Below are 72,089 nucleotides of genomic sequence, written 5' to 3'. Positions count from 1 at the left end.
CAATCAATTGGATCGCCAACTTTCATAGGGAGACGGCGTCCTAACAAGAAGTAAGGCTTTTGAGAAGGCAATTTTGGTTTGCAGCGATGTCTCTGAAGTTCTCCACAATGTTCTCAGATGCTCAAGTTATCATTTAATTTGTGCAATTCATCCCTGGCTATAATATGAACAAATGGGAGCGCCTTTACATCCAAGACAAGCTGAATATTTGAATTCGCTTAACATTTCCGTAGTGCATTGTTATTTTTCTAAACTTGAATACTTGTGCAGTGCCAAGCCTCGGAAGCATTCTTTCAGTATATAGAGTCGTTCATTAATCCTCTGAACACCGAGAGCGGAAGCACCGCCCAACGACAATTCTTGAATACCCGTTTATGTTGCTGAAGATTGTATAAACATATTCGACTCATTGCAGTAAATTGTCCGTCCAAGTGAGGTCTGGCCTGTGAGATCAGGAATAATAGTAACATCTAAAGGTAAACCTTCTCTTGAAAATGTCTATGTTATTGAACATTCTAGAAATCATTTAGGCTATTGTTATCATGTCAATTAAGAGGAGTAGTTCACTGGCATGCCACAAATCATTTGTTCAACATAATCATCTACTGAAGGCAATGCCTTTTCGCTGTAGCCACATCTGACGATCTTTTGCTAGCCTCTTCATGTTGCTATATGAACCACATGCCAGTTCACCGACGGAGTTCCTGATGTTCAACATCCTTGATCGTCACCTGGGTCTCTTTCCTACTACATTATCTTCGATTATTGTTTGGAAAAGAGAGTCATGTCTCAGTAGGTGTCCAAGGAACTTTGTTTTCCTCTTCTTGGTCGTATTTAATAAACATCGATCCTCTTTTACGTTTTTTGAAACAAGCTCATTTGTTTCGTAATTCATCCAACTTGTTATTGTAATTCTTCTCCGAAACCACATTTCTGCAGCTTCAAATTTGTTTCTTCCTGCTTCCCTAATGTCCAGGCTTCACATCAATACACTAGCACACTCCAAAAAAAGTCTTGAGAAATGATTTTCTGGTCTCCAAACTGAGATGGTTGTTTAGCAATAAGCTTTTCCTCACATGGGCAGAAAACCGGGCCACATGTAGGCGCCACCCTTATAACTACCTTAATGACCGACCGTGCCGTCCCCCACCGGTGAGGAGCCGCCCTCCTTGGAATGGCACGTCCAGCCCTCTACACAGTTGACAAAGATTTATCCTCACCATTCCGTTTGATTACAGGCCACACGCGTGCTGGAATCTAGCACCCCATAAAATATTTTTTTGACAGTACATTACATGAAATAATTCATTGTTGTTTATATTTTCTGCACAGTAAAACAAAAGAATGTACACTATATAATGTACATTAGTATCATTATGGTTGAATATAAGTAGGCATTATTACTTTTAATGGCTGTTTTTGTTGAAATCTACGGAATAGTGTGCTCAAAGATCGTCTAAGTAACCGAAGCGAACAAAATGTGTACTGTTGGAATATTCAATAAATCTGCTTCTTATCTGAAATCCTTCTGATTTCGCAAAACCACCTGTCCCTGCAAAAGGGATTATATTCTTCATGGGAATTCTGCGACACCTCACGACACGGTGATCTGATAAGTATTCATCCCTCAGAGCAAATTATGTAAACAACAGCACACAGTAAGATACTCTTCTTGCCTTGCTTATTTGATAGTTGAAAGTTGGTTTATACCCATTTGCCATTTATTTCTGTTCAAGGCCCAGTTTCTAAGCAGATATTATTGGTGACTTGATTAGATGAGAAGTTTGCATTGAAAGGTCTTCTTCGACGAAATACAAAATGGAGGCGAATTTCTCTTCGTCCATCAAATGGTTTTTAATGAACACTTCAAATGCTCCTTCCTCGGCTCTTTTCTTGTACATCGCTTATTCCAATCTCCTTATTTTCGACCACTCACGAAGCACGGACTCCTCCTCTTCACCCACCATGTCCTGATGAAGTAACAGCAACATCGCTAGTACTTTCCTTTTCTTTACCTCAAAATGACCCATGATTCAGGAGAACACAATATTACACAGATCGCAACCCGACTGACAACCTAGTGCGCTCTCTACGAAAGCACTCTACTTGAACGTTTTACGTTGCACTGGGCGCATTACGTTTACCGAGCACATTCCGTCCTGCACGACGTGATAATCCTCATTCTAGGAAAACAGCCCTTCAGAGTGCAGCGCTCCCATAATTACACTCGCCCCCCAGTAAAGTGTAATTCTCGCACTTGCTAGACCAGGCCAATTGAATGAAGGGTGTCTCATGGTGTGGAACTTTTGCCATCCCGCTACTTGCTCATGTGCGCATCTCCATCGTAATGAATATATTTTCCCACAAAAAGGACCGTAGGATGGACCTAATTCATCGCCATGTGGTCTAAACCGTTCGATGAGTTTAGGGATGGTATATATTCCACACTCCCTACTGTATTTATCACAACGTATTATGATTATTATTATTATTATTATTATTATTATTATTATTATTATTATTATTATTATTATTCTGTTAGGATCTTATAGGGACCATGTGACAATTTCTTCATATTTTGTTGTTCGTACTACTTCTTCTTCTCCTCCAAGACTGCTGTGGGTTGGGAAGGTAGAATAACACCCACGGTATCCCCTGCCCGTCGTAAGAGGCGAGTAAAAGAGGCCCCAGGTGCTCTGAACTTTGGAGCGTGGGTTGGTGACTACAGGTTCCTTAGCTGAATCCTGGAATTGCTTCCACTTACTTGTGCCAGGCTCCTCACTTTCACCCATCCTGTCCAGCCTCCCTTGGTCAACTCTTGTTCTTTTCCGACCCCGACGGTATTAGAGCACTCAAGGCCTAAGGCTTATTTCATATTCACTCCCTTCCTGGCCCTTGTCCATCTTTGGCCGATACCTTCATTTTTCGAAGTGTCCGATCCCTTCCATTTTTCTTTCTGATTAGTGTTAAATAGAGGATTGTTGCCAAGTTGTACTTCCTCTTAAAACAATAATCACCACCACCTCTTATTCTTCAATACGCTTTCATCTGCTTACTATGTCTCCTTTTCCTCCCCTCGGACCATTTTGAGCCTGTTTTCTTTCCCACCCGACCTTGGAATCCTTCTATTTTTAACACTTTATTTCTAAAAATCTCTCTCTCTGTTTCTGATTCTTCTCTTACATTGTTTAGAGACGTATTCATGTGGGAATATTTGAAGCTGGAAGGTCTCCATGTTGGATAATAGCTGTTAGGAAACACGCAGCTATTTCCATGTTTGAAAAAACATCCAGGGAAAGTTTCGTGAATCATACGGAGAATGCAAGTCTGGGAGATGGATATTCTGAAGTCAGCCCTGTAGCTAGAGACCCTAAAGTGATAGGGAAACAGGCACGTGGGTACCATAGTGCGGGAAATCTCTCGCTCATGTTTGGAAATACTCACCTAAACAAGCTTAGACATACGGAGACTGTGTGGGGAATGAGGAAGACTACATATACGTAGGGAGAACGCGATCCAAGGAACTATTAACAGTTAACGTTTGAAGAACCTACAAATACTTATACAGCTCTTCTGCTAATGCATTATTCTGATACATAAATTTGATCTATATCTCAAGGTAACTTCTGTTAATCTGTGGCCTGGTTTCAAGGCATAGAACAGCAGCGTATGTGTGCGCAAGCGTGTGTTAGTGTCAGTGTTTAATGAGGTACAGTCTCAAAGTAGTATACCATGTGTTGATGAGGAGAGCCGGCAATTTTTGTTGACACACAAATATCCACAAAAATCCTTCAAGCAAGCAACTCATTCATGAAAACATCCTAGCGTTATGAGCTACAAATTTTATGTAAATAAAAAAAATAAAGTATGAGAATATACTCATTATTCATTCCTTAAACATTGCAATCATTTTCTTAATCATCGTTATCCGGTCGATTAGATTAGCATTTTGCCTTTTTCTAGCACTATACGAAGTCTAATGTGAATCAGGGCATTGTTTCACTTAAGCACCACTACGATCGCTAATGTCAGTCAATGCAGAGTTTCACTTATAACTATATTCGGTGTGAACATTTTTCAAAAATAAAAAAATCCTGAGGGTATTGAACCAAGGAACACATTATAGAAATAATTATGTAAATAAGTTAATTTAGCAAAGATTAAATAAAAAAGATAACCAATAAAGAAACAAGCTATTTTAGGCTGTTTTCCAGAACTGCATTTAGGCCGGAAGTGATTTTTGAAGTTTTTCTAAATTGATAGAACTATCCATGACTCACAATTTGAAAACTTTTTGGGCCCTTTAGCCCTTCAACATTCGGTACAATCCAGGTAATTCCCCATACTTCTACTAAGAAATGTTTTCAATATTAAAACTGTGGAGGGCAATATATATCTATGCATTGTACTTATTGGCCATCGGGATCACTACAGATAATAGTGCAGCCCTTTCTGTCCTTTCTCACTGCTTTCGCTCTAGAATTGTTCATTGTACATAGGGAGTTACCCAGCAGTTGTTAATGTTTTGAATGTGAAGTATACATTGTTGTGTATTGATGAAGTGCTCATGCACTGATGTTTTCAAAATATAGATCGTGTTTTTCTTTTAAATCAGTGGAGAAGTTACTGGAGAACCTAAATGCATCTCCTCACTGTTTAATCGTTTCCAGAGAGTTAGGTATCAGTACGCAGCCTTATGCATATATCATTTAGGTGAACTCTGGTGCCCAAATTCCGGACATTTCAATTAATAATTTCATTTATTTTATATTTATTATATTTAATTAATATTAAGAATTCAATTAACGTCCATGCGAGAGGCGAGTTTATTTATTTTACAATTTTCTTTACGTCGCTCTGAAACAGATAAGTCTTATGGCGACGATGGGATATATATGGGAAGGAAGCGTCCATGACCTTAATTAAGGTACAGCCCCATCATTCGCCTGGTGTGAAAATGGTAAATCACGGAGAACCATTTTAGGGCTGCCGATAGTGGGGTTCGAGCCCACTTTCACCCGGATGCAATCTCACAGCTTCAGGCTCCTAACCGCGTTTTTTAAATTTACATATATACTTATTTATATTAGAAATGGCGCCCAACAGTAGGGCAAATTTTATATGTAATATTACTGTGTCATCATCTGATGGAAAGGTAAGTCTGCTCTTCTCTTTATGTGCGCATTTGTGTATGTGAAAGAGAGAGAGAACGATAGTTTTCAAAAGAGAGAGAGAGAGAGAGAGATTGCACACTCATTTGAATACGCTACGCGCCACCACTGATTGGAGTGCAACATGATTAGCGTGAGGATATATTTAGACATATTGCATTTTTAAGTGCCATCAAGTCCTCATCCTGATGATGAATCACGTTGTCCTACACTCTAAAACATATGCTGCACGAGATGATAACTGCATTTACTCCGTTCTAAAATCTCCATGGCTAGAGCTTCACAAGTTAAGGAACAAGCTCTGTAGACCCGTCTAATGAGCACTTATCATGCCCGTTCTGGTACAAGTGAAATAGTTCGTGATCTAGCTACTGTTCCGTACGCACCGATGGGAGAGCGAGATTTATTACCCCGCGGCGTTAAGGCAATCATGTCGAGTTCTGAATGAGCAAAAAACAATCGAACGTCAAATGAAAAGTACGGCGCAACGTACCAAAGTGGGCAGATCACTGTAAAAAAAGAAGAAGAAACCTATTGCGAATTTATCGAACAAGGATCGTTCACAAACTGCCCGGTACAAGAGACAGGAAGTCACCTGTTTACGGTGTTAACAAATTTTGTCTGCCTATAGCGGTAATTATCCTTCCTTATAAGTCTCGATAAAGACATATGGTAAGCACAAATGTGCACTGTATTATTATTATTAGCCGGATGACTGCCTCAGACGGTCGAGGTGATAGCGTTCTGATCCCAACTTGGCAGGTTCGATCCTGGCTCAGTCCGGTGGTATTTGAAGGTGCTCAAATACGTCAGCTTTGTGTCAGTACATTTACTGGCACGTAAAAGAACTCCTGCTGGACAAAATTCCGGCACCTCTACACTTCACAAAACGCCAAAAAAGTAGTTAGGGGGCGTAAAAACAATATTATTATTATTATTATTATTATTATTATTATTATTATTATTATTATTATTATTCCACTTTTTCCACACTCCGGTGTGGATGCAGATACGAAATGCGTTGCACACCCGGATGACAGAGTTTTACTGCCAGATGCCCTTCCCAACGTCAACCCTATTTGTAGAGGCATGATTTTCGCAATAATTTATGTTCGATTTCGCGAAAAGGAAACAATTTTTCGCGATTTTTTTTTTCTCGAATTAGCACCGACTCCATCGCTTTAATTTTGCTTTAATCTTTTCCTAAAGTTATTCATAAAAGTTTAATTCGTGAGATTTGTGAATGATTTCTGTGAAAGATAAATAAATAAATAAATAAATAAATAAATAAATAAATAAATAAATAAAGAAATAAATAAAGAAATAAATAAAGAAATAAATAAATAAAAGCAATATTGATAATCATTCATTACTCCTTAGGCCTGACTAACAAATTACCAAACTATTCAGGGATTTTATAGAATATTAATACGAAAAGATACTTCTCTCGGAATGAGAAATCCTTATTCTGTCTCATGTTTCCCTTCACACACGTGATATTGGAATACAATTTCAAAATCGTTATTTTCCATGAATTTCGCTGCATTTTCGCACTTATCGCAAAAAAGTAAATTTCGCTTTAAACTGACCTTGTCGCTTTAATTCGCTGTAATTCGCGAAAACAAAATCACTAATTTCTCAACCAGAATAATATGATTCGCTAGGATATTTGAAAATCGCTTCATAATATTTTGTCGCGTTTATCGTTAATGTGAAAAAAATCATGCCTCTAGCCATTTTAAAGGATGTATTCATTATCGTGCTTGTCTGTGGTGGTTGGTAGTATGATGTTTTGTGTGTGTGTGAAGAAGAGTGTATAGGAACGAGCAAAAATACGCAGTCCCCGAGCCAGACGAATTAATGAAACGCAGTTAATATCCCCGACCCGACCGGGAATCGAACCGAGGACCCTCTGAACTGAAGCCCTTGATGCTGACCATTCAGCGAAGGAGCTGGATAATAAGAATAAGAATAAAAATAAGAATAAGAATAAGAATACTTTCCAATCGCTTTCTCCCACACCTATGGGGTCGCGGGTGCGAACTGCGCCGCACATGTGGATTTGGCCCTGTTTTACGGCCGGATGCCCTTTCTGACGCCAACCCTATATGGAGGGAAGTAATCGCTATTGCGTAGTGGTTGGTAGTGTGGTATGTTGTCTGAATATGATGAGGAGAGTGTTGGGACGGACACATACACCCAGTCCCCGAGCCAGAAGAATTAATCAGAAGCGATTAAAATCCCCGACACGGCCGGGAATCGAACCCGCGACCGTCTGAACCGAAGGTCGGTACGCTGCACATTCAACCAACGAGTCGGACAATAATAATAATAATATAATAATAATAATAATAATAATAATGTGAGCCGAACATGTCCTCGGACACTCCCGGCACTAAAAGCCATACGCCATTTCATTTGTTTTCATTATTCTGGGCTAACTGGCTCAGACGATTAAGGCGCTCGCCTTCTGACCCCAGCTGGCCTAGTCCGCAGTCGGTGGTATTTCAAGGTGCTTAAATACGTCAGCCTTGAGCCGGTAGATTTACTGGCACGTAAAAGAACCTAAAAAGAACTCCTGCGGGTCAAGCTTCCGCCATCTCGGCATCTCCAAAAAGTAGTTAGTGGGTCGTAAAGACAATAACATCATTATTAACATTTTTATCAATCAAATTACCAACGGCCGTAACCGTGTTGAAACACCGGATCCCGTGAGATCTCCGAAGTTAAGCAACATTGGGCGTGGTCACAAATTGGATGGGTTGCCACGCGCTGTTGGTGGGGGGGGGGGGTAAGGGAATGGAGGAGCGGAAAGGAACTGGCGACCCTACCGCACGTAAACTCCGGCTCAGGAACACCTCTGCGGAGGTTCGGACCTACCTTCGGGCAGAATAACCCTTACCTTACCTATCAATCAAATTGAATATGAGAGTTCTTATTTAAGATCGGCTAATAAAGATAGGTGAGACCTGTTGTATACAGTGAACTATGTTTTCTGATTGGCACTAGAGTAATTTTGTTACTTTCATTGATCTGTCTCAGTCTTACCCTTGGTTTTAACAATGTGAAAGTGTCTGAGGTATGAGAGATGCTAGTAATGTGACTCCTTATGCTGCCAGTCCCTGCTATGAATGGTGTGAAAATGTTGCTCATAGAGTCGGTTAGTGCGTGCATTTCAGTGGGCTTGGCAGACTGATATGTAATAGCAATTTCTGGCTCGGTGAGGAAAGCAACGAGAAACTACCTCACTCCTCATTTCCCTTGTGCGCCTCTTCAGTGTGCTCTAGGGCATCTATGACAGCTAATGGTGGAGCAGTTGAGGATCAAACCACCCTTCGAGCTGAATACTTACAAACAAAAATATAAAGCTATTAGGTTTTGTCCCTGGATAAAACTCATTGAAACTGAGTGATAGTAGAGGAATTCATTAACGTTTCAGGATTAATGGTAAGGAAAAGAAAAACTTGTAAAATTATTTATATTTGTTTTATTAACAATAATTGTATAAAATAAAATATCACAATAAATATGTACAAAGTTCGCTGCTCTCTAGTAACACATCAGCTAGTAGAATAAATACGAAATGTTTGGAATATAACCAGCATTACAGAAACATGTCTTCAAATCAGGTCTGATGTTGATTTCACTTCGAAAGCGAAATATTGGTATTGTTTATGTTGTTGACGCTTCGCTCTGAAAACTGTGGCACAGAGTGCATATCACAGTTTATAGAGCGAAGCTTAGGAACACTAGTCTGATATCCTATTTGATGTCTACGAGCCGTGAAAAGCTTAGAGAACAGAGGGCAAGTAATAAATAGTGTGTGTTTGTAGTAGTAAAGTACGCGTGCATGTGAGTATCCGGCTGTGAAGTCTCTGAATTTCTCTTTAAATCATGTTTCAGCATCGAAGATGAACGCATCCGGTGTTGATTTCACTTCGTAGGAGAAAAATAAGTATGGTTCCAGTGCATGGGACCCTCACCAGGTGTACTTGATTCAAGAAATGAAAAAAAAATCCAAAGGTAAGGAGCTCGATTCTGTTCTGCGTGATTTCCGACAAAAGACCGTTACAAAGATGTTGCAAAATTTGGGCTGTCAGTGGAGAGATGGCGCAGAATATCAGAAGACGTGTAAGTTTTAGTGGTGTCTTCAAAAGTAGGGAAGATCACAAAATAAAGCTGGAATTCGAGAGGACAAATTGGAGCAAATATTCGTTTATAAGAAGGGGAGTTAGGAACTGGAATAACTTACCAAGGGAGATGTGGGAATCTGCCACCTGGGCGACCGCCTTAATGCAGATCAGTGGTGACTGAGTTGAGACTGAGTTGAGAAATATTGACAACATTTGCGTTCATATCTATGACATGCTTTATGGCGATGAAACTTCGTAAACTTCTCAATTGGTGATGTCAACTTGCTGACTGGTCAGGCTGGAGGAAGGAGTCGAGTAACTCACCCCACTTCGAGATCGGGGAAGTGCTCTGTCGGTACTGCGTGGCGATTCAACATTCCCCAGGCGCTCTTAACTTGGGAGCGTGGGTTGGCGACCATGGGGCCCTTTCCTGAGTCCTGGCATTGCTTCTACTAGTGCCAAGCACCTCACAGCTCCGCACTCTGACTGACCAACCGAGCAGGAGACCGGTGGCCACGGCACTACCGTGGTTCTACGTTCTACATCTCTGCAATCAGGAGACGGAGAGGGGATGATCCCCACATCGGCTGTCCTGAGGATCATTTTCCGTCTTTTTCCATTCTCCTGCACTACGTCGAATGTCGGGATAGTTCCTAGTAAAGGCCACGGCCGCCAACCCCCTCACTTTCACCGTAAATCTAATTCACCAATTCAAGACTCGTTTGTCTGAGAGAAGGCGTCACCTTCGTCCTTTCAGGAATGGAATGAAGGCATTTTAGTAGTAGTAGTAGTAGTAGTAGTAGTAGAAAGCGACTGGAAGCATATGAAATAAAGATGCTGAGATGGATGAGTGGGATTACGAGGAAGGACCACATCAAGAACACCTGCATAGGAAGCAGCGTTAAAGTGACTGAAATATCTGGAAAGGTCCAAGAAAGAGGATTGCTCTGGTATGGCCATATTAAGCGCAGGGATGGAAATGATGTGGAAAGGAGAATGCTTGACATGGGGGAAGGGCAGAATAAGATGTATGGATTGTGTGCGGGAGGATCTCCGGGAAAATGCCGTTTGGGGCCGAGGGAAATGGAAAATACTTGTCAGAGGCGTCGACTCCGCATGAGCGGTAAAGACGAAGTAGAAAAGAATAAGAAGTACTGCACCGAGCAGCTATGGCTTGAAACAGCGCTCTGCATTCGGAAGGTGGTAGGCTGGTCCCCACCGTCGGCTGCCCTGAGAATGGTTTTCCGTGATTTTCAATTCTCCGCGCTAATGCGAGTGCCGGGACAGTTTCTTATATAGGCCAAAGCCGCTGCCCTCTAAGCCTCTCCACCCCTCAAGTCACCTGCTCCGATAGAGGGAGTCGCCATCTACGCGGACCGCCGTACTCCACCAGAGTACGAAATGTTTTCAGTAATGTGAAATTACTGCGGATCTTTGAAAGATATCAACAACGCAGCGCATTTCCGGCCCTGTTGTGGAATGGGATCCTCGTGAATGTGGAAGAGATTAAAATAGTAGGTTCTGAAAGTGGAGCCTGGACCGAATTAGGACGGTCAAAGGGATTGAAATACTCAAGAAGATCCAAGAAAGCAGATTGAGATGCTATGGTCTTGTCATGAGGTGCGACCACGGTTATATGGTGAATGATCCACCTAATGGACGAGGCAGAGGAAAAACTAGACGAAGATTTATAGATTCAGAGAGGATCTGCCTGAGAGGAGTCTTCATGAAGAGAATGCCCATAAAAAAGAATCTGGATTTTTAGACAGTAATAGGTTAGAACGTGCCGGCCGCGCGGTGTGGGGTAGCGTGCGTGCCTCTTATCTGGAGGCCTCGGGTTCAATTCCAGGCCAGGTCAGGGATTTTTACCTGGATCTGAGGGCTAGTTCGGGGTCCACACGGCCTACGTGATTACAATTGAGGAGCCATCTGACGGTGAGATGGCGGCGCCGGTCAAGAAAGCCAAGAATAACGGCCGAGAAGATTCGTCGTGCTGACCACACGACACCTCATAATTTGCAGGCTGAGCAGCTGTCGCTGTAGTGGTTTGGTTTGGTTTGGTTTGGTTTGGTTTGGTTTGGTTTGGTTTGGTTTGGTTTGGTTTGGTTTGGTTTGGTTTGGTTTGGTTTGGTTTGGTTTGGTTTGGTTTGGTTTGGTTTGGTTTGGTTTGGTTTGGTTTGGTTTGGTTTGGTTTGGTTTGGTTTGGTTTGGTTTGGTTTGGTTTGGTTTGGTTTGGTTTGGTTTGGTTTGGTTTGGTTTGGTTTGGTTTGGTTTGGTTTGGTTTGGTTTGGTTTGGTTTGGTTTGGTTTGGTTTGGTTTGGTTTGGTTTGGTTTGGTTTGGTTTGGTTTGGTTTGGTTTGGTTTGGTTTGGTTTGGTTTGGTTTGGTTTGGTTTGGTTTGGTTTGGTTTGGTTTGGTTTGGTTTGGTTTGGTTTGGTTTGGTTTGGTTTGGTTTGGTTTGGTTTGGTTTGGTTTGGTTTGGTTTGGTTTGGTTTGGTTTGGTTTGGTTTGGTTTGGTTTGGTTTGGTTTGGTTTGGTTTGGTTTGGTTTGGTTTGGTTTGGTTTGGTTTGGTTTGGTTTGGTTTGGTTTGGTTTGGTTTGGTTTGGTTTGGTTTGGTTTGGTTTGGTTTGGTTTGGTTTGGTTTGGTTTGGATGCGAACTTCCTGAAGCTTGTTACAATATTATAGGGTATGCTACAAAACGGTTGTGTTATGAGGCTTGCATAATCGGTAGGGGTACGGCTCATCATAACCCTTCCAAGTTATGTTACTCTCGTTACATAACGGAAGAACAGGCTAGTCAACACTTTCTAATAACCAAATTACCTAGGTAGTTTGCAATCTAACCTATTACAGCTTTAGAATCCGTAGTCTACCCATAACACAGTGCTGGATAGCAAACATTCACAACAGTGATGGCACTTGGAGTGATTAATTGAAGAAGTAGTGGAAGACTCTTACAATAGCCGCGATAATCCTCAAACATTTAATTCTATTCTGTTGAGGATAAGCATCTGTTATTTCTTCAGGATTCTTTGTAGGAATCTCTTTCCGAACCTCACGGCAAATAGTTGTGATTATTCTCATATTTAACGTCTTAAACTTCTCAACTGATAATATCAACCTGCCGACGTTAGTAAATGTACGTATTTCATGCCTTTTTCATGTCCTTCCCTTTCAGATCAGTTTAAGTTTTGGACTGGTGGGGTACAAATCAATTTGATTCTTCGGTATCTAAATATTAGTAAAATGATTCAACTTGATTAGCAAGTACACAATCATACATATTTCAGATTGATGCTTTCACGGCTCGTAATTGTAGACATCAATATAAGCTTTTGGGCTTTTGCTGTGTCAAGTAAACAAGGTGAAATTCTTTATGTTTCCCAAAGAAATCTCGGAAGATTTTCTGCTGAAGACACGAAGCAAAATTCTCTGCAAAATGTAAAGAATTTCACCTTGTTACTTGACATGGCGAAAGCCCAAGATCTTATTATCATGCTCATAAATGTATTTCGTTTAAGTTGATGAATCAGTTTACAATTCATGAAGTTAAAACATAAACTAATCTGTAATTTATATGCGGTAGACATATTACTATATTTTTTAAATTCTCTTGTTGCTACTCTACTCCGTCTTTCTTTATAAAGTATGTTCTCGTACATTTTCTCCAGAATGTGGAGTTCGTATCAAATACACTTGTGTAGCGTTCCTTACTTGTCTACACACGAACACTGCTAACAACAAGAAATACAGTTCAACCATTTCTTCATTCTTCCTAGACTGGAGGTGACGTTCATTCGTTTGTCACTACCTGCTTCTACACTCAGTTCTTGCACTAAATGGCATTACTTACGTGCTTGTTTCAATGTAGGCTGAGTTGATCTTGAGTTACGACAAAGATATGTCACTTAATTGTTTAGCATTCTTTCAAATTGCTAACGCTCTTAACAGGGAAGATAGGTCAATTTTCGTGGGCTAGAGACTTTGTTCTTCCAGCCAGTGTATCACTAGGAGTGATGTGTTACGAGGCAGCTAAAGAGTTCCTACATTTTAAGTTTCCATTGACGCGGCTTTGCATGAGGATGTGCTGAACCGTCCACTCTCGCAGCGAATGCAATACACGACTGATAAATCAAGTGATTTATTCTAATCCTTCTGGAAAATACTAGGGGAAAGTCAAGGCTCCGAACTTCCATTACATTTACAACACTAGTCACGGTAAAATGAAGTAATATTGCAGAATTTTTAAGGGTAGCTATAATTGAGACACTGCTTTAATATTGGTGGTTTGTGAGTAAGAATTGTTTCTATTCATTATACGTTTGTATATGGAAATTATAATATTTTCAAACGTTATATATCTTAAGATATGCCAGAGTGTTACAATTTTGCTCTCAAGTGTCAGTTAATTTACTGAGATGGGCCCTCATACAAGCCAAACTAATGTGTTCGGATTCGACCGCGTAATATCGAGCACAGACGGTGGACGGCTGATCAACTGCTCTAGTCAGTCAGTAGTTCGTATATTTTTTTCGGATATGGTAGAAAATTTCAAATAAAATTAACAGCAAGCGACTGTTTCAACAATATCAATTTGGTAAAGAAACTATTCGTTCTGCGTAAATTTTGTAGTATTACGAAAGTTTTCGCATTGTAGGAGAGACTCCTTAGTAGGCGTTTACAAGCGGCAGGGTGAACCGTACCTGTTGGCTGCTATTGTCAGTAGTACCTAGTCACTCACATAAGTTTTGACCACATTGTGTGTTTGTTAACATTAGACGTCGTTGGTCTTTTGAGTAAACTTCTAAACTGAAATTACCTTCATCAAACATTGAATAGAGAAGCATAATTTAATTTCACCGACTGGCAATATCAACTGCTTGAATTATTTCAATTCTTGTTGATACGAAATGGTCACAATAACTACATGAATTTCGCTGCTAATTTCCACTTTAACAAATTGGTCAGACCTACTGTTCCAACTTCACACTAATACGTCAGCTGCAGAGCCCATCCCACGCTGGGGCGAAACACTGGTAATTTTGACGATTGAGTTTCCTGTATGTTATTTAGCTACCTCAGTCGGAAGCCATACATTTTGGTCATGCTAGCCCGGGAGGGCATATATAGCAAGTGGAGATGTAATTCTCCCAGAGTATGTCGGCACTGCATTTGTACTCATCACATGTATAGCTTGCAATGATGTCTTGGCCAGGGAGAGGGCGTAACTCTCTAGATGGCCCGCCCCACCCCTTCAAAGTGAGGAAGTAAAACCTTTGTCAGTCAGTGATGTCCAACAAGTAGGGTAAGCTTTGGCAGAGCGGCTAGTCTCGGCTAGCCTTGCAGCTCTGCATTCCGGAGACCGAGGGACTGTTGCTAACCGTCGGCTGTCCTGAGAATGGTTTTCCGTTGTTTTCCGTTCTCCTGCACTAACGCGAAGGCCGGTAGAGTTCCTCTGGAGGTCACGGCCACACCCATCTCACCTTCTCCGTAAATCCCATAACCAACACAAATCTCCTTGGCCTGAGAGACGGCGTAACCGTCTGGGGGGCCCGCCCTAGCCTGTCCGGGTACGGAATGAAAACTTTCACTCAATCCATCCCAGTGACATCACTATAAGCGTGCTAGCCGGTCAGTGTCCCGGGAAGTTGCGGTATCCAACTAATGAGCCAATGCCGCACTGGGGCGAAACATTGGTCATTTTTTACGATTAAGTTTCCTTATGTTTATTTAGTACGTCAGCTGTTCGAAACTCAATTAATACATGTGAGATTGATTATTTTCCCTGCAGTTCAGATCCTGTGCGAAAGTCACAAGAGTTATAGTATTTTACAAATATATTGTTAATTTGCTTACTTTGAGAAATACTCAGCAACTGTCCTCACTTTCCAGTTGTATACTCCGCGTCAGTGGAAACTAAGGACATTTTAATCGCAAGTCTTGACAAGTGGGTGCAAGGCAACACTAGCACCCACACACCCTACAGTGTTTTGAATGTAATCGTGGAAATTACTCTCTAGAACCCACATGAGTTTCTTGAAGCCGGGAACAACTTGGGTCGCCAGTCGACAGTCGCCTCCCTTCTGCACCAGGACGAAGTTATCGGGTTTGAAGCATGTATCTGTGTTCCACATGAAAATGTCGCCTTCTCCTTTGTTACGGAAGAATATAGAGCTGCCGCCATCAGTGCCGAGCACGACAATCTTGGCTGGTTTGATTCCGACTTCAACAATGCTTCCTTTGGCCACTCCGCGTTGGAGAGAAGCCGTCTTGATTGAGAATATACGCGTTCCCGACAGATAAGTAAAATATAAGACAGTATTTCCGTTACTCTTAAGTACAAGAGCAATGTACAGAACATCGAGTCGTGTACAACCATCCAGGACAGGAGCGGGAAGAACAATTCGGAATCCTTTACCAAGATTGACATTGAAGACAATTATAGCACGGGTTGCTGCATCACTGATGTAGATAAAAACCTGTCCATCGGGAGTATACTCGACTGCAAGATACTGGAGTCGGCTAATATGGCTGACCAAGGACGACAGATCGATCACCTTGACAACGAGACCTGTCTTAACATCTATACCCACTACTTTAGGCGGGCACCGACGAATTGGTTGAACCAAAGTGTTAACAATGCCTACGTCCAAAACCCAGAGGATGCCATTAGGGTCCATGAAAAGATCAACAGCGGACTGAAGAGCTTGACAGTTTCCTTCTTCCTGGAGGCTCCAGCAAGGGAAAGGACTCAAAGTAGCGAAGCAGTCCTTGTGTTTGAGAGACATTTTGCTGAGCGTGAAGGGGACTCCTGGTTTGTATCTCGGAGTGAGCACAATCGCTTCATCTTTGAAGATCTGCAAGCGAGTGGCGATGACGTGCTTTGGGATGTACCGTCCTGAAGAGACATAGATGTTCTTGGTGGAGATACAGGGCCATTCGAGGTTCGCTCCATTCAGCATGAAGAGCAGGTCAGCCCCTGGATCTTTGAATTTGAGGAGACCAGCTGATACGAACGTTGTTGCCATCACCAAAACCCAGAGCCAGGAGAGAGGTGGCATGACGGATCCTGTCAACAAACACAGAGTTCACATTAGTTAGATAGATAGATACATAGATAGATAGATAGATAGATACATACATACATACATACATACATACATACATACATACATACATACGCATCATTATTGGCTATTATGCCTTTCAGCGTTCAGTCTGCAAGCCTCTGTGAATTTACTAACTGTCTCCACAATCCTCCATTCGTAACAAGCTCTGTGGCCTCGTTCGAAACATGCTGGCAAATTTACGGATTGAACTATTATTCATACAAAAGCTCACATCATGCTAAGAAAATAGCTCGATCAGGATGCACTAAGAATGTATGTGGAATATCGGTAAGTTATAACTAGATCTCGGATTTTTAAGTTCAAAAATCAAGTTTTAGGCATACAGAATACGGTCTAATGTTCTTCAAAAAAGAAAAGCCATATTCTTAAAGCCCATAAATGCCCTTGGAGGAGTATAAGGTAAAGCTTTTCACTAATCGTAACGTCACCACTAAGTGGGATTCAGGAGTGGTTAGCTCTATATTCGGCTGCCATTGTCCCCAGTACTCATTTTGACTTAAATATGTCCTATGGCTGGGGACCATCAGGAAATTTGTAGGTAAGGGTTATTCTGCCCGAAGGCAGGTCCGAACCTCCGCAGAGGTGTTCCTGAGCCGGAGTTTACGTGCGGTAGGGTGGCCAGTTCCTTTCCGCTCCTCCATTCCCTTACCCCCACCAACAGCGCGTGGCAACCCATCCAACTCCTGACCACGCCCAATGTTGCTTAACTTCGGAGACCTCACGGGATCCGGTGTTTCAACACGGCTACGGCCGTTGGCAGGAAATTTGTGTAATGCGATAAAATGTGTGCTGTCAGTGACGTCACATTATTCGGTACCGTAGGCCTCGGTCGCCAAATATGTTGCGGCTATCGTTACCAATATTTGAATTTCATTTATCAAAAGATATAGTCATGTTCATTAGCTTTCCACAAAGTTTCTTACGTTTGAAATGCTGAATGAACCTCGGGGCCATGAGCCTCTTGAGAAGAGGAAATCTCGTTTCTAAATTTTCGACTTCGTCACGAGGAATTAAAACGATTCCTCTACCAAACACGTCTTTACCGCTCCGCACGCTCATTTGCTTCACACAACAGCAGCTGCACGCAGACAGGCTCAGTCTGTTAGCAATCAAGACGCACGACTACTGTTTCGTAGCTCGACTCCGGGGAAGTCCGTCGCTCACGCAGTCATTTCACGTGGCCGCTCCACATAGTGAACTACTTTAACACTGACAACTAAACAGCAGCCACATAACAGCAACAACTCAACAGTACTAGCTAGCACAACAAGGACAGTTAACACTGCCCCAACTCTGCTTACAACAACAGTTGCACACATCGGTACACACACACAGTACTCCACGGCAGTACACTCCTGTAAAATGATCTTATGAACTCTAAAATTACAATTTAAAATCGAAATCCTATGATACTACAGCCCTGATATGCCTACCAAGCGATTGCTGTTCAGCCCGAAGGCCTGCAAAGGACGAGGTGACGCATGGTCAACGTGATAAATCCTCTCAGCTATTATTTTTGGTTTTCTAGATCGGTGCCGCTATCTCGCCGTCAGATAGCACCGCAAACCAGCCCTCAGATCCAAACACGAATACCTGACCGAGACCCCCGAGTGAGATCGAGGCACGCTAACCGTAGACCGCGGGATCGGCAAAATTACAATTTTAGGCAACTAGGCAGCTAAAAATGAGATTTTAAATGTATTTCAACTTACTCAAATGGCAATATTGTTATAATAACCGAGCAGGTGGCCGCGCGGTTTTGGGTCATGTTGCTGTGAACTGACATTCGGAGATAGTGGGTTTGAACCTCACTGTCGACATACTTGAAGTTCGTTTTCAGTGGTTTCCCATTTTAACATCAGGCAAATGCTGGAGCTGTACCTCAGTTAAGGTCACGGTCGCTTTTGTCCCACTCCTAGCCCTTTCCTTTCCCATCGTCACCATAAGACTTATCTATGTCGACGCGACGTAGAGCTACTTGTAAAAAGAAAACGCCTGCGTAAGATTCATAGTGTAACTTGAAATTTTGTGATCACATTACCTAGGCTTACGTTGACCTCAGATGGCCACGCCTTGAAGACACACACACCCTACACACCTTGACAATATTCCACCGAACATTTGCCTTACAATACCCGACTTACATATACGAATTATTTCACAGTTTTTCAGAACATCGTGATAAACATACCACAGCGCTGAACACGATACTGCTCGCTATTCCCAAACATAAATCCTCAACCTACAACAATCCCATTGCTCTGGACAGCTGTGAATGGAACCTCCTTCCGATTGAGGTCAAAGGTATAGCAAACCATGCAAGTTTTAATGGAGCGTGCTCAAAATATCTCCATCTCGTGAACTCGTAGAATGACTGGAGGTTCATATTCTCTCCACTTTATGACATTATTACTATTATTTTAGTTCGTTTGGATCATCTGAGGACCACAGTGGTTGTACTTTATCTGTGTTGTCGTCGATGGTATCTGCTTCTTGGTGTTCTTGATGGTGGGTTTGACTGCTGCTTTCGTCATGGCAGCTACAGCTTTTCTGTTCGCCCAGTAATCCTTCAATTTCTTGCTGAACACTTGTCTTGCTTTCCTCGGACCATTTCCTGGTCTCATTTTGGTTTGCTTCTGTAAGGGATGATAGGAAGGGTTTGGTTTTAATAGTTGATATTATTATTATTATTATTATTATTATTATTATTATTATTATTATTATTATTATTATTATTATTATAGGAAGTAGTACCTGTATGTCATTTTACTTTTTGTATGTTATGTATTGAATTGCTTATTTACGAAAGGTAATAAATCAGGTTTTTTTTTTTTTTTTTTTTTTTTTTGCGAAAATATATTTATAATGCTAAACGATTCTTTCGGTCTAAATGCATCTTTTAATCGTGAAAGGAAGTAAGACCGTCCTTTAAAAGTGTATGAAATCATTCCGCCTTTTTGCCGTTTTTTGTGTAACAAATTAAGGCAGCACGCTGACGGGCTTCTCTTAAGTATGCTAATTGTTGAACAGTTTACTTCTGCCCTCTTCTGGTTTTTCTTTTTCCTGTTTGCAGCTGGGTGTACTTCTAAATGTGTTGTAATGTGGAGGGAAATATTGGTACCGGTAAGTTAATTGACTGTATAGCAGTATGAATTCCAGTTATGTTAAACCTACAGGTTTATTTACAAATATGCGTACGGTAAATCAGTAGGCATACTTCAAAAATTTTCATATGTTAATGCTATTAAATTAAATAGTTAAGGTACAAACTTTCATTGCCTAAATTCAGCAAATATATTAAAACAAGTAAATGGTAATAAATATTGTATTATTACAAAAATTTTGACGAAAGTGTACAGGTTTATTTGTGAAATAGCATAATTCAAGTATTTTTCAGACATGTTAGTTGAAGTACAACTTTCATCGCGGAACTTGCCAAATGTATGTCGGGGGAAAAAACGTGTGCTTAAATGATCCTCAGTGATGCTTGGGAAGATTTTTCATATTTTCCTATTTCCCAACAGTTCATTTTTTAGACTTATGTCACTTCAAATATAACCGATTTAGTTAATGTGTAGTTCTGTGTAGTAATGAAGAAATTAGGTTCTGATTTTATATTGCTAGTGTCTTAATGAAAATTCACAGCCTGTTCCCAGTCATTAAGCTGGGTCAGGAATGGACTGAATGAAGCTTCCATCTAGCGCCGAGGATAGAAAATGTGCCGGCTGCCGAAGCTGTCGCAATCCTCTGGGGCAATAATTAATGACTGACTGAGGAAATGAAATCATATTGGAGAGAGAGGAAAATCCGGAGAAAAACCTACCTCGTCAAACATAAATCTCACATGTAGTGACCGGGATTTGAACCACAGAACCCAGCGGTGATAAGCCGCCTGAGCCACGGAGGCTTGTTTATTAGCGTCTTAATAGCACTGGTTAAGTATTAGACAGTGTTGTGTGTCCGTAACTTTGTCAGGCAAAGTAAATTATAATTTTATATATCTTTCGGAGTGGTATTCCCATATTTAGAAATTCATAACTACTGCAATACCTGACCATACTCAAAAAATAAATCAATGAAATATATCTAATTAGAAGCAAGTGTAGTCCGCCTCTGTGGTGTAGTAGTTATTGTGATTAGCTGCCACCCCCCGAGGCCCGCGTTCGATTCCCGGCTCTGCCACGAAATTTAAAGGTGGTACGGGGGTGGAACGGGGTCCACTCAGCCTCGGGAGATCAACTGAGTAGAGGTGGGTTCGATTCTCACCTCAACCAACCTGGAAGTGGTTTTCCGTGGTTTCCCACAAATGCCGGGATGGTACCTAACTTAAGGCCACGGCCGCTTCCTTCCCTCTTCCTTGTCTATCCCTTCCTATCTTCCCATCCCCCCGCAAGGCCCCTGTTCAGCATAGCAGGTGAGGCCGCCTGGGCGAGGTACTGGTCATCCTCCCCATTTGTATCCCCCGACCCAATGTCTCACGCTCCAGGACACTGCCCTTGAGGCGGTAGAGGTGGGATACCTCGCTGAGTCCGAGGGAAAAGCCAACCCTGGAGGGTGAGCAGATTAAGAAAGAAAGAAAGAAAGAAAGAAAGAAAGAAAGAAAGAAAGAAAGAAAGAAAGAAAGAAGCAAGTGCTCGTAAAACGAATTCACTCAGTTTCTACTGCAGATTTTCAGTTTGTAGATAACATTTCATTGTACAGTATACGATTATGGTCTCAAATTTTTGACCGCTACTCTATGCCCCAATGTTCTGCGGGACCGCTTCCGAAATGCCAGAACTAGTTACTACGAAGATGTGGAGGAGCATTTCTTCTGGCAAACACGTTATATCAATTTGTAACCGTAAATTAATTTGAATGGGTCGCAGTGTGGTCTGTATACTCTCTAATTAACACAGACCGCGTCCGTTAGTAAAACAATTGAAGGCTAATCTCCCCACATCCTGGTCTCTGCGCATGATTCGTATCGTCCACAGCAAAGCAGTCAAGCCATCTGCAGCAGACTATGGACTGCATTTAACCGTGCCATTAAATGGGACGGAGAGGTCGGCTTCATGCTCAGCCATTTTTAGCTTAAAATAATTAAACTGGTACTCATTTCTGTAAAGTAAGCTTCCGTGGCTCATGCGGCAGCGCGCCGGCTTCTCACGCTGGATTCTGTGGTTCAAATCCCGGTCAACCCATGTGAGATTTGTGCTGAACAAAGTGGAGGCGGGACAGGTTTCTCTCCGGGTTCTCCGGTTTTTCCTGTCATCTTTCATCCCAGCAACGCTCGTCTGATTCTTCTTATTCTTTATCTGTTTAAACTCCAGGGTCGGTTTTCCCTCGAACTCAGCGAAGAATCCCACCTCTACCGCCTCAAGGGCAGTGTCCTGGAGCTTCAGACTCGGGGTCGGGGGATAAAACTGGGGAGAATGACCAGTAACTCGCCCAGGCGGCCTCACCTACTATGCTGAACAAGGGCCTTGCGGGAAATGGGAAGATTGGAAGGGATAGACAAGGAAGAGGGAAGGAAGCGGCCTTGGCCTTAAGTTAGGTACCATCCCGGCATTTGTCTGAAGGAGTAGTGGGAAACCAAGGAAAACCACTTCCAAGATGGCTGAGATGGGAATCGAACCCACCTCTACTCAGTTGACCTCCCAAGGCTGAGTGGACCCCGTTCCAGCCCTCGTACCACTTTTCAAATTTCGTGGCCGAGCCGGGAATCGAACCCGGGCTTCCGGGGATGGCAGCTAATCACACTAACCACTATACCACAGAGGCGAACCCCAGCAACACTCTCCAATATAGTTTCATTTCATCTGTCCGTCTTTAATCATTGCGCCAGAGGAGTGTGACAGGCTTCGGCAGCCAGCACGGTTCTTATCCTCGCCGCTAGATGGGGCTTCATTCATTCCATTCCTGATCCAGTCGAATGAATGGAAACAGGCTGTAGATTTTCATTTTCTTTTCTGATAAGGGTCCACCTCTTCGGTTGAATGGTCAGCGAACTGACAGTTCAGAGGACCCTGGGTTCGTTTTCCGGGTGGTTCAATTATTTACGCAGCGTCTGGTTAATTCCTCCGGCTCGGGGACTGTGTCTTTGTGCTCTCCTAAATACACTTCTCTTCACCTACATACAATACACCACCATAGAAACGGGCAACAGTGAATGCACACTTCTAAATAGAGTTGACGTCTGGAAGGGTATTCAGCCGTAAAACTAGGTCGTGTCCTAAGTAAGTGTCGATCCCAATAAATTAAAAAAAGGTCAGGAAGGAAAAACTTATTTCTACCCAGGGAGTGGTTGCGCGGTTTGGGTCACATTCTGTCAGCTTGCATTCGGGAGATAATGGATTCGAACCCCAGCCCTGAAAGTGGTTTTCAGTAGTTTCCCAACGTCACGCCAGGAATATGCTGGGGCACTACCTTATTCAAGGCCACGGTCGATTCCTTCCCACTCGGAGCCCATTCCTATCCCATCGTCGCCATAAGACATATCTGTGTCGGTGCCACGAAAGGAAGCTGTAATCAAATAATAACCTATATATTAAAAAGTTTACTAAATCAGCTTTGTCCAGTCGGTCCAGTCGTTCTACCCAGCAGGGTTTTGAAATACAATGACTTTGTACGGAGTGCAGCTAGATGGAAAGTGTACAAGTTTTTCATTAATAATCGACCACCAACACTAAACTCTGTTCTGGCGGCTGTCAATTGAGATCCAGATCTCCCAGATTTTACAAGATCAACTCTCAGTGTCCTACTTAAAGAAATGGATTTTAATGATCGTAGAAACCAACTTTCAACCTATTAGGTCGTGTTACGTACATTTAGTACATTTTGAAGAGATATTAAATACAGAACAAAAACGGCCAACCGGACACCAGTGGGATCCCAACCCACAACCTCCCGAATTCGCGTCGGTTACGAATGGAGAGGAAACAAAACCATGCTGATTGAAAGAGACGATGTTGTGTCTTGGCGCCATGGGTATTTATCACGTCTTCTTCTTCTCTTTAATCTGCTTACACTCCAGGGTTGGTTTTTCCCTCGAACTCAGCGAGGGATCCCACCTCTACCGCCTCAAGGGCAGTGTCCTGGATCGTGAGACATTGGGTCAGGCGATACAACTGGAGAGGATGACCAGTACTTCACCCAGGCGGCCTCACCTGCTATGCTGAACGGGGCCTTGCGGAGGATGGGAAGATTGGAAGGGATAGACAAGGAAGAAGGAACGAAGCGGCCATGGCCTTAAGTTAGGTACCATCCCGGCATTTGCCTGGAGGAGAAGTGGGAAACCACCTCTATTCAGTTGACCTCCCGAGGCTGAGTGGACCCCGTTCAAGCCCTCGTACCACTTTTCAAATTGAGTGGCAAAGCCGGGAATCGAACCCGGGTCTCCGGAGATGGCAGCTAATCATACTAACCACTTCACCACGGAGGAGGACACTCGAAATTCGGTTACACGAATTTCTCGATTTCTTGAAGCAAACATTTCCTCTCTTGAAGCAAAAATACTCTGTAACTCGAATTTTGTGCAGCATTAACTGTGCAATACGGCATTTGTGGTTTGTGAGGAACAGTTAACAAGTAAATAAAGGTTTACAGTGATGTTGGGAGCTGATATGACGGGAACCGAGAAACAAAAACTCCTAATGATCGGAAAATTGGCGAAGTCTCGCTGCTTCTCGGGTGTGAATAAATTACCGGTCACGTACGAAGAGAACCACCGAAGTCGCTTATGACAAATTCCAGTAACGAATCTCGGCTGCGTGATATTGACGAGAAGTTTCAACGTGAACGAAGAAAGGGTAAACAATAACAAACAGAAGAGAACAACGGATTTTTTCCAAAGGTATTAACAGAGGTATGTTGCTTGTTTCACTACTGAATATACTGTATTCTGTCTTCTAAAAAGTTCCTGTAGTAAGGGTTATAATTGAAGTGATGCCGTAAAACAGAGTTTGTTTGTATATTTTTGTTGTTGTTGTTGTTAGTCGTTTAGTCGCTTTCGACTCTCCGTGACCCCATAGACCAAAGTGCGCCATTTCTTCCTGTCATGAACTATTTTCCGAAGTCTTTCTAAATTGAGAGCCGTGGCTTCCTTGATGTCATCAGTCCACCTCATCCGTTGTCGCCCTCTTCTCCTGTTACCATCAGTCTTCCCCAGCATTAAGGTCTTTTCCAGTGAATCATGTTTTTTCATAATATGACCGAAGTACTTTAGTTTTTGTCTGAGTATTTGACCTTCCAGTGAACAGCCTGGGTTGATTTCCTGTAATATGGTCTTATTAGACCTCTTCGCAGTCCACGGAACTCTAAGGAGTTTTCTCCAACACCATAGTTCAAATGCGTCTATTCTTCGACGCTCAGCCTTTCTTACTGTCCAGGTTTCGCTTCCGTACATTGCTACTGGAAAGAGCATAGCCTTCACTATACGAATCTTCGTTCTTAAAGTTACGTCTCTACTCTTCAAAATGTTATCAAGGTTGGCCATTGCCTTCCTCCCAAGGAGCAAGCGTCTCTTAATTTCATGGCTGCAATCACCGTCAGCAGTTATTTTGGAGCCCAAGTAGATGAAACTAGGAACAACCTCCATTGTTTCACCATTTACATGCCAGGAAGTGATAGGTTTAGTTGCCATGATCTTTGTTTTCTTAAAAGTAATGTATTCAGTATAAGTCCGTAGATAGACATGATTCAATTGTGTGCTATACATGTTCAAAAACGGTTTTATCTATATCTCGAAATTTCGATAAGTCGAAATAAAATCTAGCTCCCGAAGTGATTGAGATATCGAGGTTCCACTGTAATAGACAAACTGATAGTTTTACCAGAGGAGTACAGGATTCAGATTTAAATCTGCTGTAAAAATGAACATGTGCATTTTCTGCATAAGCTATATACGATTTGAACTACGCTTACTGTCATGTACACGCGAGCACAGAAATGGTGTCCCGGTATAAACAAAGCATGGCATGCCCCTACCTCCACGCTTAACGCATTGCTGCAGGTAGGCAGCCCGCTGCAAGACTGTTGTGATTGAAATGGGCACAGTGGTGGATGTATAGCAATACACGCACTGTGCCTTCAGCACTACCCGTTCACTCCCTCCTCCCTTTTTCGGTACTGGAGTGGCCTTCGACACTACCCCTTCACTCCCTCACCTCCTTTCAATACTGGAGTGGGGCAGTGTTGATTGTTTACGTCGGGACACCATTTCTGTGCTTGCGTGTACATCAGTGTTAAGGAAGTACTGTATGAAGTCAGATATACAGAGTGTCGCAATAAGGTAGGCCAAACTTTCTTTATTTCCATGTTGGACATCATTTTTTACAATACACAATCATTGTGAACACACAGAAATAGAACGTACCAGCATCCCACATGAAACTCTTTCTTACATGGAGCGTTCAGAATGCTCTCCGTTAATACAGAATAAGAATAATGTTATTGGCTTAACTTCCCACTAACTACTTTTTTACGGTTTTCGGAGACGCCGAGCTGCCGGAATTTAGTCCCGAAGGAGTTCTTTTACGTGCCAGTAAATCAACCTACACGAGGCTGACGTATTTGAGCACCTTCAAATACCACCGGTCTGAGCCAGGATCGAACCTGCCAAGTTGGGGTGAGAAAGCAAGCGCCTCAATCGTCTGAACCACTCAGCCCGGCTATCGATACATAAATCAACCCGCCGCGCCGTCGTATTGAATCAGCCTACTTTATTGTTGCACTCTGTATAGCATCTCTTTACACCTGTCTTCAGGTCTTCTATTTACCAACAATTCCTGAAGAATGAAGTTACTTAGGAGGGAGCTGAATCTTAAAGGACTTGCCGCACCGCATGTTCCTTGCGCTGTGCATTTTTATAACTAATGTAACTCTACATAGATTTTTAATCCATCGGATAGAATACGGCAATGTTGTATGACACCGGCTTTGTGCTGCGTGTGTTGAACAGATGAATGACTATTTTCCATTTCTTTCACGTTATTTATAATTGTTTTGTGTGGAATTCTGATTTAAGTGTTCTAATCTATAACGAGTGGGCATTTTCTTTCTGTGCGGTTTACATTCAGCAGATAGTGGGTTCGAACCAAACTGTCGACAGCCCTGAAGATGGTTTTCCGTGCTTTCCCATTTTCATAAAAGGCAAATGATGGGGCTGTACCTTAATTAATGCCAGAGTTGCTTCCTTCTCACTCCTTACCTTTTCCTGTCCCATCGTCGCCAGAAGACCTACCTGAAAAATGAAATGTCGTATGGCTTTTAGTGCCGGGATATCCCAGGATGGGTTCGGCTCGCCAGATGCAGGTCTTTCTATTTGACTCCCGTAGGCGACCTGCGCGTCGTGATGAGGGTGAAATGATGATGAAGACAACACACACCCAGCCCCCGTGCCATTGGAATTAACCAATTAAGGTTAAAATCCCCGACCCGGCCGGGAATGGAACCCGGGACCCTTTGAACCGAAGGCCAGTACGCTGACCGTTCAGCCAACGAGTCGGACAGAAGACCAACTTGTGTCGGTGCGACGTAAAGCAGATTGTAAAATTTATATATTTAGCGTGTCGTGTATAGGAATGAAACTGTTTTAGGGGAATTCGTCACACGTTTCTCGTCACTGTCACAATTGGGCACACTTAATTCGTATTAATTATATTTGCCACAGGTGAATTATTGGTCACAATTAAAATCGATCAAGTTGAATTTCTAACCGAATTAACTAACAATGAAGTAATTATTCAATTGTAAATATCTGTTAATTTAGTCTGACTCCTCGGCTGAATGGTCAGCGTTGAGGCCTTCTGTTCAGAAGGTCCCGGGTTCGATTCCCGCCTGGGTCGGGGATTTAAATCACATCTGATTAATTCTTTCGGCTTGGGGACTAGTTGTTTGTGCTTGTCCCAACACTCTCCTCTTCATATTCACACAACGCACTACACTACAACCACCAGAGAAACACGGTGTAGTGATTACATCCCTCCACGTAGGGTTGACGTCAGGAAGAGCATCCGGTCGTAAAACTTGGCCAAATACACACACACACACACACACACATACATACATACATACATACATACATGCATAATATATATATATGTGTGTGTGTGTGTGTGTGTGTGTGTGTGTGTGTGTGTGTGTGTGTGTGTGTGTGTGTGTGTGTGACAGTTCGCACCCGCGACCCCACAGGTTTGGTAAAAAGCTGTAAAAAAAGAAGAAAAATAAATATCTCTTACTTTACTGAACATTTCCTGCCTTTACCAGGAGAGAGTCCGGAATATTTCCTCCCTCCTTACATCGTTCGTATTTTCGAGGAATACGTGTAATCGGTCTTTAAATACTTTCTTTCCTTCCTGTTCGGCGAGTGACCAGCCCCCTGTTGTTCGATATCTTGGCCCATTCTGTTACGTCATCTTTCGGTTTGTCTGAATCTAATTCCATCAGTCATATTTATACAAAATACTGCGGCCGGCCGGAGTTGCTCGGACGGTACATCGTTGGCATTCTGAGCTCAACTTGGCAGGTTCGATCCTGGCTCAGTCCGGTGGTATGTGGAGATTCTCAAATACGTGAGCCTCATGGCGGTAGATTTACTGACACGATAAAGAACTCCTGCGGGACAAAATTGCAGCACCTCAGCGTCTCCGTAGAAAAGTACTTCATAGGACGTAAAATCATTAACACCATTAAAAGTATTGCCAACTTACAGTGGAAGAAGTATTGAAAATACTTCCGATTTAGAAAAGTGCCGATAATTGTAGAAACACAATAGAGTGTTGTGGATAGGAAAAAAAAAAATTTGCTGGTTGTTTTACGTCGCACCGACACAGATAGGTCTTATGGCGACGATGGGACAAGGAAGGGCTAGGAGTGGGAAGGAAGCGGCCGTGGCCTTAATTAAGGCACAGCCCCAGTATTTGCCTGGTGTGAAAATGGGAAACCACGGAAAACCATTTTCAGGGCTGCCGACAGTGGGATTCGAACCTACTATCTCCCGAATACTGGATACTGGCCGCACTTAAGCGACTGCAGCTATCGAGCTCGGTCGATAGGGAAAAGTTAAAACACTAGAGAATCAATGGAGAATAGTACATGGTAAAAGTCTGAGGAATTCGGTTGACCTGCAATAATTGTGTCTGTCTGTTAGGTCATCAGCCGGAAGGCTGGTTGCATCCTCAAGTAACTAATTGTAATAGTTTGAAGGAACGTAATTGTTACGAAGTGTAACTGTGAAAACCAACAAACTTAAACCCCGATTGAGCGAGTTGCCCGTGTGGTTAGAGGCGCGCAGCTGTGAGCTTGCATTCGAGAGATAGTGAGTTCGAACCCCACTGTCGGCAGCCCTGAAGGTGTTTTCCCGTCGTTTCCCCTTTTCACACCAGGCAAATGCTGGTGTTGTACCTTAATTACGGCCACGGCCTTCCCACTCCTATCCCATAGTAGCCATAAGACCTGCGACGGAAAGCAACTTGTTAAAAAAATTAAATTCCATTGTTCCCAAAGCTCTGAAACTATACAGAACACACAGACATAGGATGTTGTTAATCATTGCTAAGTATTGTCCGCGCAATTCTCCACACGTAAAATGTCACACATTTCTATGCTAGGTAGCATGCTCGAACTCTTTCACTTTAAAAGCTGGTAACTATGACCACGCAGGTAAAGAAGCGGGTTGAAAGTAGTCTAGAATAGTTCCGATCTACTTCGTCCTAATCAGGTCTTAGGTACAGACAACGCGTCTATCCTCCCATTCCACCGGGCGAGTTGGCCGTACGGTTAGGAGCGCGCAGCTGTGAACTTGCATCCGGGAAATAGTGGGTTCGAATCTAACTGTCGGCAGCCCTGAAAATGGTTTTCCGTGGTTTCTCATTTTCATACTAGGCAAATGCTGGGGCTGTACCTTAATTAAGGCCACGGCCGCTTCCTTCCCATTCCTAGGCCTTTCCTAGCCCATCGTCGCCATAAGACCTATCTGTGTCGGTGCGACGGAAAGCAAATAGCAAAAAAAAAAAAAAATAAATAAAAATACCCTCCCATTCCAGTGATCACCCAGACTTAATCACTCAGCCACTGCAGATATCCAGACTAAACGTCAAAGCTCGTAACTCTCCGTCATTAACCACCCGGTACTAAAGCTACGTGACCAAAATAATTTACGAGCCTTTTTACTGGCAGCAAGCGTTGTCGAGGCGACGAAGGTATGTTCGTCTCAATCACGAACAGGATAATGTCTATTACCGATTTAGGCTCAGTTAATTTATAGTTATCATGAGATTTAGCGGTCCATCTACACACTAAGTGAATTAATAATAATAATAATAATAATAATAATAATAATAATAATAATAATAATAATAATAATAATAATTGTACCGGGAGGTACACCTCTAAGCCGCACATTTAAATGTTGCGCCTAATAGAACTCCTCTACTGGAGAAACAATGAACTTGAAACTAGACCTACTTAAACCTTTACTCAGAAGATGTCACTACAGTAATTTGGCGCAGTTTTCTTATTGTGAAGTTCCATGTACTGTATGAAATTCTACGTGTTTTGTTTACCAGTTATCAAGAAGTTTGGACTTTCTTCAAAAGAGGTCACTGCTAAATAACTACGATCTTGCACCCTGGTGCGAAGTGGATGAACTTAGATTCAAAGAAGTTTTATTTTCATAAGTTATTTTTTTACTAAATTATGTTCATTCATTTTTGGGTTGGCAACATTGATCTTTTCTTTCCGCCAGTTTTGAATCCAACCAATCAAGAATTTCTGTAATTAATTTTCTACCAATCACCGTCTTCTTCTTCTTCTTCTTCTTCTTCTTCGATTTTGAGTGTAACCTTTCAATTCTCCAATAAAATTGAGAGGGTGGGGTTAGTTTATTCACGAAAGGTCTCGAACTTTCCCCGAGCGTTTATAAACTGCGGATTTTCACGTCTCTTGGACATTTGATCAACATCTAACTGTGTGTGTGTGTGTGTGTGTGTGTGTGTGTGTGTGTGTGTCAAGCAGGAGGCGGGAGGCGCCTTTTTCATCAGGCAGCAATTCTTCAACAAGGTAATGGCCTATTAACATCTTTATTTCTTGCTAGCTTGGCGGTTTAACCCGAGGGGAAGGTCGAAAACCTTAACTATGTAACCTACTTTTCTGAAAATGTTATTTCTTCCAGCTTATGTAATTTCTTCATAAAATCTTTAACTGTAAATTGGGGATAGAGAGTGATGTACCCTCTCGAGCTCTCCTTCATATTGGTTTGAGGTGACTACGTTTTGTAACTGGTTTTCTTCCTTTCCGTAAAGTCTTAATTTATTCTTATACGAGTCACCTCCATAGTTTGGGAATAGCCCCTGTTTCATCGGCCTAGTGCCCTTTAGGTTTTAAGAATGCATATTTAGGAGTGCAAGTACACGCCCCCATTCATTTTGTGTTCGGGCCATTTATTTAACCGTTATTTCTTTTACACGCAGGCCCTATAGGTTGGGTACGAGATACCCCTGTATCAGTTTGTAAGCTGGGCCATGGAAGGCCAAAAGGTGTATGGTATTTTTGGTGTTGCCTTGAATAGGCGTGAAAACTGAGAGCCTGTTAGCTCTTTTTCAAAGTAAGACTGCAGAATGCTTTTTTTTTTTTTTTTTTTTTTTTTTTTTTTTTTTTTGCTAGTTGCTTTACGTCGCACCGACACAGATAGGTCTTATGGCGACGATGGGACAGGGAAGGGCTAGGATTGGAAAGGAAGCGGCCGTGGCCTTAATTACGGTACAGCCCCAGCATTTGCCAGGTGTGAAAATGGGAAACCACGGAAAACCATTTTCAGGGCTGCCTACAGTGGGGTTCGAACCTACTATCTCACGAATACTGGATACTGGCCGCAATTAAGCTACTGCAGCTATCGAGATCGGTGGCACCTTCTTTCACCTCTGCTGGTCCACGGGTAACCCCGTAACAATAATATAATAATAATAATAATAATAATTGTACCGGGCGGTACACCTCCACGCCGTTAATTTAAAATGTGCGCCAGTTGAAACTCCTCTGCTGGAGGAAGTCTGAACTTTATCGAGGGTATTAATTTTCAAGTTTCTCAGAAGATGTCACTACTTGGAAAGTTTGGAGTTTTTGAACTGTGCCACTTTTGATGTATTTTTGTTTTACCGGTAGTAAGAAGTGTGAACTTTCTCTTCTAGAGGACACTACTGAAAAACTACAATGGTGCACCCTAGTGCGATGTGAAAGAACTGTTTTTTGGAGAAATTTTTATTTCAAAAGTTTGTTTCTTGTTAAATTTCTTTCTGTTATTGTTTAAGTTGGCTGTATACCCCTCTCTTTCCCCTTGTTTTGTATTTAGCCAATCCCGAATTTCTTTAATTAATTTCTGACCAATCTGATGTATCTTCCCCCAACTTGAATATGCTGCTTATCCCTAACCAATAAAGTGATTGTGGGCGGGTGTTTTCTTCCCTAAAACGCCTCGAACTTTCCGCGAGAGTATATAAACTGCTGATTTTTGGGTCTCTGCGCCACTTCTGTTCCATCTTTTAGTGTGTAAAGTACATAGCAGGGGGCGGGAAGCGCCTCTTTCTTCGGCAGCGGTCAACAACAAGGTAATGGCCGATTAATAACTTCTTTCTTCGCTAGCTCAGCAGTTTAACTCTCGGGGCGGGTCCGAAGTTTTTTCCATAATGTAACCTTCCTTAAAATGTAAAAACTCTTGTTATCTATTCTATCTTTAAACTGCATATCGGGATAGAGAGTGCTTAACCCTCTCGAGCTCCCACTCATATTGTTTTGAGGTGAACTTACTTTTTTTCTCAACCTATTCTTCTTTAACGTAATGTAAATTGTTTCTTTCTTAAGTCACCTCTTTAGTATGGGATTAGCCCTTGTATTAACGGCCTAGTGCCAAGTAGGTTTTAAACAAAGTGTATTAGGAGCGCAAGTTCGCCTCCTCTCAAATTGTTATTTTAGAGGTCATGTAATTAATCTTTTTCTCACTTAATAGACCTCAGTAGGTTGGGTATTTTACCCCTGTGTCTATGTCCTGGGAGGACAACTTGAAGGTGGAGTTTGGTGTGGCCTTTGAGAGGCTTAAAGTTTGAGAGCGAGTGGCTCTTTCTTGAAAATTGAGTGTTGTATGCCTCGAGGAGGATTTTCTGTGTAATTTGGAGCAAGTGCTCCTGAGCATGAATGGGGTTTTCTGCCCCTCTGTTAAAACTTATTTTGGAGTAAGGTTGGGCTGATTGCCCAGGAATTGTGAAGCTGGGGCGCGAAGCCCAAATCCGGTAAATATTGTAACTACATTTTGTTGACTTGCTACTCTGTACCTGCCATGCTTGTTATTTCTTTATTTTGAAAAGAAAATATAACCTTGTTAATTTTACATGAACTCTAATTTCGTAGCTTGAGACCCGTTCACACCCGCACCTTCTTTCACCTCTAACTACCGCAAAAACACGGTAACAATAATAATAATAATAAATGCGATTAATCAGTACAACTAAGACATGTTGCATGGCAAAAATGGAATTGCCACAAAAATGAAGCGAACAGGATCAACTTACTAACCGCGAGAAAATCTGCATCAAAAATCATCCGTGGCTTAAAACGTATGTTTAATAAGAAACAGTTGGTACAGATTGAGCAAGACTTCCAGAAAAATAACACACGTAACTTTTATAAAACCTTCAAGCACACTCTGAACAAATACACCCTCCCCCCACCCCCAAGTCTACAGTTTAAAGATTCCAACGGAAAACTGGCTCACAATGATGAAGATAATTGTCAGATTTTAGCAAGTTATTTTGAAAGCCTCCTTAACTGGGAGGCTCCAGAGACCACATTCGTTTATGAAAAATGTCCAAACATCCACCCAGATTCGTCCCCACCTACGAGGGCAGAAATCAGAAAGGTCATCCGAGAGCTGAAGGACAAGGCACCGGGTGAATATTTGATAATTGCTGAATTGTGGAAGCATTCGGGGAATATGGCAATCGACAAGCTTGTTGCAATGATTCAAGAGATCTGAGAAAGCGAAAAACTGCCAAGTGGATGGACCTCTTTCTTAATTCATCCACTGCATAAGAAAGGGGAGATAACAGATGTGAACAACTACCGTGGCATCTCTCTTCCGTCAATAACTTACAAGATCTTCTCAAAAGCTCTACAGATTAGGACGGAGCAACAAATCGATCCACAACTGGGGAATACCAAAGAGGTTTCAGAAAGGAACGATCATGCGCTGAGCAGATTATAAATCTGAAGACATCCTTTCATATCTGAAACTCAGGAACAGGGAATTCGTAGTGACCTTTGCTGATTTTAGGAAAGCGTATGACTCAATTGATCGAACCACCCTATTGAAAATTCTTGAAGAGTTTGGTTTAGATAACCAGACAAAAGCAATTATCCAGCAAACCCGACGGGCTATCACCTGTTCTCTTCAACTGTGTTTTAGAAAACGTTATCCGAGAATGGCGGAAGGTAATGAAAAGTTCAGGGGTAGAAATGGGGTAAGGCTAGGCTACAAGAATATTAATCTTACACTCGACTGTCTAGCCTTTGCAGATAATCTAGTGATCTTTTCAAACTACATTGATACGGCAGAAGAACAACTCAACCAACTGAAGACTCAAGCATTGAACGCTGGGCTTCAAATCTCCTTTGAGAAGACGCACTTCATGACAAACATGAAATCAGCGCCAAGGGAACTAGAGGCCGGGCTAGGAAAAATTAAGCAGGCAGAAAAGTTTAAATACCTCGGTGAATGGATAGAGCCTAACCTATCAGAGAAAGAAGCCTTCGTGTCACGTATTAACAAAATGGAAATGGCCTACTAACTAATTAAAGACATCTACAAAAGAAATCGATATCCTTAAACGCCAAAATTAGACATTACTACACTGTTATTCGACCAGAGGCTCTGTATGCGGTAGAGACTCTTACAATGAACAAGAAAGGTCTAATGGAAAAAGTAGAGGATTAAAAAAAGGAAGATTTTGAGAAATATCCTGGGTCCCATCAAAGGAAACGGCGAGTACAGAAGGCGTCACAACCACGAAATATACAAGCACGTGGAGAAGATAAGTGACACTATTGAGGCCAGGCAAGTTATCTAAACGATATTAACGTACTTTCAAGATAAGAAAACCAAAGGGGCGTGGCTCACAGAAATTGAGAAAGATCTACGAGAAATGGAAATTTCTCCTAAATATATTCAGGAGCGTGTTCCGCTTAAGGAAAAGCTGCGTTCGCACAAAGATTTCCGGGAAAAGCCGAAGCTGAAGACAGGGAAGGCGTGGACCGAAGAGAGAAAAGAACACCGGCGACGAATGCAGGAGTACTGGGAGGCATTTAAAGCTCGAAAAAGAAGACAATTGAAATGATGTGGTCCCTAGTTGGACAAAACGACGAAAGAATAAGAAATAATAATAATAATAATAATAATAATAATAATAATAATAATGACTTTAATTCTAATTTATTGGGGTCGGCACTTTATACGAATTTGATCCAGTTTTACGGCTGGATGCCCTTTCTGACTCACACCCTGCGTGGAAGGATGTATTCATTTCGTGTGTTTCTTTGGTAGTTAGTACTGTGAAGTGTTGTCTGTAGCTCATGATAACTTAAAGATATTGTCCTGTTCGTGAATGAGTCGAACACACCTCCGTCGCCTCGACGACGCGTGCTCCCATCGTAAATGTGTAGAAAAGGAGAAGTGTAATGAGACGAACACAAACCCGTAGTCCCCGAGCCAGGGAAATTAACAGTACGCACTTAAAATGTTGGCTCTTAATTTATGTCCATTAGGTGGAAATCCGTCCCTTCTTATCGATGACGGCTAAAACAGCATGTCAGGCGACTGTTGCCATGGCAGAAATTTTGCAAATAGTTTTTTTGTTTTTTGTAAATCCGTGCAGTTTTCTCTAAATAATACAGAAGACGTGCATTGAAAGACCATTCTTTGTTTCTTCTTTTATTTATTCTTTTTACGAGATATATAAATATCTTTTGCACTAAGTAATTCATAAAAATACATACTTATACACTACTTTTGATGTCTTGTTTTCTTGCGCATATACAAACAGATTTTCTGCTTGTCCGGCACGTAAGAAAGCAACGTGGAGTTGACCACGTGAGAAGCAGGAACCTTTCAAATTAACTCCGCAACAGAGGAGCGTTTGACCCTGAGTCTTATTGATAGTCATATTATAAGCTAGCATCACTGGAAATTGTAATCGTTTGAAACAAAATGTCAAATCACTTGATATCAATGGAAGTCATGGTATGAAAACCGATTTTCCTTTTTCTTTGATGGTTAGGATTACTGAATGATGTTGTTAAGGAGCTGTTTCAGTAAGTATCTGTTTTATATTCAAGAATTACAGAAAATACTCACAGACGTACTCAAGCAGCAAACTGTTATGATTCTTAGATCACCATTCTCCTGCCGGTATACGGTAAAACCGAACAGTTAGCCTTCTAGAGTAATCTCACTCCGATCATTCCAGTACATTCTCACTCATTTTAATACATTCAGTGACGAAGTCAGCCACTTTCAAACCCCACATATCCCACACCACCACAGCTACTGACACACAACCACTATACTGCACGATGGGAGACTCGAGGCTACTACTACATACACAGTCACCAGTAGTCTGCGGTGGGGAGTTGTAGCGACATATACCGACACACACGTCTGTTTATATACATAATCGGCCACTTTCAACCCACACATCTCCCACACCACCACAGCTACCGACACACAACCATTATAGTGCACGATGGGAGACTCGAGGCTACTACTACATACACAGTCACCAGTAGTCTGCGGTGGGGAGTTGTAGCGACATATACCGACACACACGTCTGTTTATATACATAATCGGCCACTTTCAACCCACACATCTCCCACACCGCCACAGCTACCGACACACAACCACTATAGTGCACTATGGAAGACTCGAGGCTACTACTACATACACAGACACAAGTCGTCTGCGGTGGGGAGTTGTAGCGACATATACCGACATACACGTCTATTTATATACATAATCGGCCACTTTCAACCCACACATCTCCCACACCGCCACAGCTACCGACACACAACCACTATAGTGCAGTATGGAAGACTCGAGGCTACTACTACATACACAGACACAAGTCGTCTGCGGTGGGGAGTTGTAGCGACATATACCGACATACACGTCTATTTATATACATAATCGGCCACTTTCAACCCACACATCTCCCACACCGCCACAGCTACCGACACACAACCACTATAGTGCAATATAGAAGACTCGAGGCTACTATCAGACGCAAATACCAGTAGTCTGCGATGGGTAGTTTTGGGTGCAAGGCGAAATATACGGACACACACTTCTATTTATATATTTTCACAACTGCCAAAGAGAGTGTCTTTTACGTTACGAGTGAGATGTCACTGGCACGACCACAACTAGAGTATGGTTCCAGTGTATGGGACCCTCAACAGAATTACTTGATACGAGAAATGGAAAATATCCAAAGGAAATCGGCACGATTTGTTCTGGGTGATTTAACGTTACGGAAATGTTGCAAAGTTTGGGCTGGGAAGGCTTGGAAGTAAGGAGACGAGCAACTTGACTAAGCGAAATGTTCCGAGCTGTCGTTGGAGAGATGGCTTGGAATGACATTAGTAAACAAATAAGCTTCAGTGGAGTTTTTAAGAGTACAAAAGATCATAAATTGAAGATAAAATTGAAATTCAGGAGGACAAATTGGGGGGAAATACTAGTTTATATGTAGAGGAACTAGGGATTTGGAGAAGTTTATCAAGGGAGATGTTTGATTAATTTTCAACTCCTTCGAAATCGTTCGAGAACTTTTAGGGAATCTGCCACTTAGGCGACAACCCTAAATGCAGATCAATGGTGATTGTGATTGAATAAAAATGAGTATGTCTAAAACACGAAATTGATTCTGAGAAACGTAGTGCTTTTTTATATTGACCTAGTTTACCTGTTCGACTACGAAACAGTAGGGAAACTTACTTTATGACTTGCTTACCCTTGCAGGTTAATAAGAATCAATTATATCATTTACACATTATATATTGACAGTTCCAAAATTTCCTGTGGATATCATAAGGTACCTTTTGTTGAACAATTCCATTTTAATTCAGGTATTGTAATCATTCACTGTCACCTTTACTTTTCTTTGTGAAACCTCATTACGGGCACCGTCACGGTAATTTTTTTTCTTTACGTTTTGTGCCTAAGCATGACTCGTGATGACAGAAAATGTCAACACATGCGTTAGTAATAATGGAAGTGAATTATTACGATAAAGAAATCACGTGTTGTGTTCTCATGGTAAAGTACATTAAATATCGCCCATAATTTTGTACCCAAGAACCTCACGTGACTGCGAACAACGATCAAGGGTGCTAATCTACTGAAATGAAATGAAATGTTTTAGTGCCGGGATATCCCAGTACGGGTTCGGCTCGCCAGGTGCAGGTCTTTCTATTTGACTCCCGTAGGCGACCTGCGCGTCGTGATGAGGATGAAATGATGATGAAGACAACACATACACCCAGCCCCCGTGCTGTAGGAATTAACCAATTAAGGTTAAAATCCCTGACCCGGCCGGGAATCGAACCCGGGACCCTCTGAACCGAAGGCCAGTACGCTGACCGTTCAGCCAACGAGTCGGACTGCTAATCTACTGTTTTCATATTCTCGGCAATTACTTCGTAATCTTATGTCCACAACAAAACTGGCTTTTAAATTTATTATACAACGCTAGGCCACTTGATATTGACTTTTACGTCCTTGTTAGGTTTTAACACCTTAACTCTGATTTTTTCCTCCTGAAGAAAGTAGGCTAATAGCAACTCCATTTTCGCTCACTGCAGAGATATCTGTGGTCGGCCGACATCTCAGAGCACGTCGTATCTTCCAGTAAAATAAGAGACCTAAACCTGTAAGGATTGTAATCAAATTCAGTAGTGACAATACCAAAACAGAATTAACAGTACCAAAGCAACTACTTTCATAAACCACGCTTGAGGAAGTGTAAAACATTGTCATAAAACAGCAGAAATACAGTAGATTGAATTAGATCTGAAATAGTGAAATAATAATAGAAAGGCGGGGATAAAATGCTAGTTGTTTTACGTCGCACCGATACAGATAGGTCTTACGGCGACGATGGGACAGGAAAGGGCGAGAAGTGGGAAGGAAGCGGCCGTGGCCTTAATTAAGGTACAGCCCCAGCATTTGCCTGGTGTTAAAATGGGAAACCACGGAAAACCATTTTCAGGGCTGCCGACAGTTAGATTCGAACCCACTATTTCCAGGATGCAAGTTCACAGCTGCGCGCTCCTAACCGTACGGCCAACTCGCCCGGTGGAGTGGGAGGATAGACGCGTTGTCTGTACCTAAGACCTGATTAGGACGAAGTAGATCGGAACTATTCTAGACTACTTTCAATCCGCTTCTTTACCTGCGTGGTCATAGTTACCAGCTTTTAAAGTGAAAGAGTTCAAGCATGCTACTCTTTTGTCGGAAGTCACCCGGAGAAAATCAAGCTGCTTTTCTTTGGACGTTTTCCAGTTCTTGAATCAAGTAATCCTGGTGAGGGTCCCATACACTGGAACCATACTCTAGTTGGGGTCTTACCAGAGACTTATATGCCCTCTCCTTTACATCCTTACCACAACCCCTAAATACCCTCATAACCAAGTGCAGAGATATGTACCCTTTATTTACAGTCATATTTATGTGATTACCCCAATGAAGATCTTTCCTTATATTAAGACCTAGGTACTTACAATGATCCCCACAGGGAACTTCCACCCCCATCAACGCAACTGAGAGGACTTTTCCTATTTGTGAAACTCACAACCTGACTTTTAACACCGTTTATCATCATACCATTGCCTGCTGTCCATCTCACAATATTACCGAGGTCATTTTGCAGTTGCTCACAATCTTGTAACTTATCTATTACTCTGTACAGAATAACATCATCTGCAAAAAGCCTTATCTCTGATTCCACTTCTTTATATATATCATTGATATATATAATAAAACATAAAGGTCCAATAATACTGCCTTGAGGAATTCCCCTCTTACTTATTACAGGGACAGATAAAGTTTCGCCTACCCTAACTCTGTGAGTTCTATTTTCTAGAAACATCGCCACCCATTCAGTCACACTTTTTCCAAGTCCAATTGCACTCATTTTTGCCAGTAGTCTCCCATGATCTACCCTATCAAATGGCTTAGATAGGTCAATCGCGATACAGTCCAATTGACCTCCTGAATCCAGGATATCTGCTATATCTTGCTGGAATCCTACAAGGTGAGCTTCAGTGGAATAACATTTCCTAAACCCAAACTGCCTTCTATCGAACCAGTTATTAATTAGCATAGATTAGCATAGAATGTTAGTAAGATACCATCTGATTGGACAAAAGCAGTTATTGTACCAATCTATAAGCAAGGGAACAAGAAGCATGGCAACAACTATCGAAGTATCTTACCGGTCAGTGTCCGGTTCCATGGCTAAATGGTTAGCGTACTGGCCTTTGGTCACAGGGTCCCGGGTTCAATTCCCGGCAGGGTCGGAAATGTTAACCATCATTGGTTAATTTCCCTGGCATGGGGGCTGGGTGTATGTGTTGTCTTTATCATCATTTCATCCTCATCACGACGCGCAGTTTGCCTACGGACGTCAAATAAAAAGACCTTCACCTGCCGAGCCGAACCCGTCCTGGAATCTCCCGGCACTAAAAGTCATACGCCATTTCATTTTACTGATCAGTACACCAGGCAAAGTGTTCACTGGTGTTTTGGATGGGATCAGTGGTTGGATGAAAACCAGTGTGGTTTCAGACGACAGTGGTGCTCTCAGGATCATATTTTCAGTATGCGTCAGGTAATCGAAAAATGCTACGAGAGGAATAGAGGAATGTTTCGTAGATCTAGAGAAGGCATATGACAGGGTAACCGAGGGAAAAAATCTTAGCCAAACTGGGAAACTGTGGGATTAAGGGTGGATTATTCAAGCCAATCGAAAGTATTTGTGTTGACAATTGGGCTGCAGTGAGAATTAATGGTAGAATGAGTACTTGGTTCAATGAACTTATACGGGTTATGCAAGACTGTAATCATTCACCTTTGTTGTTCACAGTTTTTATGGATCATCGACTGAAAGTTATAAAGTGACAGGGGAGGGGGGCTGGTTAGATGGGAATGTAGTAAGCAGTTTGCTCTATGAGGACGACTTGATCTTAATACTAGATTGTGCTGAAAGCCTGTCACTTGGCGTGGAACTTTAAGATAGGTGCAACGAGAATGGTACGAAAATGAATCATTCCAAGCCTAAAGTGATGTCAGCAGGTAAGGAACATAAGAGAACTGAATGTCAGGTTGGGAATACAAACCTGTAACTGGTGGATCATTTCAAGTTTTTACGATGTGTATTCTCCCAGGATGGTAGTATGTGGAGTGAAATTGAATCAACGTGCAGCAAAGCTAATGCAGTGAATTCACAGTTACGATCGACAGTGTTATTTAAGAAACAAGCCAACTCCGGGACAAAACTATCTTTACATCGGTCTGTTTTCAGGCCAACTTGCTGTACGGGAGTGAATGCTGTGTAGACTCAGGATGTCTCATTCCTAAGTTATCAGGATATCTTATTCATGAGTAACAGGTGGTGGTAATTACTGTTTTAAGAGGAAGTACAACTGGACAACCATCCTCTATATAACACTAATCGGAGAGAATAAATGGAAGAGATCCGACACTTCGAAACCTGAAAGTATCGGTCAATAAATCAATCGATCAATCACTACTGATCTGCATTTATGGCAGTCGCTCAGATGGCAGATTCCCTATCTGTTGTTTTCCTAGCCTTTTCTTAAATGATTGCAAAGAAATTGGAAATTTATTAAACATCTCCCTTGGTAAGTTATTCCAATCCCTAACTTCCCTTCCTATAAACGAATATTTGCCCCAATTTGTCCTCTTGAATTCCAACTTTATCTTCATATTGTGATCTTTCCTACTTTTAAAGACACTCAAACTTATTCGTCTACTGATGTCATTCCACGCCATCTCTCCACTGACAGCTCGGAACATACCACTTAGTCGAGCAGCTCGTCTCCTTTCTCCCAAGTCTTCCCAGCCCAAACTTTGCAACATTTTTGTAACACTACTCTTTTGTCGGAAATCACCCAGAACAAATCGAGCTTCTTTGCTTTGGATTTTTTCCAGTTCTTGAATCATGTAATCCTGGTGAGGGTTCCATACTCTGGAACCATACTCTAGTTGGGGTTTTACCAGGGACTTATATGCCCTCTCCTTTAATCCTCACTACAGTGTAAGGAAAATAAAGGCAAGGGCCGCGAAGGGCGTGAAAATGAAAGACTCCCTATGACTCGCAACCTAATACCGTCGGGTTCGTAAAAGAACAAGAGTTAACCAAGGGAGGTCGGGTAGGATAGTCGAAAGTGAGGAGCCTGGCACAAGTAAGTGGAAGTAATGCCAGGAATCAGCTAAGGGCCCCGTGGTCATCAACCCATGCTCCCAAGTTCAGAGCCCCTGGGGCCATTTTAGTCGCCTCTTAGAACAGGGGCAGGGGATACCGTGGGTGTTTTTCTTACCTCCCCCACCCACAGAGTGGTCGTAAGTAATAGACATAAAAGTACAAGTACAAACAGGTGGATACGATAGCAGGAGAGTACTCGAAATTAGGAGATAAAGGCTAAGTTAGTAATGAACTCGATTGATGAGGTTGTACGCATGAACCTGCTTCGGTGGTGGGGCCATGTGAGGCGAATGGAGGAGATAGGTTACCTAGGAGAATAATGGTCTCGTTCGTGGAGGGTAAGAGAAGCAGAGGGAGACCAAGACGACGATAGTTAGACTCAGTTTCTAACGATATAAACATAAGAGGTAGAACTAAACGAAGCCACAGAAGTAGTCAAACGTTGAGGATTGAGTTTAGTAAAATCACAGAAACTTGCAAACTGAACGTTAAAATGCATAACAGTCTATAATGAAGATGTATGTATGTATGTATGTATGTATGTATGTATGCCATAAACTACGAAATTTGTTTTACGTCTCACTAAGTACTTTTTAATTGTGTTTGAAGACCTGAAGACAATTAGGTGCCGAAATTTTAGTCCGTGTTTGACACCTTTAATTGTTCACCGCTGCACTTCTGTTCTCCCGTTCCATTTCATGAATGACATTAATGACAACATCTGATATTTTTTAACAAGTTGTTTTACGTCGCATCGACACAGATAGACTAGGTCTTATGGCGACGATGGCGTTGGAAAGGGATGGAATTGGGAAGAAAGCGGCTGCGTCCTTAATTAAGGTACCGTCCAGTATTTGCTTGGTGTTAAAATGGGAAACCACGGAAAACCATCTTCAGGGCTGCCCCGACAGTGGGGTTCAAACTTAGTATCTCCCGAATACTGGATACTGACATATGACGTTAAATGTCAGATATTCCCCTCGTAGTCTTGCACAGTCATTCGAGCAGCTGAAAATTCGCAGCACCGCTTACGCTATTGTTGAGCGTATTACTTTTAACAGGGCCCTTGGTTCCATTCCTGGCCGGGTGGAGGTTTTCATTTCATTTCATTTCATTTCATTTCTTCTTAACTCCTCTATCCGGTGCTGAATGTTGGTGTTGGTAGTGATACACATCTTCAATTACACTAGAGGTGGCTGAAAAATAACTACACACCTCTAAATTACACAGAACACAGCGTATCACACTATAAATCACCATAGAAACACCCAATAGCGGACACATATCTGTGTTTAGATGTGCGTAAAATGATATTTTAAATCGTTAAGCCGGAAAGCTATCTTAGTAAATAAGTGAACGTGCAAGTCACATATGTCTGTTTTGGACACCCCCTAGGGGGTGCCTAGTGCGATGCCAGTACCGTTGCGCTATGCAGCGCTCCTCACCTGGCCTGTTGTAGAAAATAAGTATAAAAAGAATAAATATATAAGGGTGATAATAATAATAATAATAATAATAATAATAAAATGGTGAAAGTTTTTTACTGTTAAGTGTGTGCGGTTAAGTGTTTATATGGATTAACTTAACGTCATTGACCGTTTGACCATGGCTAGATGTTAATGTGCAAGTCACATGCAAATTACCACTTGATATGGATGACAAATCTATGATTAAAATATGCTCAAGGAATTATTATAACAACACATCAGTTATTTTTTAAAAATATTCAACAACCCTAAACTTGGCAACGGAAACATAATACTTTTTCCTCGTCTGGCGTCTAAAATATTAAAGGTTGGCTACTCATAGCAATGTATCTTGCTAGATACTATACTGAAGTATTCATTTATTATGTGCTGCCCTCTCAGGACGTGATGTGAAACTAGATATAATAACACACGGCCAACTTGATGCGTCGCTCTAGCTAGCTGGAGCGCAGCGAAGGATCCAGTCGGCCGTGAGTAACAAGACAAGGCAGGAATCTACAAGATGGCTGCCCACATGAACATGAAGCATTTTACCTATTGCCTTCATGGAGCTCTTCTAATTAATTATAATAACTATTTCAGTCTTTACAAATAGTGTATCTCAGGAAATACATTGCCAAGTCCTGGGAGATGAGTAACTATAACCTCAAATTGTTAATTAGTTAGTTGTTGTAGTTATAAATTAATTATTTGAATTTTAATATATTATCTTTGGTAAAAATATGTTTAACGAGTGGTTTTTACATAATTCTTTCAGAAGAAGATTTTTTTACACGTCATGTGCCAAGAAGATACTCTCAATGCTGTCAGTTCAAGGGGTAGAATCTGGCACAGAAGAAGATTTAGATGGAAATGCAGCTGAAGGAAGTTTATTTCTCAGAAGAAGTATATCGTCCTAATTTTGAGCTTCTGGACGAAGACGTTATACACTGGGAAGATGAAGTAGGCCTAAGTAATGATATCGGCATACGCAATGTTTTTTAAATCATAAATATTATTATTATTTTTCTTAAGCATCGTCATTTATATTATTTTAGGTTTAATCAATCAATATTGTAATACTTCATCCAAGGTTTGTAGGATATAAACTTCTTAAATTAATTTTTTCCGAACTTGAAGATACTTTTTTCAAGTTCGCTATTTCTTGGCAATGTATCCTGCAAGATACAACTCATAAAGTGCCTAAAGAAATTAAAAATCTAATTTTTCACTACATTTCTGTTTATTATATCTGTTTCCTAGTACACATTCCACTAAATAATAACTGTAATTCCAAAATACTGGATTTATCAAGTTTATGGATAACTCAAGATATATCAGATATTTGCCTTTGCTGGCGAGATGTAGTGTTTGCAGTGCACTATGTCTTCTGGTATGGGCTAGAATAAATTTGTTACTTTCATTGACGTGTCTCAGTCTCATCCTTGACTTTGACAATATGAAAGTGGCTGAGGTATTAACGATGCTAGTAATACCATTCCTTATGCAGCCAGTCCCTGTTATGGATGCTGTGAAAATATCGCTCATAGGATCGGTTGGTACATGCATTTCGGTGGGCTTGGCAGACTGATATGCAATAGCAACTTCTGGCCCGGAGAGGAAAGCAACGGAAAACTACCTCATTTCCCTAGTATGCCTCCTCTGTAACACCTATGCTATCTATGATAGCGTTTGGTGGAGCTGTGTAGGATCAAACCAGCCTTCGGGCTGAATACCCAACATATATGCACAACCTTACAATATGGGAAACAGTGAGCATTAAGTAGGCCTACTAAGTGCCAGACATTGTTCATTTCATTTCACCTGCTGTTCCCTCCTGGTCAACCCATGCATATCACAAGATCATTTTAGAGGTAATAACTAAGCCATCGCAGTTGAATTGTTTCTTCGCCTGATTACAAATATGTGGTTCCGCACTCATCTACACAAAAAATGGCGTCTCTGTATTCCCACCTCAAGTAATCTGAATTAATGAATTGTTCATTTCCAGTCCAAAGTCACGATTTTACTTCATACAAGTTCAGTGTATTTTTAAAGACTAAAACGGGGAACAACAAAGACAAGATTTGTATACACCATTATAGTGTCCATGGTAACCCCTAAGCGTGACCATATAATGACCAGCCGCATTAGTATTTCGAGCTACTTTTTGCTCAGGAAACATGGTATGGCGTCAATAATGGAACATAGGGTCGGTCTATGATAAAAGAGATATTGTGCACAGGTTCATACAATGGATCGTTCCCTTTCAAATAAGCACATTACTGCGAAAGTGAATGGCAGCTGGCCATCATATGGTTATGATAGAGTCCAACTACTGTAGTCCCCCAGCCTTCATTATCTATTCGAGAAGGTGGAGTAATTAATATCTGTGTCAGAGACCAAAGGAAAAATAACCAAGCGTGGTAGCTTCACTCTCCGGTGATAATTCCACTCGTCTGGTTATCTCGTCAAAACAACGCCCTATCAGAGATGAATATATTTTTTATTTCATATAAAAAATTGCCTTCTTCCCGTACTCAGAAGGGTACGGAAAATGACACTTTACCGCACTGTTTTCTTCTTCTTCTTCTTAATCTGTTTACCCTCTAGGGTCAGTTTCTTCCTCGGACTCAGCGAGGGATCCTACCTCTACCGCCTCAAGAGCAGTATCCTGGAGCTTCAGACTCTGGGTCGGGGGATACAACTGGGGACTTGCCCAGGCGGCCTCACGTATTGTGCTGAACAGGGGCGTTGTTGGAGTATAGGAAGATTGGAAGGGATAGACAAGGAAGAGGGAAGGAAGCGGCCGTAGCCTCAAGTTAGGTACCATCCCGGCATTGCCGGGAGGAGAAGTGGGAAACCACGGAAAACCACTTCCAGGATGGCTGAAGTGGGAATCGAACCCACCTCTACTCATTTGACCTCCCGAGGCTGAGTGGATCCCGTTCCAGCCCTCGTGCCACTTTTCAAATTTCGTGACAGAGCCGGGAATCGAACCCTCCGGGGGTGGCAGCTAATCACACTAACCACTGCACCACAGAGGCGGACACTGTTTTATTACAAATCGTATATGATTGGTTGAAATCCGCTTCACAGTAATGTAACCACAGATAGTCAGAAGAATCATGAAGCGGAGAACATTTAACTTAGCCTTGTTGAATTGTTTCCCTGCCTGATACCAACACTGGGGTTCCGCACTCATCTACACACACACAAAAATAATAATGGCGTCTCTGTATTCCCACCTCAAGTAATCTGCCACCATCACCAGACTGACTGTCCGCCCCCGTAGCTTAACGGATAGTCCTATTAGCTGCCGTCCTCAGAGGCCCGGGTTTGATTGCCGGTACTGCCAGAAATTTAAGAATGACAGGAGGGCAGGTATGTCGTCGAAATGGTACGTGCAGCTCACCTCCATTGGGGGTGTGCCAGAAAAGAGCTGCACTACCTCGGGATGAGGACACGAGTTTAATTTTACTATATACTGATTATTGTATAGGTTAATCTAGTACATGCCGGGCTGAGTGGCTCAGACGGTTGAGGCGCTGGCCTTCTGACACCAACTTGGCAGGTTCGATCCTTGCTTAGTCCGGTGTATTTGAAGGTGCTCAAATACGTCAGCCTCGTGTCGGTAGATTAACTAGCACGTAAAAGAACTCCTGCAGGACTAAATTCCAGCAGCTCGGCGTCTCCGGAAACCGTAAAAGTAGTTAGTGGGACGTAAAGCAAATAACATTATTATTATTATTATTATTATTATTATTATTATTATTATTATTATTATTATTATTATTATTATTATTATTATTCGTGAATGGACCCTTTCGGTACACACGCAGCTTTATTTATGATTTCGTTTGCGGAGGATGATTTCATCTGTTGACTAAAGATCCTCTTCCTTTATTCCGTCCACTTGGTACCTGCTCTCTTTCACAGAGTAGGGATTGAATAGCTGGAATGCTGTGATGAACCATTGTCTTACGTACCAGTAGTATCAGAACATTTATGAACCATGGAAATAGCATGCTAAAGATGAATGTTATCTAACTCCCCAGCTACTTGCTACTTCTCGCCAATATTCAGACAGGCTGTTATACTCGGTACGACCGGGCCAGATGACCGTGCGGTTAGGAGCGCAGAGCTGTGAGCTTTCATCCGGGAAATGGGAGGTTCGAACCCCACTGTCGGCAGCCCTGTATGGTTTTCCGTGGTTTCCCATTTTCACACCAGGCAAATGTTGGGGTTGTACCTTAATTAAGGCCACGGCCGCTTCCTTCCCACTCCTAGCCCTTCCCTATCCCATCGTCTCCGTAAGACCTATCTGTGCCGGTGCGGCGTAAAACAACTAGCATTTACTGGCACTTACAATAACTCCAGCGGGACGAAATTCTGGGACCTCGGCTTATCTAAGAAACGTAAAAGTAATAAGTGGGACCTCTTTCTTTTTGCTAGTGAATATGTGCTAGATTCAAAACAATATTGTTGATATTTATCAAAGTTAGATCCTACAAGCCTATTGGCTGCAAGTAAAGCCGTCTCCGCAGAGGTCATGAAACGTCGCAGTAATAGGCCTACACTGAAATTTCCTGGCCACGCAATAATTGGGAAGGAAGCGGGCATGGTCTTAATTAGGGTACTAAAGATTATTCCGACTCATCGGGTAGCCCTATAAAACAGATGAGTAAGAGGGCATAGTTTTTACTCTGAGATTGTCCATATACTCGTCCCCGCGCCTGCGCGGACAAAAAATTATTATTATTATTATTATTATTATTATTATTATTATTATTATTATTATTATTATTATTATTATTATTATTATTCAGTTGTAAATTGTTCTATGTCGTTCAGTTCGTCGTGATAGTGGGTGTACGTATCCCTACTAATGTTACATAATGGGAAATGTACCAAATATCCATTGCATATTTATGGTTTCTGCATTCCCATCTGTATCCTCTCCATCCGCTGATCGTATTTCTTGTGGCCTCATTCAACATTCAAAGAGGAGAGACTTTTATAACTTTCTTGTGTGCCTTGCATTTTAATTAAGGTGGCTATTTTCTTGATGCAGCATTCTTAGTCAGGAACGTCACTTCGTACATCCGAAATTAATAACTTAACAGGTATCCGTAAGTTCTCTTATAATAGGTATCTCTACAATGTGAAATATTTCTTGTATCAACTCGAACAATCAGGAGTGTACATAACAGTAGTGTGGATCCCAGGACTTTCCGTTATTTTTGGAAATGAGCGAGCTGATTCTGCAGTTAAGGTAGCTAGTACTCAAAATACAGCACCAATTCTTGTAGCCCTTCCTCCCCTTGACTTCCTTCCTGAACTTTACGATGCAGCATACAGCTCGTGACGAGAGGATTGGCAATATCCAACTCGTAAAAAAGGCATTTTTGTTATAAAATTCAGCCGCAAATTCCTCACAAACCTTGGTATTTTTATGCATCATACACTCGTCAGCATATCATGAATATCATACGTCTTCGTTTCAACCATGCGCTATAAATAATAATTTCGTGTGGCTATTTCTAGCCGGGTGCAGCCCTTGTACGGCAGACCCGTTGATGAGGGTGGGCGGCATCTGCCATGTGTTGGTAACTGCGTGTTATTGTGGTGGAGGATAGTGTTATGTGTGATGTGTGAGTTGCAGGGATGTTGGGGACAGCACAAACTCCCAGCCGCCGGGCCATAGGAATTAACCAATGCAGGTTAAAATCCCCGACGCGGCCGGGAATCGAACCCGGGACCCTCTGAACCGAAGGCCAGTACGCTGACCATTCAGCCAACGAGTCGGACAACCACGCGCTTACACCGCAATATAAGTGCCGTTTCCTTCTTTCTAACCTCTCTACCTGTGTGGGTGCACACCCACATGGTGACAGTAATCACATTCTGTTTCAGTATCCACAATTTGATTCTCCCCGTCGTTAAGTTATCTATTCGCCTTCCTACTAGTGTTTCCTATTTATTGCCAACCCTCACTCCCACTTTAATTGATAAATAAGTTTATTGATGAGTCCAAATTGAAGTTGTAAATATGAACTATTCCCTCCGCCATATTGTCAAAATATGCTTCTTGTTTCCACTGTAAAATTTATTTCATCCTCTACGGGTAAATACAAGCAAGTCATGACAAAGCGTGAGAGATACTAACAATAATTGGCCCCGTAATATATTTTATATATCTCATTTTCTTAGTAGAAGATATGCAATAAAATTCCGTCTTCAAGACACTTGTGTTTACACCACAGACATAGTGACTGGGCGAAATTCATAGAGTCCAAACTCCACTCTCAAGAAGAAGAAGAAGAAGAAGAAGAAGAAGAAGAAGAAGAAGAAGAAGAAGAAGAAGAAGTATCCTTAACTCCGCCTGGTGGCCATAATCGTGACGTCAAGCTTATCCTACACCATGGTTAAAAGTTTTTCTTTCTTTCTTTCTTTCTTTCTTTCTTTCTTAATCTGCTTACCCTCCAGGGTCGGTTTTCCCCTCGGACTCGGCGAGGGATCCCACCTCTACCTCCTCAAGGACAGTGTCCTGGAGCTTCCGACATTGGGTCGGCATTTGACCGGAGGAGAAGTGGGAAATCACGGAAAACCACTTCGAGGATGGCTGAGGTGGGAATCGAACCCACCTCTACTCAGTTGACCTCCCGAGGCTGAGTGGACCCCGTTCCAGCCTTCGTAACACTTTTCAAATTTCGTGGCAGAGCCAGGAATCGAACCGGGCCTCCGGGGGTGGCAGCTAATCACACTAACCACTACACCACAGAGACGGACGGCAGTACACTTAGCAGTACACATGCCCTCACTCCATATGAACACTGGAGAGATGTTTGTAAACGAATCCGGGCTTTCGACACGCAATCTAGTGATTAGAAATTGTATAACCACCACCTCCCCTACACTGCTTGCCAACATTCTGATGGAGAATTTTTCCATCACCGGAAATCGAACCGGCTAACATGGTGTCAGAAATTTTTCTTCTGACGAGGGGAATCAACCAAGTGTAACAACCCAGATTCCCAGAAATTCGCTTATGGAAAGAAGGGTCGAAATAAGCGAACGCGTCCTAAGTCCGGCCCCGCGGTGTAGGGGGCAACGCGTCCGCCTGTCAGCCGGCGGCCCCGGGTTCGACTTCTGGCCGGTTTTAATTGTAATGATTAATATCCCTGGCCTGGCCTGGGTGACGTCCTTAATCTTTCTTTCCTCATACATAACATTCCACACTACCGCCATTCCAATTACACGAAGGTTCATACAATATGGTGCCAGTAGTGGCAAAAGATCCACATGGGTCGACGCCCCGAACAAATAGCATTTTTTTGAAAAGCCAACACCTCGTTTCGGCTTATCTGTAGACACTCAACTGATTCCAAGAAAACCGAGCTCGATAGCTGCAGTCGCTTAAGTGCGGCCAGTGTCAAGTATTCTGGAGATAGTGGGTTCGAACCCCACTGTCGGCAGCCCTGAAGATCGTTTTCCGTGGTTTCCCATTTTCACACGAGGAAAATGCTGGGGTTGTACCTTAATTAAGGCCACGGCCGCTTCCTTCCCAATCCTAGCCCCTTCCTATTCCATCGTCGCCATAAGACCTCTCTGTGTCAGTGCGACGTAAAGCAACTTACAATTCCAAGAAAATGACGGTCGAAGTTTCCGATGTGCTTTACGTATTGTTCAGCGCGTAGTATGCCTTTGCTGGCGAGACCTAGTGTTTACAGTGCAAGTCTTCTGGTTATGGCTAGAGCAATTGTGTTACTTTCATTGATCTGTCTCTGTCTTATCCTTGGCTTTGACAGTATGAAAGTGACTGAGGTATGAGCGATGCTAGTAATGCCATTTCTTTTGCAGCCAGTCCCTGCTATGAATGGTGTGAAAACGTTGCTCATAGGGTCAGTTAGTGTATGCATTTCAGTGGGCTTGGCAGACTGATATGTAATAGCAACTTCTGGCTCGGTGAGGAAAGCAACGGGAAACTACCTCACTCATCATTTCCAGTGTACACCTCTTCAGTGATGCCTAGGCCATCTATGACAGCTGATGGCGGATCTGTTGAAGATCCAACCAAATTTAGGGCTGAGGACTGAACATACATACATACATACATACATACTGAACCCTTGACTTACGTAGAATTATGGGTTCAATACATACATACAGCGCGTAGTAAGCCCGACACGCAGGCGCAGCGGCTTCGCTTTTGCGTCCCGTGTTCAAATCCCAATTAATTATTTTTTATCTACTTACGTCAATTAACGATTACTGCACAAATGTTTCTTATCAAGTTACTGAATACAAGGGCGTTATATTGACTGTAAAAATTACAACTGGGTTTCAAAAATGTGTTATGCATTTATTATGTACAGCCTATATGTTTGTGTGTTATTTTTCAGGGATTGCAATGTTTTGTAAGTTCAGGGAGATACGATGCATTCCCTTGGATGATACCGATCATAGAAACATTCGAAACGGAAATTTCGCACTTCACGAACATTGCGCGGAGGCAGGTTTGCCACAGTTATATTTCTGGGTGGGAATATCACTCGAGAAAGAAACGTCGTTAATATTATTGAAGATTTTACATGTTGGCAATCATTTTGCGACAAACCACGCACAACGGGTCATTTTTCAAAACCAGTTTCGAATAAGTTGTTCCATTCATTTATTGATGTTTTAAAATCCATTTACTAGACAGAACACAGACGAATAACGACAGCGATGTTTTCAAATACATTGAACAGAACCATTCTTTCTTTCTTAATCTGTTCACCGTCCAGGGTTGGCTTTTTCCCTCAGACTCAACGAGGGATCCCACCTCTACCGTCTCAAGGGCAGTGTCCTGGAGCTTCAGACATAGATTCGGGGGATACAACTGGGGAGGAGGTCCAGTACCTCGCCCAGGTGGACTCACCTGCTATGCTGAACAGGGGTTTATAGGGGGATGGGAAGATGGGAAGGGATAGACAAGTAAGAGGGAAGGAAGCATCCGTGGCCTTAAGTTTGGTACCATCCCGGTATTTGCCTGGAGGAGAGGTGGAAAACCACGGAAAATCACTTTCAGGATGGCTGAGAGGTAATCGAACCCCTCTCTACTCACTTGATATCCCGAGGCTGAGTGCATCCCGTTCCAGCCCTCGTACCATTTTTCAAATTTCGTGGCAGAGCCGGGAATCGAACCCGTGCCTCCGGGTGTGGCAGCTAATCACAGTAATCACTATACCACAGAGGCGGACGAACAAAACTATTCGTGTAGTAATCGCCAATGGGCAAAAGTAAATAAATGAAATAACAAATTATACATCCTGATTTGAGAGTCTCCATGGCTCAGGCGGCAGTGTGCCGACCCCTCACCGCTGGGTTTCATGGTTCAAATTCCGGTCAATCCATGTGAGATTTGTACTGGACAAAGCGGATGCGGGACAGGTTTTCCTCCGAGTACTCCGGTTTTCCCTGTCATATTTCATTCCAGCAACACTCCCCAGTATAATTTCGTTTCATTTGTCATTCATTAATCATTGCCCTGAGGAGTGCGACAGGCTTCGGCAGCCGGCAAAATTCCTATCCTATTAATTCCATCCATCTAGCTCGTTGATTCCATCCCTGACTCGGTCGAATGACTGGAAACAGGCTGTGGATTGTCATTTTTCATCGAGATTTGAACATGGGGCGCAGAAGTGTGAAGCCGCGCCGAAAGGCACTGCGCCACCACGTCTATTGAACCTACTGTGCACTAATAGGCATGTAAAGCACGGCGGAAACTTCGACCGTCATTTTCTCGGGAACGGTCGAGTGTCTACAGATAAACCGAAACATGTGTTCGCTAATGTCGACCCCTCTTTCACTGAAATCGCCAATGGCCGTAGCCCTGTTAAAAAAAACTGGATACCGAGCTCGATAGCTGCAGTCGCTTAAGTGCGACCAGTATCCAGTATTCGGGAGATAGTAGGTTCGAACCCCACTGTCGGCAGCCCTGAAAATGGTTTTCCGTGGTTTCCCATTTTCACACCAGGCGAATGCTGGGGCTGTACCTTTATTAAGGCCACGGCCGCTTCCTTCCCACTCCTAGCCCTTCCCTGTCCCATCGTCGCCATAAGACCTATCTGTGTCGGTGCGACGTTAAGCAACTAGCAAAAAAAAAAAAGAAACACTGGAATCCGTGAGATCTCCGAAGTTAAGCAACATTGGGCGTGGTCAAGATTTGGATGGGTTGCCACGCGCTGTTGGTGGTGGGTAAGGGAATGGAGGAACGGAAAGGAACTGACCACCCTACCGCACTTAAACTCCGGCTCAGGCACACCTCTGCGGAGATTCGGACCTGTCTTCGGGCAGAATACACCCTTTTTACTGAAATCGGGTTGTTACACTTGCTGATTTCCCCTCGTGATATTTGAGCCCAGCCATGTACTCGTTAAACAGGCATCTACCTTGTTAATTTAATGAAGGACAATTAGCTTATGTCGAGCTACTTCCTGCATTCAGCAACGCCTTCGAGGTAACATTTAAACTTTTAAAAAATGGATTAAGTAGGAATGACAGCTGTGTGTGGTATGGAGGAAGAGAGAGGAAAGTGCATAGCACTATTAGTGTTATAACATATTAATAACCACTCAACCACCGGCTAATCAACATGTTGAGTTTTTAATACTGTCAAGTAGCACTGATAGTCGCCACGTGTCTGGAGTACTGCCAATGAAAGTACAATCTGGGTTTCGAACCAATGCTCTTTATTATTAATGACCTATCTAGAGGTCGTGTTTCATAATTATCTAGTATACATTTGCAAGTTCACCTTTCTCTTCTGTCAGTAATTATCAGAAATAAATTATATTTACATAACACCAACAATATCAACGTCTTAGTGAATTCCGTAATTCTAGAACGAAGAATAACACTAAAAGAAGACTGAAAATTTGTCATTCTCGTCCGTGTGCCCTAAAGTCACAATCTCTCATGAGTAGCCAGCAATGTAGAGCTGCTAGATTACCTGTCAGAAATGTAAGCCCAGCATATAAAACAACAGAAGTTTTAAGAATGTTGTTTCATTTGTCAAAGCACAGTCTTACATGTTCTGAAGATGTGGGAGACAGTAAGTATGGGTACAGTATTTTCGTTTGGAGACCTTTACGGTAGAGATGGCTGAAAAATAATGTAGCAGTTACTTTGTCACAGTCACATGCCTGACACTGTTACGAATATAACGAAGACAAACAATAACAGGTTACCGAGAAAAACTAATGAAAACAGTAACTGGGAAGTGGGAAATTTCACTAGTAGCAGCTTACAAACACAGAATATCACCTTCAGAGTTCAGATAGTACACGTGTCTTCCAAGTGGGGGCGCTTTCGTAGGAGATTGCTTTAAGTCAAATACACGATAGTGTATAATGTACCCGCTCCCCCCATGACACTACAGCCCTTGAAGGGCCTTGGCCTACCAAGCGACCCCTGCTCAGCCGGAAGGCCTGCAAATTACGAGGTGTCGTGTGGTCAGCACGACGAATCCTCTCTACCGTTATCCTTGGCTTTCTAGACCGGGGCCGTTATCTCACCGTCAGACAGGCTCCTCAATTCTAATCACGTAGGCTTAGTGGACCTCAAACCAGCCCTCAGGTCCAGGTAAAAATCCCTGACCTGGCCGGGAATCGAACCCGGGGCCTTCGGGTAAGAGACAGGCAAGCTACCCCTACGCCACGGGGCCGGCAGTGTATAATGTACTCTATAGTGTATTTACTTAAGTCCCTGCTGTCATCTGGTAACTAAAGTATAAACTGTTATGTCATATTCAACTGCTCAGGGGCAATCGTTGACTCAGACATCGCGCAGAGCTACCTACAATGTAATATTATTATATGTTTCACCCCTATAATTTTTCTTGTACGATAAAAATATTTTTGCTATTTGCTTTATGTCGCACCGACACAGATAGGTCTTATGCACTGATCTCTATACATGGATCGCTGATGGCAGGTCTCCGCTGCAGGAGAAAGTACGCCAAGTTGAGCGTGCGGTTCGCTATGTTGGCGTACCCAAGCTAGAGCTCTCCTTATGGGGAAGCAATGATAATATAGTCAATTTTAAGTCGCAATTAATGGCGCATTGGAATAATTAAAAATATAGAGACATGTTCACTCAAAGCCTAAGAACATTGGGATCACTGACACGTCATTCCGAGGTCACTAAATCTCCGAGATAGCAATAAACATGAGTGTATAATAACGGCCGACAAATATTAACTTAGATGCTGAATACATGCAATTAGCGATCGGTAACGCAATACGAGTGAAAACCAGTTTCTGGAAACATTGCTGTAAATTGTATACATGTATGCCACGAAATTATGCATTCTTAAAATGATGTACCTATAAACGTAGCTCACTATACAGGCCTAGATTCGACATATCGTAATAGGTGCTTGATAATGAATTTCTGTTTCCTGTTTCCATGAAATAACGCGCATATTATCAAATTAAGATATCACTGAAGCAAATGTACACATTTATAAAACCAGCAAATATTCAAAACTTGTCAATATATCACATTACCTGCAGCTTAATTTACTATTACAGACCTCTTTAATTAAATTCAGCTAGCAAAGCGATATTGATAGTCATCATCAGAAATATGTAACACCAGTTAAAAGAATCCCAAATACCACGAATAGTATAATGGGATAGCCCCAAACACCCACCACACTTTCCCTTCTCCCACCACTCCAGTGTCTGAAACCCATAATTATTACTGATGTAAATAAGGTCTAGAATTCCTCCAGACTTCGTTTTCTAAGATTGTTATAAGGTTACGTCAATTATTTCATCGAAACTGTCAGTTTAATTATGAGAAATAAAAAATATATAAATAAATCTTTACTTGCAGTTAACGTTCAGTAAAATTGAAAACCGTTGGCTGTACATCACTTCTAAGGTGTACAGTTTGTCCATTTCTAATAATAATAATAATAATAATAATAATAATGTTATTTGTTTTACGTCCCACTAACTACTTTTTAAGGTATTCGGAGACGCCGAGGTGCCGGAATTTAGTCCCGCAGGAGTTCTTTTACGTGCCAGTAAATCTACCGACACGGGGCTGTCGTATTTGAGCACCTTCAAATACCACCGGACTGAGCCAGGATCGAACCTGCCAAGTTGGGGTTAGAAGGCCAGCGCCTTAACCGTCTGAGCCACTCAGCCCGGCTTGTCCATTTCTATCAAAACAGTCTTCCTCCAAGTGATCCGAGCAGAGAACAGCTGTTTTAGAAGGCTCCCAATTCTCCCGCCTGATACTCCTAATCGATGATCTTAGATGTTCGGGTCTCGAGAAAGGAAACCTACATAAATTAATTGCCATTTTTCTCCCGGAATATGCGAAATAAGATACAATAAACCTAAAACTCAAAACACTACCCTAGGAAGATTCTTATTACAGTATAAAACTCCCCGATGAAATGATTTCTCCTTCTACTGATCGGTTCTGTTTGTACATCCATAAGCTGAACACTGCGGTATGTTAATACCCCGTAGAATGTTTCTTCATTCATATTTCAGATAAACACATACATATTTAAATTGAATCTTGTAATCCACAAGTATACTACGAGGCAACGAACCTAAATTCGTAAAATACACTACTATTTAATTTGCAATAACACAGCACAGAACACTCGTGGAACTACAATCAAGAGGCCTGGCGTCACTGAACTAAGCATAAACAAAGCAAGCGCGTTCCTCGTGGTCTATTGCACCGTGCGCTCGCTGCCATCTTAGTACGCCAGTCATCTTCTATTCGGCTTACTGCTACCCAAGCTACCAGCCATCCAGGTATAGAGATCAGTGGTCTTATGGCGACGATGGTATAGGAAACTTCTAGGAATTGGAAGGAAGTGGCCGTGGCCTTAATTAAGGTACAGCCCCAGCATTTGCCTGGAGTGAAAATGGGAAACCAAGAAAAACCATCTTCAGGGCTGCCGACAGTGGGGCTCGAACCCACTATAGGAAGTCCCATAGGAAAGTTGAAGGTGAGGAACCTGGGACAAGACTCAGCTAGGGGAGCTAGGGAGCTCCCAAGGTGAGAGGCCCAGGTTTTCCTTTTAGTAGCCTCTTACGACAGGCTGAGGATGAGTGGATGTTATTCTACTTTCTCCAGCCACATGGTTGCCATATTCTTGGTGTAGCACCTGTCCCAATCGTCAACATTGCCTTCCACTTTATAGTGAACCATGTCTGACGGCGCTGGCGAGGTAAGGTAGGGACGTTGCCTTGAGGCCAGACGTCATTCTCAATCGTTCCAAATGGCGTTTAAGGACTCGAAGAGCGAACCTTGTACTTGCGGGACAACACACCGCTAAGTAGATATTTTTCAAGTCGCTTTACGTCGCACCGACACATAGGTCTTATGGTGACGATGGGATAGGAAAGGTCTAGGTAGTGAGAAAGAAGCGGTCGTCGCTTCAACCAAGCTACAGCCTTAGCATTTGCCTCGTGTGAAAATGAGGACACCGCGGAAAACACTTTCAGGGCTGCTCACAGCTGCGTGCCCCTAACCGCACGGCCAACTCGCTCGGTAAGTAGAAGAATGCACTGGTTTTCTACGAAATAATATGTCGATACTCTAAACGTATCTCTTTGTCTAAGTACACTTCAGTTTGTGGAGAAGAAATGCGAAATGATCTCCGTCAAGTCTATGAAGCCCTGGAATTTTTTAAGGTAAACGATTTCATCGTATGTCACCTCCGCACTGCCTCCGTGAATCAGTATCGGCCCCTGGATCACAAGAGACCGGGTTCAAACCCGGCAGAGGTAGTCGGACTTTTGAAGGGCGTAGAAAAGTCCATTCGACACTTCATGTCGTACGATGTCGGCATTTAAAAGATCTTTAGTGACATAATTTGGTATTTAGCGGTCAAAATTCACTCAAACTCAGCCATAGGCGCCCAGGAGAGATTCGGATTACTCTGCCATCTAGTAGGCTTGGAGTGAAACTGAACGTCGATATTGACGAGCAAACAGCCAGATGGCGTCAAATTGTAATGTCTGCACACGGTAATTGAGGTCATACAATTATTATTTCATTCCATATCATTTCATTATCCGTTTATCCTCTAGGTTCGGATTTTCCCTCCGACTCTACCGCCTCAAGGGCAGGGAAGAATTGCCAGTACCTCATACAGGTATACAGCTACCTCATGCTATGTTGAACAGGGGCATTGTGGGAGATGGGAAGATTGGAAGGGACATACAAGGTAGAGGGAAGGAAGTTTTCGTGGCCTTAACTTTGGTACCATAGCAGCATTTTCCTGGAGGAGAAGTGGGAAACCGCGGGAAACCACTTCGAGGATGGCTGAGGTGGGAATCGAACACTCCTCTACTCAGTTGACCTCCCCAGGCTTAGTGGTCGCAGTTCCAGTCCTCGTACAACTTTTCAAATTTCGTGGCAGAGCTGGAAATCGAACCCGGGTCTCCGGGGGTGGCACATAATCACACTGACCACTACACCACAGAGGCGGACAAAATTATTATTATTATTATTATTATTATTATTATTATTATTATTATTATTATTATTATTATTACTATTACCTCGGCACTATGTAATTACCCTCGTACTCGTTTCTGTCATAAGCTGATGCACAGCGGGTCTCAGCTCAAAGTGGCCACAGCTGGTCCGTGGTTCGACAGCTCTGCCAACCGAGCAGAGGAGGGATGGGCACGGCTCTACCGTCTGCTGTCCTGAAAATGTGGGGACGGGCAGTTCTTAGTATAAGCCGCGACCGCAAACACTCTCACCCTCCCGCACATTTCCTTCTCCGATACAAATATCCTGGCCTGAGAGATGACATCGCCGTCTAGGAGGCCCGCCTCCCCCCTTCAGGGGAGGAATGAAAACATGTAGTAGTAGTAGTAGTAGTAGTAGTAGTAGTAGTAGTAGTGTATTGTGCCCCTCTAGACACTGAAGTCTCGTTTCTAAATTTCTCTACTTTCTGACGGGTCATCAAACCCGTGCCCTTGCAAAGTGAACCAAGCATATTTTTTCCACCTAAACAGTCCAATTTACATACGCTCTTGAATTTCAATTGGAATGCAGTAATGCTGTACTTACCTTTCCAGTTCACCTGTGAGATGCAGTTGACAGATGCGAGTTTAGTGATTATAAATCGGACACGCCCCCTACCAACAGTTTTATACTCGATACTGTTTACATTCCTCCTCCCACTGGTCATCACTGAGCTCATGCTGAGTCGTGCCCATTCAGCAGCAAGCTGCAGTCCTCCAAACGCATCAACAACACCGAAGGCTGTTTCATGGTCACTGCAGGTTTTAGTGTCTCATCAGATATGGCCGGAAATAAACACGAATTTGTTTACGGTAAATCTGCATCGCTTTCCTACACACCAAAACAAAGCTTTAATAGTGTCTTGTTTAGACCTGGACGTCAGCGGTCTCGTCATTACCCCAGATAGAGACCAAAGAGGAGCTTCTAGTTGGGGAGGTAAAGGCGTACTCACTTCACCTAATAGGATATAGGCTTTTCTAAATTTTTGTTTACAAGTTGCTTGACTTCGCACCGACACTGATAGGTCTTATGGCGACGTTGGGACAGGAAAAGTCTTGGAGTGAGAAGGAAGCGTCCGTGGCCTTAAGTAACGTACAGCCCAGCATTTGCCTGGTAATGAAATGGCGTATGGCTTTTAGTGCCGGGAGTGTCCGAGGACATGTTCGGCTCGCCAGGTGCAGGTCTTTCGATTTGACGCGCGTAGGAGACCTGCGCGTAGGAGACCTGCGCGTCGTGATGAGGATGAAATGATGATACGGACGACACACACACACCCAGTCCCCGTGCCAGCGAAATTAACCAACGATGGTTAAAATTCCCGACCCTGCCGGGAATCGAACCCTGAAACTCTGTGACCAAAAGCCAGCACGCAAACCATTTATGCATGGAGCCTGACATTTGCCTGGTGTGAAATGGGAAACCACGGAAAACCATCTGCAGGGCTTCCGATAGTGGGGTTCGAACACACTATCTCCCGAATACTGGATATTGGCCGCACTTAACCGACTGCAATTATCGAGCTAGGTGGATGTAGGTTTCATACGCAATCAGGAAGTCGAAAATAGAGAAAAATACGCTTCCACTTGTCGAGAAGCACATGTTCTAGATCGATCATTCCTGAGTGTGGTCCGCGGACCTTTGGGGGGCCACGACGATAATCCAAGAGGTCCGCAATAATAACGTAAGTTGTTAGTATTTAAACAGCGAAATTTTATTATACACATAATGCATAGATCATTAATCTAAATTTAGGAAAATATTATGCCTTTATGGTTGTGTAACTTACATAGAGTGTGTGTAATTCTTGGCCGATAAAAGGTACAAGTTGGCCGTATCTTGCCACGACCTTGTATCACAACTCCACGTCCCTAATCGATGACATTCCCTATCATATATATTACTTCCGTTGTATAGATCCCTTTTGCGGCGCTCACGAGTAACCGATCGTAACATATGAGCATTCAAAAGAAAGATAATAGACGTTAGCAGTGACGAATTCCACTCTCATTTCATAAATATCGATAATTTCTCTAGAAAAAGAGTTAAAAATTTGTACGAAGTGTGCGATTTGCAAATACTGTTGCTGTTAGGAAAATGCGCGTCATCATTGCTGTCCACTTCCACTGCCTTCGTGATGTCCAGGCCGTACTGTAGGGAGCGCGAGAAAGCAATCAGCTGATCGTTACGGGGGAAGTTAAGCACGTGTGTTAGTTGGGTTACATGTGAATTCTTCGCTATTTTATTGAAACTTTTAACGTTGGCGGCATGTTTACTCAGATATATATCAGACTGAGTCGTTATCGACCGTATTATTAAGTGAAAAGTCCTCAGTTAGTGAAGAAAACTTAGTGTGAGCGTGTATTCTTGTGAGGCTCTAGGTTAAGAATATCGCTCTGCCGTGTTTTAATTATGTAGTTTATTTGTGTAATGTTATATCCCTAGTGTAAAATGAATCGAGTTAACCCGTCAGTGCACGGGTCACAAAAAGTTACATGAGTAAACGGCTTGGGTCTCACAGACCCATCGTCATATTTCTTTTTTATAGTATGCTAATATATTTTTATTTTCAGTATTCATTCCCTCCTATTCCGATAACTTTATAAACACATTGCTGTCACTAAACCGTTGATGATTAACACTTACTTAACATTTTACAAAGCAATTCTGTAACCACTGCAAATTTACACACAATATTTTATTTCACCACAAAATTCAAAACTTATCAAGTCAAAATTTATGAAATCGTCATAACTTAATCTTCGCAATCCAGAAAGTTCATTGGAATATTCACATTTCAGCTTTACATTCACTGCACATAAATACGGAGTGTTCAAGACACATGAACTTTCTGCACAAACAGCACGAGTAGCGGGTCTTTTCTCACTCTACAGTATGCACGACGTCCTCTTTTATTTTCTGTATTTTCACGTCCTGCTTCTTCCGTCAACCCAGATATCCTTCTTGCAGTATCGCGAATGCTCTTAGGAAGATATCATGAGACAGCTCTTTCTCTTATTTGTTCTTCAGTTTTAAGAAACAAGAGTTTCTTCAAAAAAAAATATTATTTCCTTGCGTCTGGAGAGTTAGGGTTGTTGGCTGTGAATATTAAATATGCGTTAAAGCCTGCAATATTCAGCAACGCATAGAAGACCACCATTGTCCAACGTCTGGTGTTTCGAGCCGTCCTTTCTTCTACACAGCCTACACCACCCTCAGCTGAATTAAAGAATGCGACTATTACAGGCTTCCTCTTTTCTCTTATACTTTCCTCAGTTTTATCATCGCTGTGCATCGACGAGAGGAAAACAACAGTTCTTCCCTTATTTGGAACATAGAAAACAAACGCCATATCCTCATGGAAGCAAAATAAACTCCTGTGAAGTTTCCGTTTTGCAGCTACAACAAAGCTTGTGGGCAACTCTCTCTTATTTTTTCGAACAGCAAGGACCATTATAATATTACGTTTATGCTTCATTTTTATGCCAATAAGGTACCAGGTAAATCAGTTGTCAACTGTCAAATCACGTCCACTTCCGGACACAGGGATGCACATTCTCTCTACAACCACAGTAAATTTCATCGTCTGTTAATGGTTCCTCTAATAATGCGGCAACTCGTTCCATATCACGTGGATTGCTGACTTCATAACACTCCTTTTTCTTAGGCCTACGAAGAAACGAACTCATTAGCCCAGGTCAACCCATTGTCAGTCTCACCTCTATACTAAAAACCCAAGGAACTAAGGTGGAAGACAGCCAGGCTAGCTAAACCACGGATTTGGACAAGACGATAAGATATAATCACGATACAATCTTCTTTATGTACACGGTTAACATGGAAAGACTAAAATTCTTATGATAAAAAAAAAAACGTACACGACTGCACGGGTTGGGTCTCACAGGCCTACAGAATACTTTAACTTACCACTGCTCACGTACCAAAGCAATCACCTCCACGTTCGTCTGCAGGAATACTACACCGGTGATAAATGGAAGGTAGCAGAAGCCGGAAGGATGCAGCTATTACTGTCTATCAGAAAATGTTGGAAATATCAGCCCATGGGTCTCACAGACCCAGCCCGTGCATTGGCGGGTTAAAACATTCAGCGTTTTAATATCAACGACGATGTGTATAAAGTTGAATTAAGGTTATTAGTGAGAGAAATCACCATGCTAAGAGTTGTTGTGTGCCTGGCTGCAAAGCAAATTATAAACAAGGAGAGTACACTCCAGTATTAGTGTTTCCTTCTGAAGAAGAAAGAGTTAGGATATGGAAGAAGGCTATTACTGGGGAGAAATAAATCGTTAATCACCACACAGTTGTGTGTATCAACCAATTTTCTGAACACTAAATGCTGAGGGAAATAAGAGTGTTTCGTCCAGATGGTGAGTTTTAAAATTTCTTATTATGTCAAAAACATGGGTAACATTAGATATATTTTTATGTAGTAAGACTCGGATTATTTGAATTCGGTGTACCAGTATATGAAAATTCAAGACCAATTTATGCATTGTACTATTTCAGGTAGAAATGTATTGTGAAATAACACTGCTGGGATTTTCCTATCAAATTTCATATCATATGCAATGAAACAGGGTTATTCCATGAAAATTGAATATGGAAATAATTGTATAGGCATTGTTTGCTGTTCAAAAATCTACATTTTTAAACAATAACTGAATTTCATGACAGTGACAGTAAATGTTTTGTTATTGTTGGAGGTTAGCTTACTTGTAATCTTTCTTGTAGGTGGTACAGAAATAATTTACATTTGTAGTATATTATATTGGTAATCTGTTGCTTGTTTCCTATCAGTTTGTATGATGTGAATGTTCCAGTTGACTAGAAAATGGATAGAAACCGCAAAAATATGTCTCAGAGTGTTAGCCTGTACTCACGGAAACGGACGGATATACGCGAGAAATAGAACGTACGGGGAAGGATATGCATTGTATATCAGAACTAACAAATATTTATGAATAGTTTTAAGTTTTATAAGGTGTTAACAGATTCTTAAGTAATTTAAACGAGTGTGTTATTCAAGTGGAGCGGATGCGTATCGCCTCCAAGTCCCACCCAAAGCGTGACGTCATCAGAGTTACAGTACGGCCTGGACATCACGAGGGCAGTGCCACTTCACAGTTTGGCCGCTGGGACGCCTCTTTTATGTCATTATAATATGCTGTATTTATCAGTTAAGACAAGAATGATAGTAGAAACCAAAAATTACTTCCGGAACATTCGTCAATATAAAAATGCACCTGCATTTGCTTCCATTGAAGTGGATACCATAAATGTTAAAATATCAAAGATGGCATTGAGTGGTAAGTAAGACTGTCTAATATTGTACTGATTTGCGTATTCCTTAGTTCACTAGTAGGCTATTGCTACACCACCACATACTTTATGAACATGCGAGATTTCTCGCACGGGTCCCCTAGTACCCTACAATTTCTAGACAGAAAATACTGCGTTTAATGGTTTTCATGACAACATACCTGTTTGAGTGTACCATTTCTACTCTCACACAAATAAAAACGAAGAATAGAAAGTGAACTAACATAGAGGATTATCTTCCGTTCGGGTGACTAAGCTCGTAAAAGGCTTGATCTTTGGAGAACAGTACCATCCGTCCCATTGATCCAACAACTGTAACAAACAAATTTTCTCAAGTTTCCAGATCCAGGCTGTTGCAGTTATTATCCAAATGTCACAATGTGTTATAATTTCTATGCATATATAGAATATCCTTATGTACTGTAAATGAAGTTACATCTATATAAATAAAATTGTAGGGGGTCCGCTGTCTGTAATTTCTTTTGTTTTGCCAATTTTTCAGATATTTATCCGTTTTAGGTCAACTCAAGACCGAATCGGTGTTTTTTACGTTTCGTGTCTGTTTGTTTGTCTGTTTGTCTGTTTGTCTGTCTGTCTGTCTGTTCCACCATCACGTCGAAACGGCTGGATAGATCTCAACCAAACTTCATATTTAGGGTATACTCATCCCGGGGAAGGTTTCTATATGCATATCATTTTAAAATCTTTGAATACATGGGGTGTTTATAGGAAAACCAGAATGGTCTTTCCACCATCACATCGAAACGGCTGGATAGATCTTAACCAAACTTCATATTTAGAGTATACTCATCCCGCGGAAGGTTTCGATATGCATATCATTTTAAAATCTTTGAATAGACGGGGGATTTATAGGAAAACCATAATGGTTTTTCAACCATCACGTCGAAACGGCTGGATAGATCTCAGCCAAACTTCATATTTAGAGTATACTCATCCCGAGGAAGGTTTCGATATGCATATCATTTTAAAATCTTTGAATAGACGGGGGGTTTATAGGAAAACCAGAATGATTTTTCCACCATTACGTCGAAACGGCTGGATAGATCTCAGCCAAACTTCATATTTAGAGTATACTCATCCCGGGAAGGTATCGATATGCATATCATTTTAAAATCATTGAATACACGGGGTGTTTATAGGAAAACCAAAATGGTTTTCCTCCATTTTCTCTTATACTATTGATTTTCTGTAAACTTCGTTTACCGTACGTGAAACGTCTCTGCATTATAAATAACTTTCGTTATGTTCATAATTTGCCTTACTCTTCACATGGCGGAGAAATTTACAATTTTCTGCTGGTATCATGCTCTCCATTTAGTGACCGACAGACTGACAACGAATCTACAGGTTACCATGGCAACGTCTCTGACTGCATGCCAGTAGGGAAGTAACGTATTGCCATTTTCCTCATCATGCTTTTAAATTCCTGGTTGTTCCTTCGGTAGATGGCAAGAGAGGCGTCAATCGGCCCATCTGCGGGATATTGGCGGAATATCGTTGGATGTTATAACCGCCCTCGAATAGATTAAGTAATAACACCATTAGTCATCTTCTTATTATTTGTTTACCTAAGAATCACTGGACCTAAATTTGTCCTCTGTTACCGCTTTATTATATCCATAACTCGCACTAGCATAATTTATTGAGGGGCATTTGATATTCCAATATATTCACTTGGCATTTACATATTTGTCGTTATCCGGCTGTCCTCAGTTATAACCCATTTTCTATTACTTTCAACTTTCTTAACTGTATTATTTTCTTCCTTAATTACGCCGTATGTACGCGAGTGCTACAAACTACTGGATGTATTTCCACCAAGACTCATATTTAGAATACACCTGTCCTTGATAGGTTTTAGGGCAAATATTGTTTCTAAATCCCTGAACTGACTAGGGGTTTATACGAAACCGAAACAGTGATTTTGCACTTCCACAAAATATACACAACCAAACTTAATGGAAATCTACCTACCTTGGTAGAAATTAATTTATAAATCTTTTTTCTCATGTGCATCATTTCGATACGAGGATTAATAAGGGAGATATCATTAACGGACCGTTTTTCTGTACAAGTCCCATCGGACTTGACTCACGAGTGGGTGCGTGTAAAGCGTATTCCTTACAACTTGAAAACTACTGAAGACATTCGAACCAAAATTTATATTTAGCATCCACCTGTCCAAAGGTAGGTTTTACACGTAAATAACATTTCATGTTCCGGAATCGACTGGCGGTTTATAGGGAACACAAATGGTGATTTTACTCTTCCACAGTATATACAGAACAAGAGCAACCTGACTGGAAATCGAACAAACGTGATGGAATTCCACCTCTAAACCTTTCTTTTCATGTGCATTTTTTCGTCAGGAGGATTAACAAGGGAGATATCATGAATGGTCAGTTTTGCAGGTTAAGTCCAGCGGACATAGCCCAAAAGGTGGTTTACATGGAGCAGATTCCTTAACTATATAAATGAAATCGTAACGACTGTGTGCCTCTACACTGACTATTTTGGCGGTATTTTCGTACAGCTTTCCGTTTAAGGGGTAATAATGACCATATCCATAATTTTTTGTCCTAATTTTTACCCGCCTCGCCCAAAATCCAGATTGCGGCATAATCTGCCAGAAGAAAAAGAAGATAATTGAAATTTGACAAAATTATACGTTTTAGCCTGTAACGAACGGAAAACATCCTAGATCATTAAATTTTTCACTTTTTATCCCCGAAGAATATCGAAATATGCAGGCAATTTTAATGATGGTGCACACCTTCGGAAATTCCTATCACATAACGGATTGCACAATCTCCGTTCAATTTGGAATGATCTACAACCTTTGTCTTATGACTTTTTGCCGTATCTGTATCCCTTTTACGTTTGATTTTTCTCTATTAATCGATGTTAAGTCAATTTGGAATTTTCACATGCATAATTCATACTTTCAATTACTTATATGAAATACAGAATCATCATACTCTTCACGAAAATTGTCCCACCCAGTAGGCATATGTGAGCCAAATGCTATGTATGTAGCTGTCACATAATTATCCGAAAAGTAATGTAATGTGAGATAATCTTACAAAACCTTTACCCTGTTCCACGTTTCTAACTCAATCTGACTCAAGGATAGATGACATATCATAGGACCAGCCATTTAGGCCACTAAATCCGGCGTGTCTTATGGTATGATCTTTTGTCGATATGACGTACGTTTAGTAGCAGTTTATCTGTAAATGAAGGTCTTCAATATTGTAAACACGCATATACTTTCGTATGTCGATCTATATATATTCACTGATGTCGATTTTTAGCGATCGAGAAAGGGTGGGTCTGATATTGTAATCAGTACTCCCCACACCGACTTTGACTGGCAGTAGGAAAGGGTTCCTTCTCCAACTCCTGTGTAACTGTCATTAGTAAGGAATGCCTACAATTGTAATGAATAGTTCCCTTCTCGATTTGACTTGAAGAGGCAAGTGAGCATGCAGTTTTGTTTAAAACTCCCCTACCCGATTGTGTTTGGCAGTAGGCAAGGGTGCCCGCAATTAGAAACAAATGTCCTCATCTAAAATGTGACTGGCATTAGGCATAGTGGCCTGCTATATTGATGGAAACTCACCAACTTGGTGTGACTGGCAGTAAGCTGGCTGGCAGTAGGAAAATGGGCCTGGCATAATAATGATAACTGCACAACTCAATTTCGAGTGATAGTAGGGTAATTGCTTACCATTATAATAGAAACTCCTCAACTGTAATCTGTCTGGAAGTAGGAAAGGGGGCTGCCATTTTAACGAAAACTCCCCAAATCGATTCTGTCCGCGTAGTAGGCAATGGGGCCTGCAATTATAATATAAACTTCTCAACTCGATTGTGAATGGCAGTAGGCAAGTGAGCCTGCCGTTATATCACAATTCCGTAACAAACACTTTACATTGGAAACAACGTACGGGGACCTCCCCATGCTCTTTCTCGGATAACGCTAAGAGACATGCAATTTTAAAACAATCTTATTTACTGCATGTACACTATTTACTTCGATATTCGAATACAATGTAGAATACCGTAGCGAAGCACGGGTACATTCGCTAGTTTATATTTAAAGGAAAGTAAATATGTCCGCCTCTGTGGTGTAGTGGTTAGTATGATTAGCTGCCACCCCCGAAGAACCGGGTTCGATTCCCGGCTCTTACCGGGGGAGTTGGCCGTGCGGTTAGGAGCGCGCAGCTGTGAGCTCGCATCCGGGAGATGGTGGGTTCGAACCCCACTGTCGGCAGCCCTGAAGATGGTTTTCCGTGGTTTCCCATTTTCACACCAGGAAAATGCTGGGGCTGTACCTTAAATAAGGCTACGGCCACTTCCTTCCCATTCCTAGGCCTTTCCTCTCCCATCGTCCCCATAAGACCTATTTGTGTCGGTGCGACGTAAAGCATCTAGTTATATATATATATATATATTCCCGGCTCTGCCACGAACTGAGTGGATAACTGAGGATAACTGAGTAGGGGTGGGTTCGATTCCCACCTCAGCCATCCTGGAAGTGGTTTCCCGTGGTTTCCCACTTCTCCTCCAGGCAAATGCTTGGATGGTACCTAACTTAAGGCCACGGCCGCTTCCTTCCCTTTTCCTTGTCTATCCCTTCCAATCTTCCGATTCCCCACCTAGGCCCCTGTTCAGCTCAGCAAGTGAGGCCGCCTGGGCGAGGCATTGGTAGTCCTCCCCAGTTGTATCCCCCGACACAATGTCTCACGCTCCAGGACACTGCCCTTGAGGCGGTAGAGGTGGGATCCCTCGCTGAGTCCGAGGGAAAAGCCAAACCTAGAGGGAAAACAGATTAAGAAGGAGAAATATTACACTTATATTATATGAATACAATCACACATGGTAACATTACAAAATTCTGTCTTTGTTCACTGAAGTCAGTGTTATGCTCTGTGGCTAGGGTGTCCTTGAACATGAATACGATATTTAAGGGGGTCTCAGACACAAAATGTTTGAGAAACCCTGGTCTAGACGTCTGCTCAGTCCGAAAGCTGGTTTGATCCTCAGCAGTTCTGTCATCAGCTGCCAGAGATGGTGGTGGTGGTGGTGGTGGTGGTGGTGGCGATTATTGTTTTAAAAGGAAGCACAACTAGGCAACCATCCTCTATATATCACTAATCAGAGAGAAAAGTGACTAGGACCCGACACTCCGAAAAATGAAGGTATCGGCCAAAGAAATACAAGGGCCATGAAGGGCGTGAAAATGAAAGACTCCATAGCCCTCGGAACCTAATAGCGTCAGGGTCGGAGAAAAGATCTGAGCAAGGAAGGTCAGATAGGATAGATAAAAGCGAGGAGCCTGCGACATGTAAGTGGAAGCAATGCCAGGACTCAGCTAAGAACCCTGTGGTCGCAAATCCACTCTCCCAAGTTAAAAGTCCGTGGACCCCCTTTTAGTCACCTCTTACGACAGACAAGGAATACCGTGGGCGTTTTTCTACCGCCCTCACGCACAAGGGGTGCCGGAGATGGCCTAGGCGTCAAAGAAGAGTTGTTCTGGGGATATGAGGAGATATGTATTTCCCGTTGCTTTCCTCATCAAGCCAGAAGTTGTTATTACATATGTCTGCCAAGCTCACTGAAATGCACTCGCTAACTTACTGTACTCTATGGGCGATATTTTCACACCATCATAACTGGGAGAGACTTTAAAACAAATTATGTTACAAGTATCGTCTTTTTTATTGTGTGTGTATTTGTGACTCATTTTGGTCACCCATTTCTATTTTGTAAAAACGTCAGAGAAATATGACAAAAGGTGATTCGTTCGTTTTTCTTGGATAAATCGGAAAAGTCGGGAACCTAACGTGTGAAGTGTTGTGGAATAGTAGATTTGAAGGTTGAGAAACGAATATAATATCTAAAAGTAGAGTGTCATTTCCGTGCGTTTATTTTCTGTATTTGTGGTTTGTCAAGTTAAGATATAAATTTGCCATAAATTTCTGTTAGAGGTAATGACAAAATTTATGTAAGAGAGATCCGTGTTCACTCATTTTTAGATTACGTGAAGGCATATTGTCGTGTTAGGCGATGTAAAAATTTACGAGGTGAGGTCGATAAAATTTTGTTTACAGCGGATTGTTATTTCAAAGTCCGTTTAAATTGCGTAGAATTGACGGAAGGAAATAATAGTAAAATTTCTGTAGTCAAGTTGTGAAGTCCGGTTTGGAAATGTTAGATCAAATATGCGGGGAGAGATGGTTAATTGTCACAGAGTGTTTGAGTAACAGCGATGTGGGTCACCCGAGATTTGTTGTGTTCGAGCAAGTGGTCAAGTATTGCGAAATATGAGTTAATGTAGGATTGTGAATCAGGTGTGTGAAAGCCTGTGGTGTTGATGCCGGGGTGTTCAGTGTAGAACCCGAGGAATTATTTTTGTGTAATTTTATTGAGATGAGAATAGGGTCAGACCATAACTAGGATCCCACGTGAAATCGTAGACCGTGATGTATAATGAATATTTAAGTGACGTCTTTAATTAAATCTCTTCACATAATCTATGTGGGTCATGAATTATATTTTTTGTGAATTATTGGCGAGATGGAACCATGTACTTCGTTTCAAGATAAGAGGGGAGAGAATTTTGCGTCCCGCTATTCAACCAGCTCTTGTGCAGTCGAGCCAGCTCGCTGTTAGAATAACGTAACGGTATCTTGTATTTTGTCATTGATGTTAATGTGTTGGAAATCAGATTATATTTCTTTAGAATAGACTCGTTTGATCGAGATTTGAATTTATTACTGAAGCGACGGAAATGAGGCAATAATGTTCGGATTTAACCTTTTCCAGGGATATCAAAATTATAGAATTGGTAGTACATTGTTTGATATTGTTCGAGGGATGCACAAAGCCTTATTATAAGTGTCATGAAGCGATATGACATGTAGTTGATTATTTTTGCGTTGTGTGTATTTGTGCAGATTGGAGTATTTAATGTTAGGGTTATCCAAAGCTAGGTTATAAATGAATTGTTCGTGTTAACGTAAGCTTATTGTGCGACGTCATGAAATAAATAAATAAATAAATAAATAGTACTGGAAACAATAAATATATTCGCGTTTCCAGCCTCAACGAAGAAGGTAAACAATAAATAAACATAATTAAATTATAGACTTTTAAAGAAACCATTCGTCCGGACAGATATAACTTGTTGTTAATTAGGATTATTAAATTATGTCAGTTTATTAAATTATTAAATTCAGTGAAATCGTATTTGAGAATTAACTTAAAACCAAGTGATTAACTTGAAATGTATTCTGGAAATCTTAAGCGGACCTATCCGATAGCAAAGGATTTACCGCCACAAGTGTTGTGAGCGGTTGTTGTTGTTGCTATCATTTTTGACTTGGAGTTGTTGAGCATCAAATGTGTTGGGGATTATTAAAGTGCAAACCTTGGTCATCAACTACTATAACTTAATTGTGTTTAGCCTTCAGCTCAGAAATTTGGATGGTCATGGGGTCATCAATCTCAGTGACTTAGATTAGGGCCATACGCCATTATAGAATAATTTTCCTTGCAGTCATCATACACAATGACTTTAACGTAAATTACAAAGTTAGATGTCGGCCCATGACATAGTCCCAAGTCACATCGATTCAATTAAGGGTCCATGCCGTACAATCACTGTATGGCACATACCGATTGGACTGCCTTAATTATACCAAGAGTCCAGATTTCGTGCTACGGGAGCTGGATCA

The 72,089-nt window shown here is 42.0% G+C and overlaps 1 protein-coding gene across 1 annotated transcript; it reads right to left on the bottom strand.

Annotated features, from left to right (window-relative positions):
• Nucleotides 1-14,109: 14,109 nt before the first annotated feature.
• yellow-g (L-dopachrome tautomerase yellow-g) lies at nt 14,110-59,567 on the bottom strand. Its single transcript, XM_067149855.2, has 2 exons — nt 59,536-59,567; nt 14,110-16,374 (listed from the first exon to the last, which is right to left on the bottom strand). Exon 2 carries the CDS (start codon nt 16,364-16,366, stop codon nt 15,233-15,235), a length of 1,134 nt encoding a protein of 377 aa, XP_067005956.2. The 5' UTR covers nt 16,367-16,374; nt 59,536-59,567; the 3' UTR covers nt 14,110-15,232.
• Between the last annotated feature and the right edge of the window lie 12,522 nt (nt 59,568-72,089).

This window comes from Anabrus simplex, chromosome 6 (assembly GCF_040414725.1).
Source record: "Anabrus simplex isolate iqAnaSimp1 chromosome 6, ASM4041472v1, whole genome shotgun sequence".
Classification (NCBI taxonomy): domain Eukaryota; kingdom Metazoa; phylum Arthropoda; class Insecta; order Orthoptera; family Tettigoniidae; genus Anabrus; species Anabrus simplex.
The sequence above is the reverse complement of the archived record's forward strand: the minus strand, read 5'-3'. Positions and strand labels throughout refer to the sequence as shown.

Bases quoted from the DNA above. Each gene is read 5' to 3' on its own strand.
- yellow-g (XM_067149855.2), bottom strand. From the start codon at position 16,366: ATGCCACCTCTCTCCTGGCTCTGGGTTTTGGTGATGGCAACAACGTTC.